This window comes from Sparus aurata, chromosome 15, assembly GCF_900880675.1.
Source record: "Sparus aurata chromosome 15, fSpaAur1.1, whole genome shotgun sequence".
Taxonomy (NCBI): Eukaryota; Metazoa; Chordata; class Actinopteri; order Spariformes; family Sparidae; genus Sparus; species Sparus aurata.
Window position 1 is genome coordinate 29,967,047 of NC_044201.1, and position 72,089 is coordinate 30,039,135.

At 41.6% G+C, this 72,089-nt stretch overlaps 2 protein-coding genes across 4 annotated transcripts; one reads left to right on the forward strand and one right to left on the reverse strand.

Moving 5' to 3' along the window:
- Nucleotides 1-8,699: 8,699 nt before the first annotated feature.
- Nucleotides 8,700-53,444, reverse strand: kif20ba (kinesin family member 20Ba). Of its 3 annotated transcripts, none has more exons than XM_030440895.1 (35): nucleotides 53,312-53,444; nucleotides 52,756-52,870; nucleotides 51,359-51,448; nucleotides 51,140-51,262; nucleotides 50,812-50,950; nucleotides 50,128-50,312; nucleotides 49,808-49,862; nucleotides 49,453-49,659; nucleotides 48,606-48,717; nucleotides 48,127-48,198; nucleotides 47,763-47,909; nucleotides 47,297-47,459; nucleotides 45,998-46,150; nucleotides 45,790-45,897; nucleotides 45,199-45,338; nucleotides 44,976-45,096; nucleotides 44,258-44,456; nucleotides 43,780-43,964; nucleotides 42,924-43,391; nucleotides 41,613-42,814; nucleotides 41,223-41,361; nucleotides 40,803-40,925; nucleotides 40,492-40,552; nucleotides 39,248-39,373; nucleotides 38,674-38,804; nucleotides 38,094-38,249; nucleotides 37,186-37,362; nucleotides 35,273-35,392; nucleotides 33,976-34,083; nucleotides 31,965-32,174; nucleotides 20,070-20,111; nucleotides 14,272-14,346; nucleotides 13,510-13,627; nucleotides 11,370-11,515; nucleotides 8,700-10,199 (listed from the first exon to the last, which is right to left on the reverse strand). In XM_030440895.1, the coding sequence occupies exons 2-35, from the start codon at nucleotides 52,867-52,869 to the stop codon at nucleotides 10,119-10,121; spliced, it is 5,796 nt and encodes a 1,931-aa protein (XP_030296755.1). In that variant the 5' UTR covers nucleotide 52,870; nucleotides 53,312-53,444; the 3' UTR covers nucleotides 8,700-10,118. The 3 variants fall into 3 exon arrangements, with proteins under 3 accessions (XP_030296755.1, XP_030296754.1, XP_030296756.1); XM_030440894.1 differs by having other exon boundaries at nucleotides 33,976-34,086; XM_030440896.1 differs by lacking the exon at nucleotides 20,070-20,111 and having other exon boundaries at nucleotides 33,976-34,086.
- Nucleotides 53,445-59,506: 6,062 nt separating this feature from the next.
- On the forward strand, nucleotides 59,507-68,936 carry LOC115596107 (high-affinity choline transporter 1-like). The gene is made up of 8 exons (XM_030440908.1): nucleotides 59,507-59,716; nucleotides 60,842-60,958; nucleotides 61,988-62,143; nucleotides 62,366-62,514; nucleotides 63,397-63,540; nucleotides 63,750-63,903; nucleotides 67,711-67,928; nucleotides 68,183-68,936. Exons 1-8 carry the CDS (start codon nucleotides 59,533-59,535, stop codon nucleotides 68,741-68,743), a joined length of 1,683 nt encoding a protein of 560 aa, XP_030296768.1. The 5' UTR covers nucleotides 59,507-59,532; the 3' UTR covers nucleotides 68,744-68,936.
- Nucleotides 68,937-72,089: the final 3,153 nt, after the last annotated feature.

A 72,089-nucleotide genomic window follows, 5' to 3' on the forward strand; every position in this document is an offset into this window, starting at 1 on the left:
GTAAAGCACTAAATGTTCTCAGGACTGAACACATTTGGTTTACTTGTACGAGGATCAGGAGGGTTATTTAAAATGTTTGTTCTGATACAGTTACTTTTTTAAAAATAGTAAAGTAATTGAAGTAAAACTGTCCACTCATCTAATTCATAACTGTTCACTGTGGCTTTCAATTAAGTACATTAATTTAATGCATTTTTTTATCTGTAGCTTATTATATCAGCTTCTTTTTCCGTTCTGTCTTTCAGATGCTGTTTTAATGTTTTAATGTTTTAGTTTTGATTACTTTCTATGTCTCTTAAGTGGATCTCTGAATGAGGCTTTATTTGACTGAAGGTTTTTACATGTCAACCTTTGAGATCTACGGCTTGTTTTAAACTAAGTACTTATTAATATAAAATAGAAAACGGGACCTGAAATAAATCCAAAAGGCCTTTTAGTCAGGATAGTTCACAGGCTCCTCAGCTGCACCAGTAATGATCAGATTTTTCTCTGAATGCTTTTTTCCACTCTCACTTCACCTGTTTGTTTTCAGCTAATTCAGTCTGAGCCTAAATATGCTCTCTGAACTTTAAATATCAATGTTCATGTTTTTAATGTGATCACAGCAAAGGAAAAAGTGTGTGTGCGGCTTGTGGTTTTACTCTATGAACAATTTGAACTTACAGAAACAATATGGTCCTCGCACACATAGTGCTCGGGCCCTAATAATACAAAAAATCTATGAAGTCTGGCAAGAATTTGATATTTTAATTTGGTCCTTGGATGTAGCAGCAGGACCCAATCACTAACAAACTTACGTTACGTTAGTTTGACAAACAGGAGTTGAGGTAATTGGTGAGTTCTTGTCTTGTGATCTGATTTCCAGGATGTTTTTTGCTGTTTCTTTCTGATTTTGCACATTTAGATGTGGCTTTGTTTCACAAACAATGTCTACATCTTTTCTTTTCCTCACACAAAAACTCAGTAAGACTTTCAGAGAAAGGCAAATCCTCCCAGTCCAAAGAGCTCGGCAAAAAGGTTTTGTAGACTTGTCTGGTCAAAAAAACATTTCCCCTTGGAGCTGTTGTGGTCAGGTGGGGATGGACTGAACCATTTGTTGGGTGGGGGTCTTTCCAACAGTCGGTAGACCAGAATTATCGCCTCTCTGTTCTCTGTAACATCACCTCTTTCATTGGTAGGTGATCAGTTTTAAATATTGCAGTAAGCGATTGAAAAGTCAGGAGAAGCTTCTGGGTTTTAGCTCTCCGGTCTCTGGCTGTTGATTGGCGACTTAAAGCCCAGATCAGAGGCAGATCGGCGCTGGTTCTCTTGTACCGACCTCGTGTGTTGAGACAGATGTGCCGCTGTCACCCAGCTGGATATCTAGCAGGCTAAATATTTGGTTGGAGCAGACGGGTAGAGCCAAAAACAAGCCACATCCAATGAGAGCCCTCCGTCTACTCTGCTGTCGTCTGCAGCTCTCTGACCCGTCTTCTCATGCATCGCTTTGTATAAAGCGTTTGTATGTTATAATAATACATGCTTACAAGTGTTTGTAACTGTCATGCTCAACACGAGCAGACAGTTTCATGTTTTCAGTGCAGAGATAATCTTTACTGATCCGTCCTCTCACTCCCCCTTTTCTCGCTGTGAATCAGCACACAGACAACTCGGACCGTGTCGCTCTCACGTCGCGTCTCTGTGAGATCTGGTAATGTGCGACCCCGTCACCCCGCCACAGCCGCGAGACTCCTGATGACGAGGCAGAAAGTCGTGCAGTGTGAGGAGGACGGCCATCTGACGACTCTGAGAGTCGATAATCCGATCGAGGCATCAGAAGAAGAGCTGCCAGCTGCAGACTTCCAGCTCAACACTGCTGGTGCCACAAAAGAATCAGAAAAATACAAACGGATGCACAGATGTGACGCCAAATGAACGATAAATGGATTGTGTATACCATATCAGCACTCAAGGATTTTAAATGTGACACAGATATTTCATCAATAAACCATTTTAATGTGTCTGCTTTGTGTGTATTCAAAGATCTGACAGGCAGAACCATCACACACACACACACACACACACAGAACCATCACACACACACACACACACACACACACACACACACACACACACACACACACACACACACACACACACACACACACACACACACACACACACAGCCAAAATCCAGGTCTGGACGCCGGAGGAGACGCACAACCATCTGGATCCACTGCTGTCCTACATTCAGCTCTTCACCTCCAGTTTTACCATCTGAGAGCATCAATAATGCAGAACTGTAAAAGACTTAAGTTGAACGGAGGAGATCTCCCTGCTGGAGCAGAAGCAAACGTCTGACTGTGCTTTTATTTTCCAACCTGGTAAAAAAAACTAAATAAAAGGAGGTAGTGACACACACCTTTTGTGTGATTGATAGCACAATTTGCTTTTTCAGCAGAAAGGAACGACTTTGTGAGTGACGGCCGGAAACTCTCCAGCGATGACTCACTTTGAGTCAAACCTCTGACATTGTTTTAGAGAAATGTCAGAAATAATTGCAGTCGTGCGGCCCGTCAGAGAGCGGCGCTGCTGCAGGACCATGTTCAGACTTCAGTCTTTTACTGTGCCGTGTTTTAGTTGTTTAGTTGTTTTAGAATTCAAAATGTGGCACCAGATAACAAAATTGAGACATGTGAAAATGGAGGTGTCCAGCTGTGTCCCTCTCTAACAGACGCCTCCATTAGACCACATTTCCATAACAAGGCCTGCTCACGTATGAAAGCTTTTTCAAAGCGCAGGTGGGAAATGTTCTGCAGGTGACAAAGAGCTAAAGTTTAGAAATGATGGCTGACTCAGCTGATTCTGATCCAGATGTTGGACTTTTGTGTCCAGATCTCCTGACGTCACACTCTGAAATAGGTAAAGTCCATCATGTTTGTTGGATTGGGTCCCGTCAGAACGCATCACTGCAGTCCTGTGTGTGTTTTTGTTGGGACTGTTTCTTTGGATTTAAAGTTCTGACTCTCAGCTTTAATTGGCCCGTGTTTACACGGACTCTCAGATAGAAAAAGTGTTCTTGCAGCTTCAGTTCTCCAATTTAAGTTTAGAGGAAGTCGTTGGAAACTAATCTTCCTGCTGAATTGTCCGAGATGCTGTTACAGTGATTAAAAAGGCCTGTGAGTCGGACTCTGTTCACAGCGCGGATGTGAACACCCTCAAGCTCCCTTAAAGCAACCTTCACACTGGTAATGTGTTTATTGTGGCTCGGTTCTGTTACTGCGGCCGTATGAATCCAGCCGCCGCTCACAGTCCCCTCAACGCCTCTCTGAGGACGAACGGTATTTGCAGGACGTTGACGTTTCGAGGCAATTTATGTCCAGATGGGAGATTTGGCTGTTTGTCTGGATCTTATTATACACACATACTGGAGTGAGTGTGTGTGTGTGTGTGTGTGTGTGGTGTTTGTAAAACCTGGTCATGCTTTGTTTTAATCACACTTGGTGCCAGATGGTCGGTGTTTCAGCAGGTGGGATTTAAAGTTGGTCAAATATTTTCTCTGACTCTCAGACTGACTGCAGGCGGCTTAATGAGCAGAACGATGAATCATCAGCTGTAAACAGTCCTGATTCTCACAGTATGAATAGAAAATATACATGTCAGTATCATTTGTCAGTGCTGCTCTGCAAATTAATTCATGAAGTTTAACTGAAACCAACAGCTGTCTGGAAGAAAAAGAAACTCAATCCTGATTATTAATCGTCTCTGCACGCTCGTGGATGGAGGCTCAAATATCTGCAATCTAACAGAAAGCATCACAAACAGAAACACCTGCAGCTGTCGAAGCCAGGAGGAGGAAAACTCCACGGTGACATCCTTGAAATTCTATTTTTGCAAATTGGAATCACACGAAACTTCTTCTCACATTTGTCATTACTTCTTTCTCCGGCACACACAGATTGAAAGCGAGCCGCGGCCTCACATGAGTGTCGGCAGGTGAGTCAGTCTGCAGGTTGGTGTTAAAGTGAAAGTATTCATGAGTTCTCCGTCACCGCTGGTCCCAAATGATTCAGACTAATTGAACTCGAGCCGCTGCCAGGTGTGCTGCTGCAGGTCTCCAGGGGAGGTCGGACATGAGAGAAGGGGGTTCTGGGATTTTGGGTTTAGTTGGTGATTGTTGGAACAGCGGAAAGGAAAAACAAAATTACTGCAAAATGGAGTCTGTTGGGTTTGACAAGCGAATGTTTCTGATTAAAGGAAAAAATGTTCTTTTTCTTTAATGAGACGATGTGAGAACATCAACCTGAGCCAGTCGGTGGCAGAAACATGTGCTACATGCAGGGATTTCATTACAAAAGAAGTGAATTGCCAACTGTTCTGATGATTGATTGTCATTTGTCTTGCAACAATCACTCAATCAATCGTGAAAATAACCTGCAGATGAATCTGTTAGCTCCAGCTTCGGTTTAGAAAAATTGGGGAAACTCCGGCAGGAACACAAGAAACTTAATACACTAATCAGCTGGTAATCCATGAAGCTGGATCCGAATCTACAGATGGGTCAAAAAACCTGGGATGTGTTCCTCAAAGGGCCGACTCGGTACTGGTACCAGTTCCAACGATTGTTGTTCTGATCCAGGCTGAAAAATACACCCAAAGTTACTCTTTAAAAATCTTTACAACCCGCTCAGATAACCGACCAGTTCAAGCTCGGAGTCATGAACTAACTTGTTAAAAAGTTCGATAATAAATGTACGTTGGACTGCGCACACACACACACACACACACACACACACACACACACAGAGGAACTCAGAGTGTGTGTGTGTGTGTGTGTGTGTGTGTGTGTGTGGGGCGAACAGGAAGGCAGGGCTGTTCAGGCGGCACAAAGGGCCCAGCTGTGTGGGAAGTGATTGCTAAAATTGCATCATGGCAGCCTCTCCATCATTCACCAAACATGTGACTGCTTTTCCTTTCTCTCTGTTCTCTAAAAGAGCTTCTGTGATGGAGGAGAGGGGGAGAGGGGGGAGAGGCTCGCACATGGACGTGTCCTTATTTGAATTCTCACCTTCGCTGCCGTCCTCGCTCACTCGCTTCCTCTCGTCTCATTTATTCTTTGTTCTGCGGGCTCGCTGTCATCCAACTCTCCCTTGTATTTCTTGTATTTTCTCCGCGTGACTGTCACTTCCTCGCTCTCTTCCTCCCTCTCTCTCTGCTATATGCTGATTATGAGGCTTACTTCTAATGATGTCTTTGGATTTCAAGTCTTCCTGACACGCATAAAGTGATAGCGTCTGCACTCTGCTGCGCCGAGAGTTTCTGGCAGCGCAAATGTGACACGGAGGCAGAAAAATGCCGAGTGCAGTCATCTCCAAAAAAAAAACTCCCCACATACTCTCACTTTTTAATAATTACAATTTTAACCATCAGGGAGACGGCATGCAAATAAGTCTCTGCTCTTCCCCCCTGACAGTCTCCGTAATCAGGTCTGAGCTTGAAATCTCAGTTACAGCTCGATCCAAAACTGCTTTCATGACTCTTTTTAGAGTTAAAGCTGCAAGTTCTACCTTCCTCCCGCCTGGGCCGATCTTTTCACGCTCCGACACCATCAATCCTCCTGATGAGCTGTCTGATGAACTCTGCGCAGTCACGTAGGATTGAAACAGTTGACATCGAGCCTGTTTTTATAGTTTCTGTTGGTTGGTTTGTTGGGCCTCGTACTAAAGCCGTTCACTGAGTGTCGTCAGCAATCAAAAATCATGGCTCTGCTGTAGTCCAAGTCTCCAGAGGCCTCAGATCTAGAGGCCAAATAGGTATAAACGATCACGAGTTAGCGCATTCAAACTGTTCCTTCTGTGTGTGTACGTTTCACAGAAGCAGAACCGTGGTGCCCGCCAGTTGTTGGTTCTCAGCTCGGCTCCACTCAGGACATTTGCGTTTGTATCTTCTGGCTCCATTAACCAGTGAAGCTGGTCCAGAGTCACAGCACCTGTTCAGAAACTGGTAGGTGACATCATCAGCACTTCATACGTGAAGCCAACAGCAGTGAAAATCCTGACTTGGACCAAATGACTTGAGTGGGTCAAAGTTTGGAATGAGAAAATTTCTGGGAGTCAAGTTAGTTAGTAAATGACAATAAGTCCCTTGTAAAGTTGATTGACAGTCCACATGGCTGTTGCTGGTTCACAGCCTGTGAATGTCACAATTGTCATCGATTGTTTCCTGACACGTAGAAGCGCCTGCGTCCCGTCATTCTTTCCGCTCGTGTCGGCACACAGCATGTTTGGACCGATCGAGGCTTCTAAATGCAGCTTCATTGATTTGTTCACACAGAAACAGTTCACATTGTTCCCAGAAAGAAAGAAAGAAAAGAGTCTTAATTAATTATTCAAATATCAAACGAGCCCCTCGTGTTTGATGTTGGGTGAAAACACAAACTGGAACATTGCGATTGTTGTGATTGACGTGCAAAGAAAAAAAAAATGATGGAGTGAAATCTGAAGCTGTGGACGCTGCAGAGGGAAAGAAAAAGGCAGACTGCAAGAGAGCGTAAGAAAATGAAATTGGCCTTCAGTTCTGGACCCTCACTCGACGATCAAAGCCTGCTGCTTGAACCTCTCACTTTTTTTTTGGAAGAACACTTTGCTCTTCCACATAAAAGCCTTTCAAAACACACAAAACCCCCCCCCACCACCACCACCACCACCACCTCTCTGCTGGTGGAGAACAGTGGGAGTTAGTAATATTGTCACTGTTTGGACAAATAACCTGAACATCTCTGACGTCAGACACAGATATGAGAACACACACATTAAGGCTTATCTGTGTGTGTGTGTGTCTGTGTGTGTGTGTGTGTGTGTGTGTGTGTGAGCAACACCTCCCGCTGCTTCCACACTCATTTCACAGCTCGACCCTCCTCCACATTTAGCACTGACTGAATATACGTGTTGAGCATCGAGCTCTCAGTCAGCGGTCTTATAAAGACGATCTGTTTCCTGTCATTCTTTCACCTGAACTGTATCAAAATTAAACAACTTGCATAAGTTGAACAGAGAGATTTATTCTTATATATAATCATTTTGTTTTGCACAGTTATTAACTTTCTGGACTTTGGATTATTGCAGAAAATAAACTCTGTGTCAAAGACAATTTTATGATACGTACACTTTTTCCCCATCTTTCTATATTTCTGTAAAAAGCTAAAGTTTGGTGATAAAGCAACTACGTCACAGTGGTTTGACCCTCACTGAGCTTCAGTACACGACACACACGTCACTCTAAATTGATCTACGTGCTGTAAAGGATAGATTGCGTCTAAAGCCGGCTTGTAGTGACGAGTCTCCACGTTCGGCGTCCGTCCACATCTGTTGTCTCAACCGTGGATTTTCTGATGTGTTTAACCTCGAAGAACAAAACGGGAATATCTTTCAGACTTCAGTTAACCAGATACGTCATCTCGAAAACAAAAAACATTGACTTTGAGCGAGGGAACTGGAAGTATTTATTCCAGGCTCAGGGATTCATTTCAGCGGCTCTCTTGTATATTTGTAAGAAAGAAAGTACTTGCAAGCGTATAGGTGAAACAGATGATTGATATATCACCTAATTTTTGTGCACTATGAGTCATTAGTGTTAACAACAGGCTTTCAGAGAGATGGAGTCCTGCAGAGGCTGGAGGCTATTTTAGACTTCTGATTCTGGGTCGTGTGTCGGCGATAAACAAGACGAGTGTGTCAAAACTTTAGAGGTGAGGTCAATGATAACACACACAGATTACAGGTGGAACTGCTGCTTATGACTTTCAACTGTCATTCTAATATTTAGGAAGTAGAAACACAGGTAAGAACTGGGTGATGTTGACAGTAATGCAGCATTTTCATTTTTAAAATCTCCTGAAAAGCACTTCCAGAGTTCGTACACATTTTCAAGGTCAAATTCAAGCACTTTTCAAGCACTTTTGAGGGTAATTTCTAAGATTTTCCAGCACCTTATTGCTGGGGTAAAATACATATCTAAAGGAATATATATACTTATGATTTTTTTCTTCACTTTTTATCACAATTATGTACACTGTATTATGCTGTAAACATCTAAAATTATATTTCATAACAGAAAAAACTTCAGAAATTAATTATCCAGTCTGATCCCAATTTTGTGAAAGACAGAGTTATAATGTCAAGCACTTTCAAGCACTTAAACTAAAATCCAAGCACTTTTCAGACCTTGAAAACACAACATTGAAATTCAAGCACTTTCAAGGATTTCAAGCACCCGTACGAACCCTGCACTTCGTAAGTTGACAAAAACATCAGGATATTGTTTCTGTAACGCAGCCTTAAAAACCCTGAAATTAAACAATAATCACGATATAACTATTCAAAAACAAAAACAATTAGAATATCTTGGAGAAGTTGTCAGAAGGTCAACGTTTATGTATCATAAATCTTTTTTGGATTGGTCATAATCTAATTCTAATATTTTGAGATATTGGATTTTTGATTTTCATGAGCTGTAATCATCAAAATGAAAGTAAATAGTCTTAAATAACGTGATAACGACATCAACTGTATAAACACTATTGCCAAGATAACTGATGTATTTAAAATGTACATTTTCTTTTTAACCAGAAAAAACAGCAAATATTTTGTATTCTTAGTTGGTAAATGACTGAAACAAGCAACAGAACAGAGGTATGAAAAAATACAGGAGGACAAACATGATTGTATGTAAGTATGTATTTTTTCACAAAAGGGAGAAAATACAGAAAATTGCACAATTTAAGACAATAAAACAGGAAAATGAAATGAAAACCTTTTACAAAACGTTTCTGTACAAAAGGAAAGAAAAAGTCAGCAGTCCTTCATCTGGAACACAATATAGTGACTCAACATCAGCTGCAGTCAGAGACAAACACCTTCCTGCAGTCATGAAATAACAGCAGAACCATCAGACTAATGTTCTCCTGCATTACCGAGCCCAAGTGTCACACTTTGTTCCTTTATTTTAACTAGTCGGCAGACAGAGATAAAGTGCGAAGTGAGTTTATCTGACTCTACTGAACGGTTCCACACGGAAAGTTGCTTAGAACAACGTCAGACTTGTTCAACGCTCTATTAGCAGCTCTGTTGATCCAACTTTCAGAAAGTAAATCGGCCAGTTGAAAGTTCAGTACACGATAGAAAATGATGTTTTCTGTCGCACCTAACCCTGAACAATGACAACGATTTGTTATCTCACTGGTTAAAAGTGTACAAAAACACAAACAAAAAACTAAAATTGCACAGGAAGGTAAGAAAAAAATAATATGCATCTGTTTTCTATAAAGTGTAGTGTAAAGATATACAAATCTAGAGTGCTTACTATTTTATATTTATATATAAATGCGGTTACAGGAATTACAAAGTAGCTTCACTCAGACGAGACTAGAGTGACAAATCGATACAAGTTGATTAAATTATATACGAGTTCAACATTTTTGGGAAAATTCACTTATTTGCTGTCATTTTGGAAAGTAAGATAAGATAAATACCACTTGTGTCTTTGCATTTAGATTGGAAGCAGCCTGAATGGAAGTAATTTGTGGGTTTTTTTCTGAGAGGTAGATTTCACCTAGATTTCTAGTTTGTTTGTTGCCATTAAATCAAAAATAAGACCCGCTGACGAGCTTCAGAGCTGCGTGTTGAACGCTGGACAGAAGCCTTTGTGCAGACTAACCTCCTGTGTCCAGCTCTGCTCTCCAGTGCAGACACAAGTCGTATTCATCTTCTCATCCAACACTCAGGCCACGTCTGTATCGCGCTCCAGGCCCAGCCAGGAAGTCAGACACAGAGCGACGTAGAGCACCTGTCACCTTCCAAAATAAAAGGCGTTGTACATGTGAGGTCACAGAGACGCGTCTCGATGTGGCACTCCTGCACTAAAGTAAATAACTGTACTTTCCAAAAAGCTAAACTATTTCTTTAACTGCCACCTTTTCAATGTTAATAACTGTTTAATTAGTGACTCTAAATATCTATTTGAACGGTTACAATTGAGGATTTCAAATTAAATGAAAATGTTTAGTGCTTCCTTCATTTTTAAACTCGGGGTTAGCAAAAAAAAAGAAAAAGTAAAGATGTAAAGTACGATATGAAGGCTAATTATTTGGCCATCCTGGAGCGAAGGCGCCTCTTAATGATCTGGTGGTCGCTCTCCTTCTCCTCTGGCTCTCTGCTGATGATCTAAAACGAGAAAATGAAGACCAAGATGTTTAAGTGTGTGTTTGTGTGTGTGTGTGTGTGTGTATATAACTGTAGGGTTGTAATTAGAAGGGCAGCCACCGTCTTTTAACAAGCATCAGAACATCGAGTATTTTATTAGTTACTGCTTATTCAGTCACATTAAAATGGAATAATTAAATCAATAAGTGCCTCAGCTTTATTTATTCTTGGATTTCACTGTAAAGAGTCTGATATCTACATTAACAAGGTTGAAAAGCAACATGCAATCGCTAAGATTTGAAGATTATCCACAATCCGACTGTTCAGTGCAGCGTGAGGAGAAGTTTGCCCTCTTTTCATTTTCTGTTGGATGTCAGTGAGTCACTTCACTGAGGACTCTGAGTGGAGGGAGTGACAAACAGCCCAAGAAAGACTGAAGGCCGAATAATTCTAACTTTATGGAAATTAGACATTTGCAGCTCCATAGTGGTGTATGTCAAGAAGTAAGTCAATGTCCAAGAAGTTTAATATTCTGATTAACCATGTAGCTGATGGCAGATACGGTTCTTGTTCGGTTGACGTGACTGTTAACTGTTAATTGGCAGCTGCTCCTGCTGTCGTGATGAGCTCTGCTGCTCACTCCATTCTCGTCTCTCGTCGTAGGAAGTTCATCGTAGGTGAGGAGCCTTGAGATGCTCACGTCTGACATGTACATGTTTTGCTACTCTCACCATCGAGTCAGAGAGCTGAATGTGGCTCTGCTGCATGTCAGTAAGTGTTAAGATATATTTCAGAAATATAATTGCTGAAACCATGTAGGCTGGTTTCATAAGAGATGGACTGGATTAAACCCACCCGGGGTTACTCTTGATTGAGGATCAGCATCCTTTGAAATGTTTGGAGACAACAGTGTGTTGGATGCCTTTACCAGATAAATATTGTATTTTGAGGACTACAAACATTTTTCTCTCGGGGTGGAAACAGACAAAACTGCCTCCTCCAGCATTTTCAACTGGATTGATTCTGTTTTTCTCCAAAGAAGTGAAGTAAAATAAGTGAAACTTCTCAGATGTTACATGTTTTCTAAACACATGTTGAGTTTGATATCCAGCTGTTCCGTTAGCGTGTGTGTGTGTGTGTGTGTGTGTGTGTGTGTGTGTGTGTGTGTGTGTGTGTGTGATGGACACTTACTGGGTGTGAGGGCATGTCCATGGGGGAGGAGATTTCAGGCCTGTAGAGTTTCCTCTTGTTCTTCTTGGCTCTCAGGCTGAGGGATGAAGAGGAGGCTGCTGAGTCTGCATCACCCCGACCGCCAACCAGACTCATCATCTTCTTGGCTGCAGAGACGGAGACAATTTTAGATAAGAGGAACATGCTGACTGGATAGATAGATAAGCAGTAAATTCAAAGATCTGTCTAACTTTATGTTAGTAAATGTGCTCAGTGGTATAATTACTCTGCAGTCACAGAGCGGAGTCTGTCAGACTCTGATCCACTACACTTTCACTAAATAAATTCATTATGTCATTTTCTAAATGCCAGTGTTATCTTTTAATAAATGACATTGATCTCTGTAGGTCAACAGAGTCACGGTTGTTATTTACTGTTCAAAGATCAGAGGAGAGAGCAGAGTGTCGGGAAGAACGGAGTGGAATCTGGAATCGGTGGAGGAGAGAGATGGGACAGCGAGGACGGAAGAGGAAAGAATCGTTGAAGGGAGAGACGGAGTGAGGCGTTGTAATAATGAAGATAAAAGACAAGTGAAGGCGAGAGATGAAAGATGGAGGAAGGAATAGCGAGTAGGAAAAAAGGAGAGAGGGGGATGGGGGGAGGAGGATCAGATGGCGGCAGACGACTGCCCCCCTTTGCATCGGAACCCCGGGGCGACAATTAGTTGACCGAGTGAAACCGCCGGTCCTCGGGGATAAAACACAGAGAGCACTCTGGTGGATTCCAATATGTTCCCCGTCTTAGCTTTCTCCTCTAAGCCATCATTAGTGTCCACAAACTGGCCGCCCTTGCCCGGTTACTTTGTCAAACCTGTGTTATCCTTCCAAAAAATGACTCCTACAGGAACTCGGGGCTTTGTCCTTGTGAGGCTGCTGTTGTGTTTCTGCAGACAGGTTTTCAACTATCAAATTAAAAAGACTTCTAAAAAACCCCGTCGGGGGTTCCCATGTGATCGCCTCCTGGAATCAGTGACTGGCTGAAGGTGAATGAGTGAAAGGCATCCGAGCACAGTGGGGAGGACACACTGTGTATACAAGCGAGCTTTGGTGTTTGTTTATGTGCATGTTTCCGGATTGGTTGTGAAAAACCAGAAGCAAGTTTGGACCGTGTGCTTTCTGATCATTATTGGAATATTGAAGCAATTTCTGTAAAGGGCAGATACTGAAGCAGACTGACTCATTAACATTCTTCATCATAAGATGCTTGAAGATAAATTGCATCTTTTTGCAATGTTATTGGTCCTCAAAAGTTGTTAGTGCCTACACATATTCGTCCTGAACCATTGCAGACGTCACACTTCAGTGCATCGAGTCACACTGTGTCCTAACTGCATGTGGCACGAGTGAGCAACAGCGACAAAATCAGCTCGACGTCATTGTTTCTCTTTGACGTGTTCAAACTGGCTGCGAGCTGCGACTCTTTGTTTCTGTTTTCACTCCCGTCGCAGACTTTGTTCATCAGTGAGTGGAAACACGTTGGACTTGCGATTTCTGTAGATGGCATCACCCAGAAGTGTCAATCACTGGAGCAAGGCAAAGGGAGGGAGGCGGTGGTGGGGGGTTAGTAGATGACAAAAAATAATAAAAGGTCAAAGCAAATTCTCGCTGAAAATGAATCCGGAGCCAGAACAGATAATGTATTACATTTCTTTAGTTTCTTGACAGATTTTTGGTTTGACAAACTGTATTTTCTTTTTAAAGTTTAATTTCTTGAGCTCTTGGTTTGTCCATTTTGTTGGTTTTTAATCTTATTGTTGTAATAACGGTGCTCCAGATTATCATTGTGTTTCCATCATTTGAAAGATTTGACTCATTTTAATTAATTCTGCCTTTTTACTGTTATCTCACAACATAAATTCATTTAATGATACTTGCACATACTGTAGTAATGCAAGTTCAGCTAGAGAAGTTTGTTTCGTCATTACTGGTAAATAAAAAACATTTTGACCCTCCACTGGTGTATCATTTTGTTGCTTCATCATATTTAACCTCCTCTTTATGTGTAAAATAAATAATCTGCAGCCTGAACTCTACTATCCATCGGGAACCAGATACGAGTTACACATCTCCCACAGTACAGAGTCACACACTGACACACTGACCTTTAGTGCCAAGCAGCGTGGGGGAGCTCTGCAGGAATTCTCCGATCTTCTGCAGCGTTCCTTCCTTTCTGCTGCGGATGCTGCTCTGGGAGTCCTGCCGACCCGCTGAGGAGGAGATCTGATCACAGACGACAGTGAACCTCAGTTAGTCTCTCAGCATGTAAGGACTTACAACACAAGCATATTAAAACACATCACTGATGAGGATGGTTGTCCAGATTGAACAAAAGATCTGAAGCACTGATCATGAAGTGGAACTGAAGTAGCTGGAGACTTGTTTCAATATGTAATCATGAGCATAATTCTGGTCTCTTGAAGCGCCGGGATCTGTAAAGAGGTAATTTGCACCCTCGATGTGCGGTCGACCTCATGCAGACGAGGTGAGCAGCAACTCTTTTTGCTCAGCAGCTACAGTGAAGACTTGGCTTAAAAAAGGGTGTGAATAACATCTTCAAATGTATCAAATGAGGACCTGAGTGTTTCCAGAGACCTCGCTTAGGCCACACAAGCTGAATGAATGAATAAATAAACTACTAAATAAAAACAACACTGGCAGTCAAACCCACAAAAACAGAAAACCTCGCGCAAAATACAGAACGTAACCTTCTTGTGTAAGAAGATGACTTTGGGTTTGCTGTGACCTTCTGTATGATGCGACATTGAGGCGTTAAGTATGAATTATGTATGTTAATACATGTATGATGTATCGGGACACATGTTCATGGTTATGCATGCGTGTGTGTGATTCTGCCTGGTTGTCACCTCCTCTTTGTGTGGGGTCAGCTTTGGCGTCAGTTTGGTCTTCGTGTTCCGTCTGTTCTGTGCTTCCACCTCTTCCTGTCAACACACACAGGAGGGAAATGTACAAGCACATACGAGATTAAGACACACACACACTAAATGGTAAAACACAGAGTGTCTTCTGAGTCATCTGTACTAGAAGATAAGTACGAAGCTGACGATCAGAGAGGTTAAAAAGAGGAGAGGAGCTAAAAACAACCACACACGTTTCATAATGGCAGGGCGGGCAGGACGAGATGGCTTCGGTCGTTAATACAAGGTACACAAACATCAGGAGAGAAAAACATTCAGACACTTTGTGCACCGGCTTCTGTCAGCGGTCAGTCCCACTTTTACCATTTTACCAGCTGGAATAAATTTTTCAAGGGGAGAAAACGAGCTCCAATTTAGGGTCATTTACCTGCCAGAGGGGCTTGAAGGGTTGACAAGCTGAAGCGCTACCAGTCAAAATATATTGTCTGGTTGTCTCAGAAACAGCCAATTAATCTTCAGTTTTCACTTTTCGAAGCAGATTCTGATGTCAATGACAAATACCATTTTCAACCATGGCTACAAAACCATTCATTAAGACTAAACAAAGAAACTGAATGAGTGTCTGTGATGTGTTCTTCATGCTTTCAGACTGAATGTAAAGGAACATCTTCTTTTTCCCCCCAGGAATACCAAGAATAACCATCTCATCTGAAGGTATTTTTTAGTCAACTGAAGCATCTGACAGTTTTCTTCCTGGTCTGCTGTTTGAGAGGCGATGACATGACATGATGGTGATGAGTGAAAAGAGAATGACTGCATAGAAGTTTTGATCAGGAGAAACCTAATTTATGTTTCATTATTAGAGAACCGTCCACTTTATTCCCTTTGCAACCACTGAAGAGTAGTAAGAATAATTTGCGATGTCACTCAAAGGTTTTGTGTTGAGATATTTACTGGAGTTTGGTCAGGACTAAAGGCTCATACAGGGCTGCACAATTCATCAAAATAGCAATGGCCAATTTTTTGGATTATGTCAAAATGTGTCTACCATATCGTTCAGCCCCAACCTCACATACAAACCTAATCCCTCTCAATCAGCACTAGTGTCTGCCCTCTGCCTGTGTTATATTGCCTGAGACATTTCTGGACAGACTTTGAGCAATGGCTGTGTAGCCCTGAGCCGATAACTTTACCGTCAGCGGTCGGCTGTAAGATGTACTGAGAAAGTTTCTTCAAAAGGCATTTTTACCCAACAACACACTAGATTAAGATAAATGTGATGAAACAGTTGGCACGTGTGACTGCTCAAACAGACATCCAAGAACTAGCTGCGACAAAGAAGCTGACTGTTGCGTACCGTTTCGTTGCAAGTGTCTCGGCCAAATATCAGCACTGACACACCACCACAGTTTTTACTTCACACAAGTTGCATATGACAGTGGTGAAGATGCGCAGGCAAAAAATAAGGAAAAAACACACTAAGTGAGTGAACTCGTGGATAACACAGCGGCAGGCTCAAGAGGCTTTCCTTTTCTTTAACCGTTTCTCCTCTCGTGCACTGATTGGTTAGTGTTCACTGGTCAAGAGGTTCTCTCCCCGCCAACTCCAACTCCACCAGGGCCGAGAAGTGCCTACGGTGCAGGACACATCGCAGCAACAAGGGCCCCAGACACTCACTGACGGCCCAATCATTCTACAACTTACCCAGGAAAACAGTAGGAGCCAGCCGGGACAGAGACCACAGGGAAACTGGTTTTGCCAAATTAGGCGATACAATCGTTTTAAACCAACAAACTCAGATCTGTCAGTATATATTCCTGCATCAATTTCAGTACAACAAATCCCTGGACATATTTTGGTACACTAGCAAATGAAGCGATTCTGACTCACAACTACTCGTCGGGGACGAGGCTGACCTGAGGGGGCGGCTCAGGGGCCAGGCAGAGGGAGTGGCGTGGTGGAAGCCGTCAACATGCTCCACTTTGAAAGGCAGGGAAAAAAAAAAGGTCAAAACATGTGGAGTCATCAGTGACTCAGTGGACGCTTTTAGATATAATCGGAGAAAGGAAGAAGTAGAGGCTGGAAGAGATAGAAAATGTCAATAAAGTACATAAATGAGCTGGAGTGTGTTCATGCACGTGTGTGTGTGTGACAGAGTGAGGAAAAGCAAGAAAGAAGCGGAAAGATACAGACGAGCAGCGATATGTTACAGCGATAAACCGTAATTGGAGAGTGTGGAGAAAGTAAACAAGATGAAGTGTCTGTGTGTGTGTGTGTGTGTGTGTGTGTGTGTGTGAGATGGAGATGAGATGATAGAGGGAGCGTGTGGAGAGAGTAAATGAGACATGAGATAATGAGAATCAGGACTGGGGACAAAGACAGATGCAGGGGAGATAGTGAGAGTCAGATGTGCTGATGGGTTTTCTTGGTAGATTTTGAAGAATAGTGGATTTTAATTCCCCGTACCTCAAACATCATTTAGAGATGTCCTCAGTCGATCCCAAGGATCGTTATCAGAGCTGATCCGAATGGATCACAACTGCAGCTAAAATGAAGCCAATCAAATTCGGGTCCTTTAACTGAACGCATGTTTTGTCCACCTCAGCCTGACAACCATAATCTCTCTGGGAGCATTTTGTGTATATAGATGAAATATACACAGTGGATCGTAACATATAAGCTAATATCTGCCAGTACAAGCACAAAAATATCAGACAATACCGTATATTACATCTGATGCTGCAAATGCAATACATCTTCCAAAATAATCTCTCATATATACAATCTATTTCTTTGAGAATAAATGACTATCAGCAGTACATAAAATCATTTTCATTTTTAATACATTCCTTTTAGTTTGGAGAACAGAGAGGAAGAGTTTCAAAATAAGAAACTACAAGTCAACTGTAAAAAACACAAACAAAGTACATCAGTGCACATGACAGATTCACTCCACTGTGCACAGGACTTCACAAAGCTTACACCAAAATCATACAAGCTAAAAATTCAGATAAAGACTTTCTGGGACAGCTGTGACGCCTCCCTTTTGAAGAAAAGCCCCGACATCGTCAATAAATCATTAGGAAGTCATCTGCTGAGCAGACAGACATGGGCTGGGAGAGACGAGGCTTCAGAGGCTGAGAGAGGAAGATGGAGATTTAGAGGAACGACTGAAAAAGGGTTCAGCGAGATAGAGAAATCAGATGCATGAAGACAGAGGAGAAAATGATTGTGTGCAAAGAGCAAAAGGTGAAGCACTTTATTTGCCGATGTGTGTTCATGCTGTGCCAGTTTGCATGTTCCAGCGTGCCAACACTCCATTATCTGTGAGAAAATTGATGATGGAATCGGCTACCGTATCACTGCTGGGTCACTGCCTACAGATGTCACACCCAGCAGATAAGAACCCACTTTGCCGTGCAACTCCCTCCCTGAGTGTCACAAGGATGAAATACGAGTACTCGATTTCAGTTGAAATTATACCGATGATTTCGACAAAGTCATCCATCTGAACGGCACAATTAGCAACAATGACGGGAAGCACCTTCTGTGAAGCAGGAAGAGGAACACTTCGAACTCATGCTGTGAGCTGGAGCACAAATGCAGCTGATCCGTTTGCAAACACAAAATACATCTGTGATAAAACAATATTGGCTGATTGTATTGACCCACCGGAGCATCAGCCATCAAGTTTAGGCCTAACTAACTGCTGTGGGGCAGACCAACACTATTTGATGACAGTAATGTATTCAAAGATCAACAAGCTCATGAAGTGAAAACTGAGAATGTGGCCTTGAATAATCCGAGCAGAGGAGCAGCCGTCAGTCTGAGAAACATGACAACACAGATTTCTATTCATCGATACGATGATGTTCTGGGCGTGGATTCTGAATCACACAATACTGTACTTCTCAGTGTTCAGCCCCGACTCTGCACCCTCATCTTCATTTCCTTTTATCAAGCTGTATTTGGTGAGGACAATCTTTGTGCAAGTGCAGCTGCACAGAAACAAGTAATTCCAGTTATAACTCCACACTCAGGTGGGAGCAGTGTGGGCCTGTGGTCATACAAGTGACCCTGTAATAATATTTTTACACTTTGACTCCGAGTTAGCCGCTCAAGTGTCCTTGAACAAGGAACTGAATCAATTCCAGGAGCGCTGCCCGTGGCTCAACCTCAACTCTGACCTCCCTATAGGAGGAGCAACAGGCCACAGCTTGATCGTACCCCACGAAGAGATCACAAGTCTGCAGCAACAAGAGCAATGAAACAGACCAAATATTTTCTAGCCCCAGACACTCACCAGTCAAGACAGCGCAAAGAGAGAACAAAAGACAGAAAGAGGAAATCAATACAAGACTTGTACAGAAACTCTGCTGCTCTCACACAACAAGTCAAATGCTTACGTGATCAAGACACTGAACACCTCCAAAAAAAAAAAAAAAAAACATATGACTAAATGTTAACATTAATTATCTAAAAAACTGAAACTTAAAAACATTATCCAGGTACAACCAAGCATCCGTTTACTGAGCATCGCAACACGGAATAATCTTCTCAAAAGCTCATAATGTTCTGACACTTATAATTAAAAATGACAAAACATAACCTTTTATTTTACCATTTAATCTCTGAAGTATGGAAATGTTAAATGTGCCTAAGATACATCATTGACAAAGTTGATTATATACTTTTTTTAAGTAAGTTTCAACTTTTAGTTGCTAGTGTGGTTGATCAGGAAAGAGTCAATGGATACACTAAATATTCATGCTAGTGCTATCCATGCTAATGATGTTGCTATTGCTAGAATGGCAATCTGGAGGACACAGTAATGGATTAAAGTCCGACTATTGACACCCTGGTTGCCTGGGAAAAAAAATATATAAGGGATACTAACACTGTCTGGAGTGGGGCTATAATGATCTTGTTCAACCACGTACAGTATTTACATGCAAAAAGTGGAGCCCAACAATAACAGCAGTCTCTACTTTCATCTCTGCTTACCATGCAAACTGCATTAAATATAACTCCCACGCCCAACATCTGTTCCCACCGGATCCAACCTATGCTGCAGACCTACACTGTTCCACAAGGTTATACCACATTAGCATCATGGGAGAAATGTGCTTTTTTGCAGCAAATACCGGGGGGTATTTGTGACATTGCCATATAATGTGAGGGGGGCATTAGTTACACGTTAGATACACTTCGCTCTGGAGCACAGAAACGGGTGAATGAATGGAACGCACCAACAAGCAACCCGTGTAAACATCCTCGTTTGGGTATTTGCTGTAATCAAATTGTGTGCAAGTAAACACTGCCCCAGTCTCCCTACTGTATAGCAGAAGAGAGAGAACACGACAGACACACCATCTGTTTGGAAATCTATACTGACGCAGGGACGGCTGGATGCACACATGCATCTTGTAGACTCACTTATTCATTCATTCCTGAATCTACTGTTGGTCCGGAGCCAAAGAAGAACTGGAGGTGAAAACACTGAAAGTACAAAACGTCTCAGGCTTTGCCTTTATAAACCTCATAGATTTGTGAGGAATGTCAGCGTTATACTGTTGTTACCGCCACACTGGAACTTGCAGTATAAAATGCTTTACAAGAGGTGTAACATGCTGATGAAGGGTACGCCGTTTGGATCATTTGGATGAGGAGTGAAAGCTGTACTAATACGGTAAATGATGATGAAGACGATGGGGAATGTTTGTCTGCTCATGAGTTTGGAATGATGAACACATAATGCTGTTTTGTTGAAGAAAAATAAAAGTTACCTCTTTTGTTGTTCGTCGTTTACTCCTTCTGAAAATATGAGACTTCACAAAAGAAAGAGCTTGGTTAAAAAACAAACAGACCACTCTGTATCAGAACCCAAGAACCCACTTAAAACCAAATTATTAGAATTATTTCTCTCCGTACTGCAAAGCACTGATTTAAAGTAATGATCAAATTGTTGACTGGAAACATGTTTGTGCCGACTTGCTGTAGTGGTGTAAAGCAAGAGAGTTGACATATTTTTTGTAGGCTAACCTGAAGTTAGCATAACCCTAGTTCCCTTAACAATCCTGCAGGATTTTTTAATTGATTTTGGAACGCCAACCACCTTCAAAAAAGGCACATACATTATATCATTTGCCTGTATTTTATCTTATTGGCTTAACCAGATAATATAAACATTCAATTATCAAGCTGATAACTTTATTATCTCACTGGGGCTGGAAAAACTTTACCCCAGGGAAGTAGATTTTTGATCCACTTGTCCAACTAGACAAGTGTGGAAAAAATACTCTTGAACTCTAAACTGACCTTGATATTGAACCCTGTAAAGCCTACAGAACTATTTCACATTTAACTGAGGGATGACATTATTTACAGAAGGGTAATAATTTCACTCCATGTTAGCAGAGGGAATCTATCTGTGTCCCCATTTTACAAAAATATATTCTTACTATAAGATGAAGCAGTACATCAACATACATAACTCATCTTTACAGTTCATTTTTGAGTTTTACATGCCCTCATCAGACACTAATGAGGAAAAGGCACCGACATAGTTTTAATGTTTCATGTAGTTTTGAAAGGAAGCATTAAAAGTTTATACAGTTCAGTTCCTGATGGCTCTGGATGTGAAGTGCCACTGGTGCCATCATGAGTCTCATCATCAAGCTCGGCTGAACCCCTCCAACCACTACTCCATGCTGTACTCTGATCAAACGAATAACGAATTACCATTGAGCTCCGTGTTTGTAGATTCATATCCATCGTATGTATATTTTGTGATGCTTACAGGGGGAACATTTCTAAAGACACAGAGGGAGGACATTAACATGTAGGTGATCACAGCTTGTTTAAAACAGCTTCATGTTGTGCATACGTATGTGTAAATACTCATACACCCTGTCGCCTTCTGTGAGGATGCCACAAAACACAGCTACCTACCTACCTACGTCCAATTATTGTCTGTGTAGCCACAACTTTTTACAATTCATGTCATATCCATCTTTGTCCAAACCCTAACCACAGGACTTCATTATTCTCATCAAACCTTGAACCTCTCCTGATCGAGTATCAGTGGACATAGAAGAGGAGGCACACTTGAATCCGAGTACTTCAGTCGAGGGACGTTCTCCCTATTCAACACCTCCACACCGAACTGCTTAAAACTGAAAAAGCTCTCCAGCACATTTATTTTTCTAAATGAAAAGATCAAGCATAAACTACTGTTTGAATGTAAAAGCCATTTATCTGCAGCAGTTTTAACGTTTACTTTAATTTGACTCCATGTTGATCTCAGATAAAAGTCTTTTGCTGAGGGATTTGGTTCTAATTGATGTTGTGTGATGTCCAGCCCATATTGTCTCAAACAAAAATCTATTCAGGAATAACTGATCCAGCACCACACTAAACCAAAAAGTCCAACGTGTCTGATTAGTCAATGGTACTTCAGACAATCCATTTGAGCTCCAAAAAAACAAAAGTTATATTGGTATATAATTGTCTTTGGTCACTTATCCCACAATCACAGCCAAGCAGAAAAACTCTCAGGCCATAAATACTCACAAACTCGTTCTTTCAGCTGCTGTTTTTTAGTTGACAGACCTGAAAAAATGCAATTCTGTCTGAAAGCTCTCTGGCTGAAAGACTGTTTGTCTTTGTGTGTCTGTCTGTTCCATGACTCTCTCTTCGACCTTTGTGAGGCCTTATTAAGTGTTGTCCCATTAATCAGTGGTGAACTTGCTCTCTGCCTGTGCTCCTGCTGACTCTCGGCTGGATCAAGGATAGGCCAAGACTCTGCAGGCAGGCAGACCCGCGGTGAGAATGATTGACTGGAGGGATGGGGCTGGGATGAGCTCTACGGGTCAATTTCAGACGATCTAAAATGCCCTCTGGCAACAGACAACCTGCATGTCGGTTACCCTGAAGCAACATTGAGAAATGTGCAGTCTGTAATATACGATTACTGCATGAAGCCGGTTTTAAAGGAGCAGAATAAAAATATGTATTTCCGAGGTGAAGGCCCCGGTCCATGTAAATTTGGTCATTTTTAAATCACAGGGGTTATGTGGGTCAACCACAACACAAAATTAGGAGCAGTGTGCAGATTAGGGCTGCACTATACAATCCAAAAATCATAATGCGATTATGTTGACAGATACTGCAACTGCAAATGATTCGTGTTTAGTGGTAATTGTCATTTCCACTGAAAAAGCTAAAATGATTATAATGGATGTGATGGATTTGTTGGGGTCGGCACCAAATCAACAAGTTGTTTTACATCTGCAGAACAAGATTTGTAGGTCAGGAAGTCTCTGCATCACGACAGTCGAACATTTTACCTTTCTCAGTGCAACTTCTTGTGATTTGGGTATCACACTTTGTGATATTGCAATTACGTTTATAACACAATTAATTGTGCAATTCTGTGACATTTGCAAATCAAACAGCTGCATTACCCTGCAGGGTGTGTTCAGCTCTGGTTTGGTCCCCATCAACTGAACCCGCCAGTCATTTGGTGCCAGGTGAGTAGCATTAACTTGAGAGTTACTTATCAGGATAACTGCCGTATAAGACATCAAAAATATTAATGCAAATGTCATGAATATTCTTTTAAAATGTTGTTTCTGACTAACAGTAATTGTCTTGCTTTACACTGAACACTGAACTACCCACAGTGATTTTAGCGAGACTCAACCACAACCTGTGACGCAAGTAAAACTTCCAAATGCAAAACCTCTTTGGCAAAGTGTTTTTGTCTAGCCTGGTTGTTTCAGTGTATATTTAGAGTTTAGCCACACACACACACACACACACACACACACCAGGTCCTGGTGATGACGAATGATGCAGAAAGCCTCAAGCGGTGTAGCTGGAGTGGGAGAGGGACAGTGAGAGCTGCTGTGATCAATTACATGCTGTGTCAATGGTGGCAGTAAATTTCAGTAAGTATGGGCTGTGTCGCTCAATGCCATGCAGGGTTCTGAGTATACATGCAATGTCATATTGATGAGTGTGTAACTATGTGACACAGCGAGTAATCTGAAGGCCTTTGTCTTTTTCCTCAATGGTAAGTAAATTCAAACACAATGCAGCATGTGTCTGAGAGTCAATAATTATAGCCTATATTTTCCTCTGACAATAAAATAAGTCGTTGTGTTTCTGGTGGTATAGTAAGTATACACATCTACATTTCCAAGTGTACAATAAAGTGAAACATGTGGGAGAATGTGTGTTATTGGATGTGTACATTAAGTACAGGCTGCACAGTCCGACTCTGCTCAGATCTAAATTCTCTCAGCAGCAACTGTCACCATCATGTCAGCTTCTCCTGCTCCCCCTTTTACCCTCCTCCACTGCTTTTTATTCGCTCTGCTCCTTTTTCCAACCACCCTACCCACAATCCCTCCACTTTCATCTTGCCATCTCACAACCCCTCCCAATCTGTTGCTTCAACTCTGTTTGCCTGCCACTTTTATCTTTCCCTTCCCCTGTTTCCACATCGCTTTCCTTCCACTGCTGTATTCCCTCTGCCGTCTTTCTCTGCCGCTCCTTTACACAGTCTTGTTTCATTTCACTTTCTTCCTCCCCGACTGGCATTTTTCCTCCTCTGACCCTCACCCAATCTCACTCAATTTATTCCTTGTGTGCTGCCTCCGCTTCCCTTCTGCACTCTTTTCCTCAATTTATTTTAGCCCATTTTTTTCAGCTCACCCCCCTTTGTTTTCTCTCAAACCTTATCTTCTTCCTTTTTCTGTTGCTGGGTACAAAACATTACCTCAACCTCCTTCGGCCTGCCTTTGTATGAAGGCTGACACGGTCATTGATGTGTTGACGCTCTGATGACCCTTGGGCCCTTGACACTTCCAACACCCTTTATCATTTTTCTCATATGTTTAGATGGAGGTAGACACCACTGCATTCCAAGTGGAAACTGGGTCATTGCAGCAGGGTGAACAGAGATATTGGTTGGAGAACAAAGTATACAAAAAGAGGAAGAATCTCCACAAGGATGAAATTATTTTGGTTTTTGACTTTATAAGAAAGAAATGTGCACAAATGTTTTTGCTTTAGTCTCCCATGATTAAACATGTTTTTCTTATGTAATTGAAGAGGAGCTATAGATGACATCTTTTTTTAAAAGGCATGTCTCCATATTCATAAATGTTGACTGAATGTCCCAGATCCCCAGAATAAAATCTGATGTAACGACGCATCACTTTAGATGCGCTGTAGAACCGCTCCCCAACACAAACACCTACATATTTTGCTGGCTTTTCATGACACCCCCCTCTCCTGTGCTCTTCTCTCTTGAACGTAGCTCATTCAGCAGAACAGCAGTCATTAGTGGAATTACTTTGGGGTTTCATCTCAGAGCCCTCACCCCATGTATAAGTACTCCCACGGCTGGTATCAAAAGAGAAAATGTCGTCACACCAGCAGGGTAACAAGGAGACTGAGTCCAGGGAAGCTAGTTACATTGGGGGAGTACTTGTTGCACGAACATGAATACGATCCAGCTAATGAGCTCTTGTCAGAGCATGCAGGCAAACCGCTAACACGTCTTCACACTGTTCTCACAACTGGTGGTTTTGCAGTAATGAAGAGGGAAGATGTACAATTTCAGGTGTCTTTCTTCTCACTGCTCTAAGTCTCACAATTACCAATTGGTATACTGAAATATTACAAAAGAGAAATTAGTAATGCAATGAAGAATACTCTCACTTTTCCTAACACCTTAAAACAAAATGACTATTCCTAAACACAAGATAAGGGTCCTTAAACCTGACCTGCAGGTCTCTGCAACTTTAGATTTTGCTTGCTGATATTGAATCAGTACGAACCTCAACATGAAAATGTGTTCGTAACACCAAGTTTCTAAAAAACTGCCTTGACAGTGGATTATTTTTGTAATGCCGTTTAGTTTAATCTAGAAACTCTTCATTGTTCAAAGTTATTGCACAACTGCTTGTATTAATATTTAACACATTTGTTGTCTGAATATTGGAAACTGGTATTTTCTCATCACTGGTACTGCAAAATGTTCTGCAAATGAAAATGCGCCCTAGAGACAGTTTGCAAAGACTTATTACTTTTTTCAAACTGTTAATCAAAAACACTTAAGTGAGCAACATGTTTTAAGCTGCTGCATCTCAAAGTTGCTTCATTAATTTTCTAAATAGGTTTTTTTCTCTTGGCGCCATCTTAAAATTATCCTCATCTTTTATTCAGCAAGGTTCATTTTCTGCAGAATGAAGATGAGTGCAGTGTCAAGATGCATCTGGAAAAAGTCAAGAACATTTATGTAAAGTCACTAACTACAACTTTGGTCACTTTACAAACATACAGTAAAAATGTAAGGCGATATTAGCCGACTGCTGTGATCAAAATGCCCATCAGTCACCATTTATACACATCGGTGTGCACACCAGTTTATTTTAATGAAATGGAGTTAAGTGTTAAAGACATCACAGTTTACATACTGCTGCAGAGGGCAAGGCTCACAACATCTTGCTGCAAAAAACTTAAATTATTGTTAAATATTGATATTGTTCAGGCAGATTTAGCTTTTGCTGACTGAAAAGTAGAACAGATGTCGTGCCAAGTTTAACTTCTGCTGGATTTTTCTCTATTACGTGATGACTGTGATGAATGAGCACCTGCATCCTACCATTAATCTTTTAAATGTTTCTCTACCAAACAAAATTCCTTTTAAAGGAAAAATTAGATTATAAATATTCAGCTCCGTCTGTTTAATTATTTTCAACATGGTAACTAACATTCTGCAAAGAATTCCTACCCTTGCCCTTGGCGTCAAAAAGTTATTCAGGGAAGTTTGTTGTTGTCACTGAAGGTGTGAAAAGTGATGTCAAAATACTTCCACCAAGTCCCTGAGCAAGGTTGTCAACCTGATTCACATCTGTCAAGCTGCACAAAGATGGGATGGCACCATAACCGCGACCAAAAGGAGGCACAAGTTATGCACCACATCAAATTTATGTGTGAATTACAATTTTCAATAACTACTTTTGTGTGGTCTTGCTTTCCTGAAAGGATCATTGCACCATTTATAAATCAGTGCTCAGCAACATCGTGCATGACTCAATATATTTCTCCCATCTTAACTAAAAATCTCAATTTAACCTGACAATTTGTTTATTATCAATATATTATCTTGTACCGTATCATTTGATGGCCACACTGAGAAATGCTGTGGGGTCAAAATACAATAAAACTTTTAAATAAGACACTCATGTGACTCTTCCTCAGACATGGCTGTTCTATGTTCGGAGTTCTTCTTGATGTTGTATTTCATGAAAATGAAATATGCAAGAGTTCATTTTGCCGGAAGTCAAAACCTGAGAGCTGCTGTGCACATCAAAGTTTATCTCAACCATGACTATCAGGCGAAACACAGTCTCCTTCATTTGTCCTTCTGATATTATCTTTACATCACCACTTTGTTATTCTGCTTTGCCATGCACAAAATTGCCTTTTTTCAGTGACAGTTGCTATTAAAGTTACTTTTATCAGTAGGTATTTTAAAACGCTGAGCACGTGCAAGTATGAATTTCTGGCATAATGTATTCTCACGCCCAAACACTCAGAATATATCAGAACCTCCAAAACACACTGCCACTTGGGATTATGTGGAAACAAGGGAAATTGAGTGTTTATAAGAAGCGCAACAAGCAGCCAGCACTGTAAAATTGCAATAATGTTGAGATATAATATTACTGTGCAAGAGAGGAAAACTTAACATAGCTGTATATGGAAGGGATGGAGGTCGAGACATTTACTGATCATTTATCAAAAAGCCACAATCTATAGGATATTTGCTCAGATTAACATTTACTACTTTTAAATCCAATGAGAATACATAATGAGTGAAAACTAGTATTAAAAAAAATATCTTACACTTCTCCACATGCAGATATGATGCATGTTCAACAACTCCTGACACAAGAGGACAGGGAATGGTGTCTCAAAAAATGGAGGAGCAGTAGAAGCCGCAACCAGCATTAACCTTTGCAGACCCCGACAGGGAAACAGTGATGTGACAAGTGAACTGTGACTGAACTTGTGTTCCTGTGAGTGCGATGCTTGTTCAGTGTTCTCTAGAGGGAGAGGGGGGTATGTAAGTGTCTGTGCATGCATGTGCTATAACTAACTGTGTGTTTCTCCTTGTCAGTGACATCTATGATTAATGAGATGGTTTTCTCTTGCCCTTACAGTATATATATATTGTATGTTTAATATCTAATAGACAGTGTGTTTACTGGATTAACTTCTGATGCAATAGTAACACCACTTCAAGTAAGCTTTTATACAAATCTGAATAATAATTGTTTGACGATATCAGGACATATGCATTTAAGAAGAATAATACGTCAGATTTAAATCTTTCTCTTTGTTTTTCTTCCTCTACCTACTGTATGTTTTAGTAGAACTTTCATTTCCTCTTCTGTCTAGAGCTTCAACAATTCATCGATTAATCAACTAGTGGATTGAAACAAGTTGTTTAAAGCCTTTTTTAAGCAAAACATTTACTATTCAAGGTTCATAAAAGTAAAATATTCTGATTTCATTATCATTTCAGATAATAAAAGGGTCCTCCGTTTTTTTTTTTTTTAAATATACTAAATGATTAAAATCAATTCAGTGAAAATAAATGGCAGATTTATCAGTTGTTGTTGTTGTGGCCATAATTTTATCTACGATGGTTCACTGTAAAACGTGAACGTCTGCCAAATCTTGACGAGTCAAAAGAAAACACTGAAATATTTTGGTGTACAATTATTCCAAAATTGGAATAACTGCTTAATTTTAACATTTACATTAGCTTGCTAAAGCTGGGCTATGTAATTAATAGTTATGTTTCAATACTCCCTTGTAACTAAACATTTATTTTATCATTCACAAATGTTGCTGTAGACAAACATAAATATGCTGCTACCTCGATATGTTTGTGATGTTGTCTGAACCCATGCCAGCTGGGCAGTACACACAACACAATGAATAAATTAATCATCATATATCAAGCTATAAATTAATAGGTGTCTTGCCTTGCACACTAGGGGTGTGCCAAAATATCGTTACTACGATATATCGCGATATTTCGTCTTGAGGTACATTATCGATACACTGGTGCCAAATATCGATATTTAAAAATGAAACAAAATAATAATATATATATTTTTTTTTTTTGGCCCACCACCACCCCTCTTCGGAGGACAGCTTTATCTTTATTCAAACATAGGTATACAACCAAATAAAATTTTAAAAATGGTTGAAGTAGCTCGGAAACTCACACATATAGATATTTAATGATAGTTGTAGTCAGTGTGTGTGTTAAGAAGAGTCACTGTGCAATATACTCTTTGTTTACTTGGCTGTCATTCATGTGAAATTGATTGACAATGTTTTGTAATTCCTGTGAAATGGATTCAGTGCAGTCAATAAATTCTGAATTTCACAGATATCGTGATGTATCGTGGATGAAATTTCTTGCAATATATCGATTATCGCAGAATCGCTGTATCGTGATATTATCGTTATCGTGGGCAAAATATCGTGATAGTATTGTATTGCGAGGTACCTGGTGATACCCAGCACTATTGCACACCTTGTACAATAAGTGCACAGCACACAGACTTATCGGGTAAAATGCATGTTTCCTGCCAACTTGTGTATCAACACAGTTTGTGCTCGTATTAGCGTCACAGGCCTTCGGGAGCCAAACTGTAGCAGAGGCATTAGCCTACTTCCCTTGCATTACTCAAAACAAACAAATTAACGTAAGTGCAGCTCCTCCGTTGCATTTAATCAACTTCCAGTGAGACGTCGTCCTGAAAACAACCTTTTCACTGTTCACCCTCTGGCGCAGCTTCAGTTGTCTATACAGTCTGGTCTCGTTTCCATGGAATCTCTTTGGCTTGTTCTGGGATTACATTTCATGACAATGTGTGACTTGCAATTGGTTTCACAGAACAGCCGTAGTATCGACCAGTTTGCAGGATGAAGATTCTGTAAGCAGTTTCCAAGTGGCACAGATGGGATTGGCTCGTTGACCTTGTTACTTCTACTAGTCACAGATCGCCTACACAGGATCCAAACTGCAATTGTTGAGCTCCTGGCAACTGCATGATGCTCTTGGTGAGGATTTTGTACTAGATAAAAACTGAATGCATTTCTACAATGAATTTTATTACATGTGCAATGTGTAATAAACACAAATGCTTCCTCCCCTTTACCTCAAGCAGTTTGATTAATCAAAATACAAACCTGACTGTCTCTGTGTGATGTATTCTGGATCTGTTGCAACAAAAAACCACCACTGACAATTTATCTCGACGCTGCATCAACAAATGATAAGTGTGACAAACTGAGAGAAAGAGAAAGTGGCAGGACACCTGCACTCAATACATCTGATGCAAGAGTGAAACGCGGTGAAAAGAAAAAGCTTTTAAGAAGCAACAAAAATGTATCCATCGCCGATACAGACAACCCAAGCAGCCTTTGTAGAAAGACTACAGAGGGTACGGCTATGGCTCAAAGCAATGGATAATGTGCTGCTGAACAAATGCGGCTATTCCTGATGTGGTGCTGAATGCTCTAATGTTATAGCAGCAGGCAGAAACAGTGTTTTCCCTTGAAGGAACACACAGGACAGGAGCGGGTTCTTAATAACGGCTGGATTTTGGATGTGGAAAAACTGGTTTTCCAACAACAAATCAAACATTGTGAAAGCATCTCCGGTCAGAACTGGACAAGGTGTTAAATCTGGCGACAGGTGAGCCATCTGCATGTTATGATTATTATCTTCTTTTTAAAACACACACAGGTAAACATTTTTTTATATACTTAAAATCTGGGTAATTACCCAAAGTAGACACACGGTAATATCACTTGAAATACCTGTTTGTCTATTATTATCTTGTCAAGAACCAACGTCTTATCTGCAAAATCTGAATGATGTGAATGTGAGCCATACATATAAAAAGGTATCTCAATCAATAGCTTGGAGCACTGATCCATGTTTCTGTTGTTGTCAGCAGCAGACAGTGAGTCACTGCAACCAGCCACTGCAGTAACGGCAGCGTCGCTGGATGTCAAAACAAACAGATTGGCCGCTGCACTCGTCTATAAAGTGGACAGACACTTAATTTTAGTCATGCTGTTAAATGATGTGTTTGGAGAAAGAAGTCTATCCTTATAATGAAGTGTAATATTATTTGTCTTTCTTTCTTTCCCAAGTTTCTTTTTTTGTTTTACCTCCATAAACGTAATCTTGGTCCATAATCACATGCTGCACATACATACCTGCAGCAGGTATTTAAAACCAGGCAAACACATTCATGGAAAAATGTATTTAAACATCGTGACTGTTGAGATCAATATATAATAGTGTAAAAGTTCAGATTTTACAACTGCTGTTGCTCCATTTTCAGTGAAGTGATAGCTGGCAAGACAATCCTGCATTTCTGGTGCTGGATTGATGAGAGCGAAGGGAAATGTTTCACTGTGACATTTCTTTTTATGGAACATGTGTAAAAAGTATAATCTCTGAAAATAACTGAAAAGGCCTTTCTCTGAAGATCATCTTGCAAAGTTGTGGGTGTTTTTTTTTTATCATTATCTAGGGAGGATTTATTTTTGGTGAACCGAGAGGGGAACGTCATGTTCAAATGTGGATTCATACAGAGGGATGTTTTCACGGACACTATTTTTAAAAGTTGCACACATTTGGTAGGATATGTTAAGACCTGAGATTGTTAAAATGACTTCAAAGCTTAAAGGGATAGTTCGGGTTTTTTGAAGGGGTACAAATAAACATATAAAGTACATATCTATAGTTGATCTGTTTCCTACCGTAATCACCGATCAGCACAGCTTCAGTTTGGAGAACTAGAGAGCCGCTCCAGCCCAGACACTCAGCTTTGTACTGCAGTGAACGGGGTTCAGCAAAAAAGCGAAATTAACCACCTAAAACAAGGCTCACCTAAAAAAAATCTACATCAGTTCAAGTGTACGTTGTATAGGTAAAATTCACACCGCTTTACATCGCCGTCAGACCGCGCTTTCTTTTGGCACTACATTTTCTTAACCGCAGAACCCCCGTATCCCTACGCATGAGCGCTAATGTGGAAGGATACGGAGAGTTAAGTTTCGTTTTTAACAAAAGTAAACCTCTCAGATCAGCTGTTGCCCAGTTACGCTAATGCGTAGGGATACGGGGGTTCTGTGGTTAAGAAAATGTAGTGCCAAAAGAAAGCATGGTCTGACCGTGATGTAAAGCGGTGTGAATTTTACCTATACAACGTACACTTGAACTGATGTAAATTTTTTTAGGTGAGTCTTGTTATAGGTGGTTAATTTAGCTTTTTCTCTGGACCCCGTTCACTGCAGTACAAAGCTGAGCGTCTGGGCTGGAGCAGCTCTCTACTTCTCCAAACTGAGGCTGCGCTGATCGGTGATTACGGTAGGAAACAGATCAACTATAGATATGTACTTTATATGACCCCACTTCAAAAAACCCAAACTATCCCTTTAAACCACAACACTAATGAATTTGCCTGATTTATAACTTTTAATTTGCCTAGTTTGGATATGAAAACTGTTTCAACACCTGGTGAATGTGTGGAGAAGCTGCTTTTTGTCTGATTGGTTCGTACCTTTTCCATCTCTCCACTCTTCCTCTTGCGTGCTGAACGGGTGATTTTGACGGTGACAGCGTTCTCCTCTCCTTGGCGCCGCAGGGCCATTCGATTTGGCTGCAGCGGGCTGAAGGAGATTTCCAGCTCCGGCCGGGGGAAGCGGCTCGTCCTGCCGTTCTCTGTGGAAATCTCAGACGAGTCGAGCACTGATGGAAAGCCAGCAGAGCCCTGTGGGACCACATATGATTTAATGTTAAAGTTCGCCTCCTAGTCACTCAAGAGAGAAATGTGTGTACGTCTGAGGATGAAGGCTGGTCTGTCTGTTCATACATGGAACAGTCAAGTATCCATATCTGTGTAATGTTGCTGGGCAACACAACATGACAATAAAGTAAAGCAACAAAGTGGTTTAGTTGTTCAGTGCTGTTCTTTGCTCTTCTGCAATCAAATTCTCTCCACCTCTGAAACAACCTTTGCTGTAGCAACAACTCCTCTTTTTAAGTGTGCTTGTTGCTTTGGTGAGTAGCTGCCGTTAGCTCCTCAAAGGACGCTGATTGGATCAATGCCAGTGGTTTGGCCACAAGTGCATAGCTTGAAGCCTGAAATGGATCTGTGAGCTCACATGACCTCGCAAATACAGTTGAAGGGCAAGGTACGTCTCAGGAGCCATCCATATGGAAATGCTTTTTTGCGTTAACTCACAAGTTTTGCATCGTTTTGGCCAATCATCCAAACACATCATGTAAACGCACTTTTTTGAAAACCTGGTCTCAAGGTGAAAACATTTGAAAACGCCGCTCTTGCGTTCTCACGTGGACAGCGAATCTGCATACTTTGCGTATCGATGACGCCATCGCCCCGCCCCTCGACCCTCTAGCCTTCGACCTCTTAACCCCACGATGTCTCATAACAACAACAATGGCGGACTACATGCTTGTGTGGGTGCTGCAGAAGATATTGAGCCTATTAGATTTCGTAGGGCAAAATATTCTGCTCCTCTGCCACTACGCTGAGCAAAAAAGGATTATGGACAACAGACTAGCCATTTTCGTCTGCCTCTTGCTGCGTTTCTCCTTCTACTGTCTGTTTGTATACAGTGCGCAAGCTTTATGTGCATGCTCCGTCTCTTCTCCATTTTTGGTGAACTTCAAGTGCCACCTATATGCCTGGAATATGAACTAAAGTGTGTTGATTCGTTTACAATGGATCCATTTGGACGCAAATATTCTTGAAACGATGCCATGAAGACGGGGGAACAACAGATCGTTTTGGTACGTGTGGACACGACCTTAACTGACCGACTGAGGTGAAATTGTTTGATCAGATCCAAGGCAAAAGCGTTCACACCTGTTGAATGGTCCCACTCAAAAGGGGGTAAACTGGGGGATTTGTCATCAAAGGGCATTAATGAAGATGCATGCGTATGTACAAAACACAAAGCGACTGCAGACTTTCTCACTTCTTCACACCTGGCAAATCACTGTGTGACGTGAGCGTGATTGTAATCAGTAGCAGGTTTGGAAAGAAAATGATGTTGGAAAGGTCATTTTAGATGCTGCTTTGCCATCTGAACAATAATGACAGAATTGGAAATCATATTCTCTTGAAAAAGAATATTACGATGAGGCTCTATTATTCATTTTTGTCTGATGTCCCCGTCTGACCAGCTGCTGGCTGACTGTGATATCTCCCTCCAACATGACTGGAACACTGAGATAAAGCACAGATTAAATCTCATGAGCGGTGACTTCCTCAAACCACCAACCAAAGCATCAGGGGCAGGAAGGATGACAGGATTTCAATTTTGAATGAATAAATCGTTTTATAAAGCGTGATAAGACTCAAATCACATTTTTTTTCTTCTGTCGAGTGAGGTGGTATCACATCTGAACTTCAAAACCGATTTAAAAAACATGAAACACCTCTGACCGCCTGCCTTCACCTGTGTGTTCAGCATGTTTCTGTACACACAAAATCAAAGTTTTGAAGCCCTTTACTGACCCTTCCTCATGTCATCTCATGAGCTTACCTGACTGCTGACCGACGCTCTGGTATCCCTCCCTCTTCCTGACGTCCTGTTAATGGTATTACTCTGGGGTGTCTCCATCGCTGTAGCAGGGCTCTGGTTGCTTTTAATCTGCTGCAGAAAGAATAAGACATTAAAATAACATAAATCATGATTACAGGTATGATTTTTTGTATCCTATATTTACCTGCCAGGTCTGCAGGCTAAAGTCTAGTGGTGTCTACTTACAGTGACACAGACAGACGTAACCTTTTTTCAAACCTTGCGGTTAAGAGGTTACTCAAGATCAAACCAAGAATTTCAAAAAGATCTGTTCTCCATATTTTTGTTACTTGGAAGTAGAAGAACACCTGAGGACAAACTATGAATAAATAAAGCAGCCGGAGACATTTTCTGTGTCGCTGACATGCAACTTCATGTTTTGAGTTAAATCCAGGAATTCTGTTCCACTCTTTATCATCTTCACATTTAAAGCCTCACAATTAATCTTGCGTGTCATTTTTTGAAAAAGCTTTCAAAAGGAAATGAAAAAAAAAAAACACAGATTCAAACCAAAACACAAGGACTCTTTTTAATCTATCCCTGCGCGCACTGACCTGTTCACTCTTGAATCGAGCGGAAAATGAAAAGCAAACATCAGTTATAAAAGATTTAAATGCAAATGCAAAACTATGCTGCTGCCTCCCATCCTGTGAATCAAAGACATTAATGGCTTCAACTGAAAAACTGGATTCTTAAACTTTAGGTTTTAATATGCCTCTTTTTCATGTGCAACTAAAGATACAGTCATTTCGGCATATAGCGTTCTTGTTGTTTGAACAGTTGGCTAGAGACAAAAGAGATTAACTATCATCCATCATATCAAGAGTCCAGTAGAAACGTTTCCCGTTCTGGTGGCGCAGACTGAAAAGCATAGTGAGGATTTATAGGGAACCCATCTATATAATACGATAGGACATTTTTCTACAACCATTAACCGTGCAGTATTTACTTCAGACTGATATATTACAGAAGTTGTCTGTTACTAGTTTGAGTTCAGGTGGGCTTAAAATAGAAAGAGTTACGCAACATTATTGTGTAATATTCTGATACATATGGGCCAGCAAACGTCTTTGAACTCCTCTTTGAAGAGAAATAAATTAAAGATGATGTTACAGCTGCTTTTCTTTGTGAAAGATGAAACAACCTTTTTTTTTTTAAATAGCCATCTTTCAGATAAATGTGGGTAGTGATTTTGATAAAAAATTATTTTCATAGATTTTATTGTACTCTGGGTGAGGCGGTTCTTTTCAACACTGACCTGTGTGTCCTCCTGTTTGGCTTGTGATGCCTTGAGCTCTTCCTTCAGTCGCAGGATCTCTGTCTCCCTCTGGGACAGAGAAGCCTGCAACTCTGCCACGCTGACACCACCATCACCGCTCTGAAACAGGAAGTTCATGGACAGTGAGGATGATTCCTCCCAATGTTACATCCCCATATCACCAATATTATAAGTACAATGTAGAACTGCTGTCAGTGTTTCACTCAATCATTCTCAGCTGTCGTTGTCTTTATTGTTGTGGTGTTGAATCTGTCATTCACCAGTTATAATATTTTAAAAATATACACATATTTGTATTGATTGTTGTAGTTAATCATTCTTGGAGGGGACGACACTTTCAGGTTTCAACATCCCGTCTTCATAGTTACTCAAGTTTCTGCACTGGACTGCATCAAATCAAAAGCCTCCATTTACATAAAAGAGGAGACCAGATCTCCTTTATATAATGTTATTCAAAACACACATATTTAAAGCAGCCAACAGATAAACACAACTGAAATAAGCTCTGTCTGAAATATAAACATCTACAATGAAGTGTTGTGCACTGTGATAAAATGCCCTTTTTAAAATCACTGGTTGCAAAAAATGTATCTCAGAATCTCTTTAAAGTTTAGACTGAATTTATGAGGAGGAGGAGTATTAAAGAGTCCTATTTAAAATGTTATTCACTGATAATAAGAGAAGAATAAGTGCTTTCAATGACCCTTGTATGATTGGCACTGCAGTCTGGATATTTCCCTGCTGCTGCAACGAGAATTCCTTTGTGGCTTTTCTGATACAGAGATGCCAGCATAAAATTAGCTGCTACTCTCTCCCAAATTCTGCTCGATACAGGTTATTAAATCAAGCCACCATCATCCGACAATGCGCCTGGCACTGCTTTAATTTTGGTGAATCATTACTGCTTGGCCCTCACGCCGTCGTTTTCTGGAGTTATTCTGAGCAAGCTGGTCTGATCAAAAAGGAAGAAATTGCGTCATTTTGAAAACTCCTCCGTGAGGACAAAATGTGAGAGAGCAGAGTGCAAATTACTGAAATAAGCTGAGGTAAGGGTCCTTGTTACGCTGCTGATCCACCAGAGAGGAGAAACAGAAGACGAGATGGAACAAGTCAAACTAATGAACCAAATCCTGATAAGCTGATGCAAAGTGTAGCAGAACTTCAAGGAATGTCTGCAGCAAGTGCACTCCCTGCTGTGTAACATCACAGAAACCAATTAACAAAGAGACAAGGAGTTCTTCTTTATCTTTATCTATTGAATTTTGCTAGAAAGTATGTTTAAATGCTGCGCCTTCCATCCATCCCTCCTGTAGGGTTTCATTAACGGCAGTGGCAGAGAGAGGTTTTCTTTAGCTTCGTTCCAAGCACAGCGTTTGGATTTTTCTGCCCCACTGAACACAATCAAAAAGGTAAATTGACACTGAATTAAATGGGGCAGAAAAGTGTTGATGCGGTGTGCTCTGCAGGTTCAAGCATTCAGTAAAGTTTCACCGCTGGCTAACCCTCAATCAATACCATCGCAACAGTAGTTTTGCCTTGACAGACGATGAGAACCAAGTGCTTTGACGCCAGTGTCCACAGAGGTTTAACATACATCACTAGGGTTTTTCAAACAGCTACTTCATTTTAGTTTCTCCTACTTTTGGTTGAATAATCCCTTAAAACGCTGAGGGACTTTAAACACAAGATAGATGTTATCTGACTGCAAATATCAACACGTAACTTGTATCTTAAACCAACTTCTTTACCTTCTCTTCTTTTCTCTTCTGAGCAGATCAAACATTTTGGATTGTTTCACTCACAATTTTGTAGTCAGTGACTTTGAAGTGAAAAGCAGCCAGTTCTTCAGTGTGTGAGCCCTGTACCTGTTTTCATCCTTATGTCACACTGACCTCTTGTGGTGCCTGCGTGTTATTTTGGCGTAGCTGCTGGATAAGTTTGTCTTTCTCGGCCTGGCTGGAAAGAAGCTTCTGTAACTGGACCTCCAGCGCTGATACCAGAGCGTCTCTCTCCTTCCTCCACTTCTCCATGGTCTGCTCCTTCTCAGCCAGCTGGGATGACAAGGACTCCTGAGAAAGAGGGAAATGTGAATGCAAAGAAATTAGGTGGTAAACTACTGGAAAACTGTAAAACATTGTAGCCTATAGCACATCAGTGAGGCTGAAAAGTCCCCACCAAAACTTATCCTCTGTACTGTGACCACTGAAATTTCAGACTCAGCTTGTCAGGTTGAGCTCTACATTGTCAGATGTGGTTTAACCTTAATTGGTGTAAGATGGTATTTTTTTTGCTGCAGGTGCAAGTTATTTTGTTCAGCTGTACCCTGACATTAAAGCATAAATCATATATAGTATATAAAGTATTTCACCACTGGAAAGACAGGCCTTGCAATAAAAATGGGCCGTCTGCGCAGTAGAAAGTCGGAAATATTCTTAAACTTGGAGAATGGTATTGTCTTTAGCTCAAAAGTTAGAAAACCTACAAGACCCACAATGCACTGCGCTGCACCTGACCAATAAACATGCTCACTTAGGGATGACATGACATGCATTTTAGTTGGTTTAGTTTATATTTGATCGCCTTTTGTTTTTGAGGGATTTGCTGATAAAACATTTTTAAAAAGTGGGGAGCTCTGCGTGCACGTAAGATGGATAGAGGTTTAACATTACTCATTTCTATAAACTACCAACAGTGCAGTGATCCAAAGCTTGTTTTTCCCTTTTCCCTTAATGCTAACACAGTGGCATGTTTACATGTTTAAACTAGCATTGATCACGTCTGCATATCTTCCCCCTCTCACCAGCTGACTCTGCTGCCGAGTGTAGCGCTCCCTGTCTTCGACAAACTTCCTCATTTCCTGGTTCCTCTTGTCCTCCGCCTCTTTAGCTATGCCAATCAGGGACAGCTTCTCCTCCAGCCACTTCTTACGTTCCGCTTGATGTTTCTCTGCAACCAGCTGTAAGCAAATGTGTTTTATTTCTAAGAGGATCTAGGTAGTAGGTAAGTATCGTAATATAGTAATTCACTTGAGCTAAAATTTGTATATCAATAAAGAAAAAGCTACCTTGAACTGCTTACATCAGTTAGACAAAGAAAGGCTACCTTGATCTGACAACAGACATCAGTCGTGCTAGTTTGTATTAAAAAGGACCTGAGCACATGAATGTGATCAGTTTTAAGTCCTTCAATTACTTTAATTCGTCGTTGTTTCGTGATTCTTGGAGGAGTCAAAGGAGGGATGTACAAATATTGCTGCAGCAACTTTGCGGACGACTAAAAATCTTCAGAAACATCAGGAAAATATTATTTATTTATCGAATGTTCACCACAAATTAACTTTTAATCATCAGTATTCCTGTTGGGATGCTTTGCTTTATTACCTTCAAGCTGTCCTGAGCTTGAGCAGCTTCCTGTCTGACCACTTTAAGCTCATCGGATGGATTGTCGACTTGAAGGTGCGTGTTGTTTGCACGGTTCTGCTGCAACAACATCCCTTTCAAATTATCCACCTCTGAAATTGTAGAAATTAGAAAAAAAAATACAGCTTTTTTTTACCATGAAATAAGTAGTTTTAGGCTTACTTTACATAAAATATATGTATATGTAAGTAACTTTCTCGTAAGAACTCAATTCCCCATATCAAGATTTATGCAGACTTGTTTAGTATGAACAGGTGTTATAAGTACTTCACACTCTGCATCCTTCTTGTTTTTGTCTTTGGTAGCCAGTTTAAATGTCTTGTGTCTTTGTCTCAGTGTCTAGTCAGTTTCATTTACCGTCTTTTATGAACATTCTTGTTTCTCTGTAGTTTGCAGGGATAAGAGGATTAGAGTAAGCTGTCCTCGGGCCAAACCCCATTTATAATTCAAAACAATGAAATCCACAATCTTTTCACAGTGTCTGCGTTTGCATTTCAAGCTTCTTTACGTTCTATTTTCAGATCCTTTGTCTTACCACTGGAGAGCTCCTGGATGAGGTCAGCTTTCTCCTCCAACACCTGCTCCATCTGGTCCTGTGTCTCCTCCTGCTCCGTCAGAGCCAAACGCATGTCCTCCAACACACGCTCCTTGGCTTCAAGGTCTACAAATCAACAAAATCACACTCAGCCAGCCATCCAAAAGGGTACAGGTTTACACGCAGAACAGCATCCTGGGCCCCATACAACAATATGATATGTTGATCCCTGAGGGAGGTAATTCTCCTTCCACTGTCCTTCCACAAAATGTAATCTAGGCTTGGTAAATGAGGAGTTGATGGTGCTGTATTTTTAGATGTGTGTCAATCAGTGCGTTTACATGCACAGCTTAGTCAGATTACAGCCATAGTTCGACTATGCTGCTCAATCGGACAACTGCAATTATCCGAGTATACATGCCAGTGAGAAAATCGAATTACTGGCCGAAAGCATGTCATACCCGGTACGCTAGGTGGCGCTGTACCCATTTCAACTAGTGTTAACGGGGCACCTCCGGCTGACCTCTTTACGTCACCAGCTGCCTAGGCAATCAAGAAAGATGGCGTACGAAGAGCGAGACGAAGCTACATCTTTGTACACTTCGTATATGGTGTACATGGTAATTACACAAACTAGGTGCACAATGGCGCTCTTTCTTGCGGTGATTTCGGAGGAAAGCCGCCGCCATCGCCGTCCGTCTACTTCCGGCTCACGGCCCCGGGGAAAAATCTCGCGCCTGCGCAGAACGCAAAATCCAATCCGATCCGCTGGAAACGTATACATGCAGGAGTAATGCGACTATCAATCGAATAATCAACGTGGTGTAATTTGACTATGAGAAATCCGATCCGGTCTGATTTTAGTCAGACTAAGGTGTATACATGCATCTTAAAATCCGTTCATAGTCAGACTAACGCAGTAATTCGGTTTTCTTGAGTGTCATGTAAACGCACTGAATGACGCAAAGTCTAGCAATGGGAAAGAACTGCAAATGTGTGCCTGTGAAGGGAAAACATTGCACAGTGTGCGCTTCATCATGTCTTAGCTAAAACAACGGCAAGACAAAACATTTTTTTCTATAAAAACCAACGTACAGCCTCCAAATGACAGTGTTTTTATTAAGGATGAAAAGTGTGATATAGTTTCTGGTGGTGTCCAAAATTAATGTTAAAAAAAAAAAAAGATTAAAAACCATTAAATACAAATTCAAAACTGTCCCTCTGTGGATGCATATTAAATTTACCTTTACAGGCCTGCTGGTAGAGCTGGAGTGTCTGGTCAGACTTTGTGTCAGATGATTGTTCCTAGAAGATGAGAGGAGGAGGAGGAGGAGGAGCAGGAGGAGGAGGAAGAGGAGGAGGAGGAGGAGAAATGAGGAAAGCATAAAGATGGCACATCAGTACAGCAGTACAGAGGCGGTCAAAGAGAAATCTGTTAGGTTCCTTACTGGCACACAACAGCAGGAGGGTGCTGCTCTTCCACGGAAAAACAGAGCGGAAGTCTTCAGGGATTTGTGTTGTTAAATGTGAGAGTAAGAAAACAAGATTATCTCACCACTCTGAGCTGCTGGATAGTTCTATCTCTGTTGGCAAGGTCAGACTGAAGCTGCTTCTTAGCTTTCTCCATGTCAGAAAGCTTCTGCCTCAAAGTCTTTTCTTCTTCTCTCATGGACGAGATCTTTAGAAAATAAAAGTTATGAACAAAAGTTTGCATATTATAGATAAAAGAAAACTCAAGCTGTCTACGGGTTATGTCAGTATCCAGTGATGTGGTAAATGTTTGAATATTGTATTTCTATATGTATTCAGCTGTATTCAGCTTAAAAAAGGGACTAAATCAGAAATCATGCTGCATTCCCAAAAGAAACATCTCTTTGCTGCATAGTGACATCAACAGTTAAAAAATCAACTGCGTATTGAGGTTGTTTTCACTTCAGTGCGTCATTTTAGATATTTAAAAAGTTGATCTGTGTACCTCCTTCTGGACCTGCTGGATTTGCTTCTTGTAGTCGGCTAGTTTCTCTCTGAGGTCTGAAGTGTCGTCATCTTTCCTCTGCAGGTCAAGGCTCAGGCTCTTGGCTTTCTCCATGTCCTGTTTGGCGTTTTCCTTTAGTCTGGGAGAGTGAAAGACATAACAATGAACTGCAGCACGTGATTTCAAAGACAGATTGGTACCTTGTGGTACCTTAAAGTACTACAGCTGGTGGATTAATACAACCCTCCCTGGACAACAAGGTTCTTAGGCAAGATAGATCACAATGACAGAATACTACAAGTCCAGTACAGAACCACGAGACAGGTAAATACAAAGACACTGGTTTTGGACTATCTGCAGGAGAATCCCCTGCAAAAAATGACTGGTTACCTGCTAATTTCCTCAGCTTTCTTCTCCAGCTCTGCATCCTTCTGAGCGATGGCTTCATGTGCCACAGCCAGTAGCTCTCTGCGTCTTTCCACCTCCCTGCGCCGGGCCTCCTGGACTGCCTGGCTTTCCTCCTCCTCCCACCGCTCCTGTGCCTCCTGTAGGCTCTTCTGCAGAGATGTCACCTGGGCCTCCTTTTCCAGCAGCTTTTTCTGCAGCTCTGCCTCTCTCTCTGCTGACGCTTTCTCCATGTCTGCTAGCTTCTCCTCCACCTGTCTGTCCTTTTCATGTAGCATTTTCTCGTCTTCTTCAGCAGCTAGCTGAGCTTCAATTTTGCTTGGAGACTCCTTCGTTTGTTCCATGTTTATAACCTTTGCCCTCAGGGATGTGACCTCATTCTGAAGATCAGCGTTCAACCTCTTGAACTCTTCTTCTTCTTCAGCAGCAGAGCTGGAGGAACTGTTTGAACCTTTACACCTAGCTTCTTCTATTTCTGCCCTCAGCAGCTCTGCAGTTTGCTCCTGCTCACTGAGCTTTTGCTTAAGATCATCTAAAAGTTTACCAGAGGTTACTTTTTGTTCACTTAGGTTGTGTTTTAACTCGTCCAATTGCTGTTGTGATATCACTTCTTGCTCGTGCAGCTTCTCATTGAGCTCCTCCACCTGCTTTTTCAGGGCTTGTGTTTGTTCTTCGAACTTTGTTTTCAGCTGTTCTACTTCCTCTCTGGAAGCACGTTCTTGGCCTTCCAGCTTGGATCTGAGCTCATCCAGGCGCTGGTGGGATATATTTTCTTGCTCCTGGAGCTTTGTTCTCAGTTCTTCAACTTGCTGCTTTGAAGCTGCTTCTTGAAGATTCAGCTGTTCCAGCTGCTGGTCAGAGATCAGCTGTTTGTGTGCCAACTGCTCTTTTGCCTGAGCTAGCTCATGCTGCAGCTCCAGGATTTGTCTATGCTTGCTCTCATTCGTCTCCTTTTCCTCATCCAGATTCTTCCTCAGCTCTGACACTTCCGCTCTCAGCTGATCATTGTCACCACTACATGATCCTGCTGAAAGCTGAACTTCCTGTTTAAGGCTTTGAAGTTCATGTGTCAGGGTGTGGATCTGGGTAGTTTTCTCCTGCATCTCCTTGGAGTGTTCGTCCAGTTGCATCTGAGCAGTCTGGAGTTGGACCAACGCTTGTTCAGCTCTCTCCATCTCAGTGGTCACCTGTGGAAAATAAGGCCATTAACAAAACACAAATACCATTATTCCACAACCAACGCAACAGCCAAGGATTCACATATCAAATATCAGACTTGTCTCAATAAATACTGACCTTGCGTTCTGTGGCTTCTAGTTTGGCAGTCAGCTCTCTGACTTCTTGTCGGAGTGCGTCGCCCTCCTGTTGACTCTCTTCTCTCTCCTGAACCAGCCTGCTGATCTGCTTAGTGTTCACCTCCTGAGCCGCCTCTTTGCCACTACGCTCCTCACTCAGAGCTGCAATTATATTCTCTCTGCTTTGCTTCTCTTCTGCAAGAGCTGCAACTGCATCCTCCTTGGTTCTCCTTTCAGCTTCCAGGGCCACTATGGCTTCCTCTTTGCATTTTCTCTCTTCTCTGAGGGTTACTAGCACCTCCTCTTTGCTTCTCTTCAGTTCTGCCATCATGGCAAGGGACTCCTCCCTTGCTTTCCTTTCCTCCTCTAAGGATGCCAGTGCCTCCTCTTTTCCCATAGTCTGATACTCCAAAGCTGCAAGAGCGTCTTCTCGGCCTCTCTTCTCCTTCTCAAGGGCAGCCAGCACCTCCTGGGTGATGGAGATATCGATTAACTCCTATCTTAATGTTCAAAAAGCATCGAAGGACAACAACTGAGATAAACAAGTCTGCCAGTGAATTAAGCATGTTATTTTTTATTTTTTTTTAAAAAGCAGGGTTTCCATGTTGTTCTTATTACTCATAGTGGTGTAACGTTTTGTGTATTCTATCCAAACTCTTTCGTACAGGAGGTTCCATTCAGTACGCAACTTCCTCTGTTCGATACACACTGTGACCCAAACAATTGCTGAAGGTTTTACCGGGAGAGGCTTGACAGTGTGTCAACAGCTATAGCATGCTAGTCACTTTAGCCTTTCTCAGACTGCAGGTAAATCAGGCTGGCTATTAAGCATCTCCTTGTTATTATTTGGACCTTACCTGCAGCTGCTCTCTCTCACATGAACGCCCCTCCTCCAGCAGCAACGAGTGGTGCTGCGAGCCTCTTTCTGTCAGACTCTGCAGGTCTCCACCTTTTTTCTCCAGCTGGGTAACCTCTGATGACTTCTGCTGGAGCTGAAAGAGAAGCCTCCTTTTCTCCTGATCCATGACTTCATTGGTTTCACCTGAAATAATAACACGAAGAAAGAAGAGATATACGACAGGGTATGAAAAGCTAGAGGTGACGAAGCTTTCCAACTGTCTATTTTGTAATAAATCATAGAAATATAAGCTGTTAATCATTACTTAAAAAAAAAAAATGTTTGGCTCTGTTGAATAGAAAAGCTTACACTTCCATGTTTTTGACATTTCTGTAATAAAAAATGACATTTGGTCCTGAACTGAAGGAGAATAACTCAATTTGTAGTTTATTCCTCCATCCAACAGATTAAACACTGATTGGTTTGTATGTTTTTACCATTGTGTTTCTGAGCCATCTGCACTTGGACTTTCCGCTGGTGCTCATTCAGTTCCAGCACCTTCCTCTCCAGCTCCTCTACAGCGTCTCTCCGGTCGCCCTGAGCTCCTGCTCGGCCTGAACCCAGACATTTATGAGCAGCCTCAGCGGCCATCTTTATGCCTGCCAATTCAGAGGAGTAGGAGTCCAGAGATTTGTCCTGCGGGAGGAAGGAAACATCAGAGAAAATTAGTCAGGGATATTAGTAAGCACAAAGACACAATCCTGGAACACGCTGCTGTACTCATACCTGCTGGAGAGGCCACATTCAACTTTCCTTAGATAATTAGTAGAGGATTTCAAAAAGAGATCAAATAACTTGTCTGTCCTTGTATGAAATGTTAGAAAGCTTGCAATTCCCTTGGCAAGCAAAGCTGTTCCAACAGGAATCATTATTATTTCAATGGCAAGCTGGAGGTGGAAGCAGGTCAAAGACAGGTTGAACTCAATAATTAAGGAAACTGTGTGAAGTGAGAGTGTAGCACATTAATCTTGTCACTAAGATGCAATGCGGTGCGTATCAAACGCAGCCTCTGCATATTTCATGTTTCATTCATGTTTTTATCATGAAATCTTTTAATAACAATCTGTTTTAGCATTCATAACATTTAACCAGCCAATGAGTAAACAAAGCACTCTTTTATTTGTGATCCAAGGAAACGAGAGGTTGTATTATTACCATGGCCTGTGCATCTGGACTGGGTCCAGCAGAACCCATTTTATCTATGAGGTTCTTGAAGATCTCCAGCCTCCTTTCTGCTCGCTCCTCAAGGATTTCTCTCTCCCTCACCAGGCGTTCTCTGAACCAAACACACACATTTGTACGACTTTAACATCAGACCCAAATCTTTCCTGGATATATAAACACACACACACACACACACACAACAAAAATGCCTCACTTGTAGTCACTCTGCATCTCAGAGAAGAGCTCTGAGAACTCTCTGCTGATTTCATCTCTGACTCGGGCCTCCAAGAGCAGGTTCTCCGCCCGCTCCTTCTTCAGCTGTATCTGCAGCTGTTTCAACAGAACCGCCTGGCTCTGAGGAACGGGTCAAATGGTATAACACAATGATTTAAAGAGTTTTCAACTTAAAACAAAACCAAAACAGTTAAATGTGTAAATCTCTTTACTTATGAACAAGGGAAGAGACCACCAGAAAGAAACGTACACTTTCAAAGACAGCAAAAAAACATGAAGTTCAACACTGCACCTGAGCAGTAAGATGGAGACAAGAACTCGCTGCTCAGATACGCTTTTTAGTCAGAGGGGACAAGTTCTTCTAAATAAGGAACTTTATAAAATCAAGTCTAGAAAAACAAAAAAGCTTCTAAATATATGCAGTCATTTATTTTATCACATTACAATCTAACTTACTTATTTCCATGTATTTATTTTCTCTCCATCTGCTCTGACCTCCCTGATGTTTCACCAGTGATCTTGATCTCTCTGCTAGTTTTTAATATGTTAAGTCAACATGAAAAAGACGGACCTGGTGTGTTTGATCATCAATTTCATCGCTGTCGTCTTTGTTGTCAGTCTGATCCATTGTACTCTCCATCAGGCTCTTTTCTTCCTCGTGCTCATCATCATCATCCTCCTGGACAAACAATATTAAAAACAACACAATGATGTGATCTTGTTATACATTTGCTTTAAATAAATGAAATGTAACGAGGAAGTCGCTGCCTCCACGTCACCTGTACATCCTCCAGGCTGGTATCCCAGCCAATCAGGGAGCTCCTCTTGCTGCTGCCATGAGCCTTCCTCTCAGCATTGCTACTGATAAAAGAAACCTCACTGGTGGACCTCTGTGGCATGATGGGAAGAATCCTGGTGGACAGAACCACAACCTGGAAATAGAAAAAAGGATGCAAATCGATCATATAACCATCAATACTGCAGATGGGAGTAATGGAACAACTCATTTTCCTCATTAACGTTTTCAGTTTCCAACACCTTGTAAGTTCAGTAACACCGACGACCACAGCAACACTCCCAAATTAGTGTCACTATAGGCTCGTAATTTGTTTTGAACTGACGCTGTTACTTTGTATGTTTGTATTTCTATTTCAGTGCGGTTTGTTTTTTGATGTTAATGCTCTGCATCACTGACTCCCCCAAGTCTTAAATTAAGATTTGAATGAATGAATGAATGAAAGAATGAATCAGCAGCTAGTAGCTACAGCAAATAATATTAGGGCTGTCAAACGATTAATTTTTTTAATCGCGATTAATCGCAAATTAATTGCTATTTTTTTGGCACATTTCTTTCTGTTCTAAATGTACCTTAATGTATTTTTTATGTTCTTAATACTTTTAACAACATAAGAAAGGGGAAATATTCTTGCTTTAAGAAAATGTTTATTCAACACAAATCATGCAGGAAAATAAAAGGCTCAAAAAATATCCCCTCACCCTAAATGGGATCAAAACATGGTGATGTCTGCTTTTGACGAGGGGGGGCGGTGGGCTCTCTGCATCTGCCATGTGTTTGGCTTGGAAATTATATCTGAGACTCGATGGTAACTCATTTCATGTCGACAGTACGTGCAGATAACTTTTGTCCTATCGACCGAACCATCTGGCAGTGTTCTGAAAGTGAATTTGCTGTTCATAAGTCCTTTCTCCTTTTCCTTTCACTTTCGCTTTTCAGTCCACTGTGTTTTTCCCAAACCGCCAACTGTGCTTCTTCTTTTTCTGATTCCCTTTCTTATTGTTCTGCCACCCTCTGGAACAAGACTACAGGTGCCACCGCCGGCCGTAAATCATACAATGCACGTTTCTATTTTCTTTTTCATACCGAGCTTTAATCGCGCATAAAAAAAATTAATAGCGTTAAGAGGATGTTGCGTTATTAACGCGTTAACTTTGACAGCCCTAAATATCTATGGGGAGCTGTGTGTGTGTGTGTGTGTGTGTTTTCAACAAGGTCTGCAGCTGAATTAATGAGAGGTAACACACAGAGAACAAGAGAGAAAATGAAAACGCATCTTCACCTTCTGTGCCACAGCAGAGAACTTGAGGACGTTGAGAGTCTCGTCATACATGGAGGCACACTGGTTGATGTTGACGATCATACATGCTTTACCTCGACCACAGAAAAAGCCCTGCAGGTAGTGGGTCAGCTTGCTTTCCCTGAAGGGCACATGCTGAAGCAGCCTGAGGGAGGGAATAGGAAAAAAAAAAGTTGTCACCGTTATATGTGGATTCTAGGAATGTCAGTTTTGGGTAATTTTTGCTTTCAGTCACCGAACATCTTAAAAAACTGGTAACTAAGTAGTTAATTTTAAGAAGAAATTCATGGTTCACTGTTTGTGCTGCAACACAGAATTTCCTCTGAGGTATCTAAAGCTGCTCTACTGCTTCTTTTGGCCACTAGGGTGTAGAAAAACAACTAAATACGATGACAGATCAAATCAACTGAGAGAGAGAGAGAGACTGACGGACAGGTAATGATCTCACTTGGCCTGCTGATTGTGTCTTAGTGCGTTGATGCATTTTCCCAGGATGAGCAGTGAGGTGTTTATGTTTCCGGCTTCTTTCAGGCGCTCTCCTTTATTCTGGGTCTTGGCGCATCGCTCAGAGCCAGCCAGGTCACACAGACTCAACCTGATGACAAACACATATCCACATAAAGGATATAAGATAACTCTTGCACAAAAAAAGATACTGTACATTCATGTTCAACCCTTCATGGTTCACCAAACTTTAACAAGATATTATTTGTTACACAGGCGCACCTTTTCACTACCTTGTTTTACAAATGCAGAGTCCATGCCTTAATCCATCTTTATACATGGGAGTCAAATCAAAAAGAGTCACTTACTCGCTGACTGTGTGGACCCTTGGAGTCGCAATGTCCTCAATCCTCAATATGCGAATGGAGAAAATACTGTGACTGCAGAAAGAGTGAGAATATAAGTAGAATATCAACAGACTCTTACATGTGAGAGGAAAATCACCAGAAGAACTAAGCAATAAAACAAAAACAAGATAAAATGCACAGAACACCAGGGCTCGAGTCTGGGACATTTGCTTCATATCAACTTTCTATTAACAGGGTGAAAAAAAAGACTTACAAAAGAAGCAGAAAAATTACCGTCTATAATCATTTGGGGTGTTTCAATACGTTGATGTTTAACTAATTCACACCTACACATGAACAAGTTGCATTTATGGGGTTAAAACAAACAACACAGAGAAGTTGAAGTAGTAAAGATCACCAAGATTTTTACCAAAGAATTAACTCAACATAATAAAACTTCCAGCTGTTAATCTGTAGATGCTGCCGGCTGTTGTCCTCACCTCCTGCTAGACAGCTGGTTGAGCCGGGTGGAGGAGAAGCTCTGGTTCCTCTTGCCCAGCTTCATCACCTTGTAAGCCTCTTCTGCACTATTCACCTGAACCCAACGCAGATCTAAACACACAAAAAACAATTCATTATAACCTGTTCAAAAGGTTCCTGTTTGGTTTCTTTATACAAAGAAACATCAAGATTCCAAAGTAAAAAGAAAGACAGAAAAGTGCACCAAATGTTAACTGCAAGGAATGTCACTCATTTTGAAATGTTAAAGAATTTACTTATTTTTAAGAAAATGTAGAGGGTTCATTAGGACAAGAAAGAAAGGTGCACCTATAATTAGTGTGTTGAAAAACTTCACCAGTTTTTCAGAAGCGGTCATTTGTAAGAAATGTCCAGAATGTTAAAGTAGCTGCAAAAACTGCAGAGGGCAGCAAAACCTAATCAAAGCAAACTGCCACTTTCTGCACATTTTGCTGTAGATATTTCTGACTGCAGAGACAAGCTGCTGTTAGCTGTGGAGAAATATATCATTAAGCACTATCCAAATTGCAAAAAGGTCAAATGTGTCAAAACAAACCATTCTACATAAAGAAAAATGACCTCGTCTCTATCAGCCATTATCTGCGTTTTAAATTTGCTTATAAAAGATAGATAGATATAACTCAAACACCCGACATTAAAGAGAGAGTTACTGTCATGTTTTAATGTTTGGCTAGGGTGTTAAAGTTTGCATACCAAAAAAAGAGGAACTGCTGAACACATTTTAGCCAACTCTACTATTTCAATAAGTCAAGTATGTGCATAAAACTTGTGTCAAGTATCGTGGCATTTGCCCCAAGCTCTACCAACCTTTGACGAAGGCGTTGCCCTTGACATCCTGTGAGAGGCGCAGTGCACTCCTCCTCAAGGCCCCGCTGGGTAACACCTCCAGGAGATCATGAATGTTTTCATTGTAGATTTCACAGAAAGAAACCCAAACAGAGAACTTAGTGTGCCTTTCCACCTCAAGGCTGATTTTGTCCTCTGCTGCAACACTCGTGCCGAGTATGGAAGCATCTGCAACAGAGGCAAAAATAAAAAATTAATTAAATAAAATAAACCCTGTAGTAAGACACAGTATAGCAGATTTGCAGCTGCAGTGCAAAAAATAACAGGACAGGCAAAAACATATTGAGAGATAATAAATTAAAGGAGGAAATCTTGCCTTCGAGGAACGTCTTACTGGTCGAATTCAACAGACTGGCACTGCTCTTCTCACTCTACAGTGCAAAGAGCAAAGATGGAAATGTTAAAACCCCATCAAAGGAACTTACACATTAAAACTACTAACAGGTGAAGTAACCGTCATCGATCATCTCATTACAATCGAATGTTTTGTTCTGAAACCCTGGGCCCAGCGCTCATGGATGGATGAATGGATGGACGCCACTTGACACACACAACCTACCCAAACCACAAACCATCAATGTAGACATCCTACACCCCGATGGCAGTGTATGAATGTCTCTGTCAGTGTTAATGTACCTCTTTCAGTTGCCTGAAGAGGTTTCTCTTGAACAACGCCTCCTCCGTCTGCTGCTCCCTGGAGAGCCTGGTGAACTCTTGACACCGGTGAGGTTTGATGCTCATCCCAGTGAAAATCTGTTCATCAATACTGCTGAAAATAACATCAAGAGACCGAGGCAGGATACCAGCATCCGCATCTGGACCTGAAGTAACAAGAGGACATTGCTAGATTGTGTAGAGTTCGGGCAACTTCTATAATCCTAAAAGTGCTCATGACAGAAATATGTCTGAAAACAATGAGGTCATTTCCTCCTCATTGAAATGTTGTCTAAGCAGTGACAATGCATGGACAGACAGCATGTGGTAGGGGCCTAATGTAAGACATGCAGTGTTTCACACACAAAGTAAATTTGGTGACCAATTTTAGAATTTTTTAAGAACCGCAAGTGAACAACACAATCCAGGATCAATTGACCAGCAAGGAGAACACAATCTGACACACTCTGATACTAGAATGCCCTTTTCTGAGTGCACCAGACAGGCTGTCAACTCTATGTGAAGTAGCTGAAGTGTGTTAAACTTGAGCCAACACCATGAGATCTGTCATAAAGGGGGAGGTTTTTTTTAAATGAATTTAGCAGTAATTTTTTTAATATATCTTAAAAAAGAAGCACTATCTGAATGTATGCAAGTGAAACAGACCTAAGAATGTGAAAGTCTTTCCAGCGTTGGTGACTCCGTAAGTGAAAACCAGAGAGTTCCCCCCTTCCAGAACATCTTTCACCAAATCCTTCACTGTGCCTTGAAAGAGTTCTCTCTGTGTTGTCTCAGGACCGTACACCTATTGAGGGTACAAGAAAAGCTCATCAAAGAGGGACGCAACAATTGATAGTACTGTATACAATAGAATAATAATTCTTTATTAAAATACAATAAGCAAATATCAGGTCTCAGAAATGAAGACCAAGCTTTCTGTGGCCAGAGGAGGTAAAGTTTTTTGGCTCTTATTGGGAAACCAGAAATGACCGACCTGAGAGAACTGAAAGCGCTGTCCAGTCTGTGGGAGAGATTTGTCGGTGCTAAGCCTCGCTGAGAGGGACAAACTGGGAGGCTTCAGCAGAACTGTGTCAGGAGGCTCAAGGGTAACACAGCCCTGTTAAAAACAGTAAAAAAAAAATGTTTTGTATGTTGACTTGTATCTATAAAGTCTTTTTTTTTTATTATGGATACATTTATTTGTATTTGTTACCTGTGACTCTCCAGTATCACTCTCTGCTGAGGTAAAGGGTCGGATGCGGAGGAAGACCTGAAGGTGTTCTCTCTCCTCAGTGCTGGAAAGCTGCACAGCATCAGCATTTTATGAAAAACAGCAAGATAATGGTGAAGGACACTTTACTTTTTGGCATTACTGACCAAAAACCCCATTCAAGAAACCCACTGGCTTTGAGACAAAGAAGTGCAACAAATGCCAACTTATTTCCAGGTTTGAGGATTCCTTCCTGCAGCACTCTATAAGTACTATGCCTGTGTCAATTTTCTCTAAATGGTAAATAAATAAGATGCAAGTGCTTTGGAAATAGCCCGTCTGCCGTATTTTGTTTTCTGCCCATTTATATCATCATCATTATCACAGATGTTGGAAGTCAGAATGCGACAGCTTCTCTTTACTGCACTGTTGTTTAAATAAGGAATTGTTGCTTCAACTTGTCTGACTTTTGTTTCTAAAATCATAATAATAAAGCATCATAAAATTGGAATTCATGAATGGAACTGTGCATAAATGCACAATTTCCTTTAATAAATCCCAAATTGAGCTCAGCTCTCTTACAAATGTTTCTTCATAGTGAATCACAGCCACAACCAACAGTCTGGGCTTCTACAATCAGGCTTTAATTAACCACCTCACCATCTGTGTCTCCAAAATGTTGGTACACACGGGTTAACGCTTCTGTACATTTTCGAATCAAAAGTTCCCAATTTAGACTGAAAAGGTGGCAAGCTTTATAAGTGAGGTCCCTGGACTGTGGACAAAGCCTGCAAGAGTGGTCTCACATCGAAATATTAAAGATGCTTTGTAAATCTAAATATTACTTATATTACTTTTATATTTTTTTTGCTCTTTAGTTCTCAAATTGTGTGAAATGAAAGCTTTGGGTCAGACTCACTAGTTCAGTCAAGCCAGTAGATTACTGCAGTGTTGGATAATGTTGCTCCTCCGCTCATTCAAAGCACCCCTCCAAGAAAGTAGTTCCCAAATAGTAGTTCCTATATTTGTTCATGTCTTTTATTTATTTGTTTAATTATTATAGTATTAGTACTAATTGACTGTTTCTGCTGTCCTTCTGTTTGCTCAGCTTGTACATTTTTTCAATGTTGACATTTTACTATCTGATCTTCTCTTCTTATGTGGCTTCTTAGCTGATTTCTGTAAGTTGTACCATATGAGTCGTTGTTTGTCAAATTTACAAACACAAATTTGAATCACAAAAATTGTATGGCCACTTTATAATGCATTAAAGACATCACCATATTAGCATGTCAGAGTTTAACGCTGGCCGTTGTCACATGTATGGTGATAGCTCTGTCATTAATAGGTAAAAGTATCACTAGCATCACAATGAATTGACCTGTCGCCACCAGGTTTACCTGAGAGTCTGGTGAGGTGCTGACATCTGATGAAAGGCCTCTCTTCAAACAGTCAACCTGTTCCTCTGCCCGTTCCCGTTTGTCAGCCTTGTAGCTCAGGCACGATTCCATCATCCTGCAACAAACGAGGACACAAGTTAACCGGCTGTTTATTGCCCCATGGACGGTAACAAGTTATTCACCAAGCAGCTCTTAAATCAGCCTTGAATGCCCGCAGCGATTCAACTGAACGGGCTCAAATGTTCAGCTTGACCTGGGTGTTACTATGGAGCTCAGGCTAGCTGTTTTCGGACGTTGCAGCAAATGTATAAGGCCGTCTTAATGTTTATTACAGTTTAATCATTTATTGTTGTGTTTACTAACCAACTGAACGTCTCTTGGCAAAGGCTAGCTCACAAGCTAAGTTAGCTGTCCGGCTGGAAACTTTAAGCCGAACTGCAGACGCACCTGCCAACTGATTATCGTAGCATACTACATGTCCGTTGGCTTTTTTTTAAAAAAGAAATCACTCAATAATGACACTTCACTTGGCATATTACTCAACAAAAACACTTACCTGGTAGTTATTTTGGGGACATTAGACCCTGAAAGTACAGAATATCTTGTGTGCTAACGCTAATTGACGTTGAGCTAACACAACAACACAACCGCGGTCTGAGTTTGAAACGAACCAATCGGATTCAAGCGACAGCTGCGCATGCGTCCTTTCTGTGAGGCGTTCACAGTTCCTCCTGTGGTTGGAAATCAGGACACCTCACACATCCAGTAGCAACGGATGCGTAACTGTTTTTTTAGACAGTTAAATAGCAAATATCCAAATATCCATCAAGTATGTAAAGCTGAAACTGATCTTTATGTTGCTTGTTTTGCTGACCAATGTTCTCATACCCCGAAATGCAAAATGGCTGCTACTGGTCAGAGTTTAACCTGCTATGTGAATTTTTTACATTTTTTTAGGATGTATTACTCACTTTCATACAACCTGTTGAAGGCTGTATGAAAGTTTCAAACAACCAGTTGAAGGCTGTATAAGTTGCGTGGGTAATTTCAGTGTTGCGTGGGTAATCTCTTGCGTCAGCTTTAAGGTGGCAGCGGAGGTAGTAGCAGCAGAATCAATGTCTGTGTAATGGACCCATTGTTTCTCTGAACCAGTTGCAAAACTAGAAAATGAACTTCATCGTGTCTTATGGAGATTAAGAAAGCCCAGAGTGGCTATAGGTGCAACCAATTTTTTTGATGCTGTTACACTAAGCTCTGAGTTGAGAAAACAAAACGTCTTTCTCCCTTATTCTTATGCCTACAGAGCAGTGTGTGCGTGTCTGTGAATGTGTGTATCATGATCCGCTCTTATGAATCATATCGTTTTCTCATGATAAATTATCTGATGATCTCAGGAAATTTGCTTTTTTTCATGAAATAACAAGATGAAGTAAAAACCTGTTCTAATGTGTAATGGATGTGCAGCATGTGTGAACTTTTGCCAGTTTGGCAGGTTGGTATAGTCAGGTCCATATCACAACATCACTAAAGAAATGAAAATTGATGGTAAGAATGTGATGCTACATGCACAACATGATTCACCTAACATAATAAGCCTTTCTGTCAACCTCTATGGATTGTACCAGTGAGACAATAACAATAAGTACAGGTGAAATGGATGATCATGTTACCTTCTTATATCAATGAGCTTGAGATGATTATTAGCCTCACATGTTTCGCTAAACTCAGTAAGTTTTACATATCTGCGTGTTAAAAGAGAGCCAGCCTCCCTCTAATAAAAATCAGTTTTATTTTTGCCTCAAATGTTCCTGAAATAACTCTGAACATGAAATTGACATCATCAATGTAGTGCTTTTATATATTTCATGTTGTTATTTCTTTTTCTTATGATAATTTTGTTTCACCCTTTACCCTGTTTCAACCATATTTTATTGTCTCGGTGTGAATGTTTCCATCTATCCATCCATCTTCTTCCATTTATCCAGGGCCGGGTTGCAGTGGCAGCTGTCTGAGCAGGGACACTCAGATTTCCCTCTCCCCGGACACTTCCTCTAGCTCTTCAGGGAGGATCCCAAGGCATTCCCAGGCCAGTCGAGTTACATAGTCACCCCAGCGTGTCCTACCACCCTGCAGAGGAAACTCATTTCGGTCACTTGTATCCAGGAACTGTACAGCCCTTAGCAGAGGGCCTCCGATCCCATACTCCCGAAGCACCTCCCGCAGAATGCCACGAGGGACACGGCCGAACGCCTTCTCCAAGTCCACAAAGTACATGTGGACTGGTTGAGCAAACTCCCATGAACCCTCGAGCACCCTGCGGAGTGTATAGAGCTGGTCGAGTATTCCAAGGCCAGGACGAAAACTGCATTGTTCCTCCTGAATCCGAGGTTCGACTATCGGCCAAATTCTCCTCTCTAGTACCCTGGAATAGACTTTTCCAGGGAGGCTGAGGATGTGATCCCCCAATAGTTGGAACACAAGCTCCAGTCCCCCTTTTTAAATAGAGGGATCACCATCCCGGTCTGCCAGTCCAGAGGCACTGTCCCCGACTGCCACACGATGCTGCAGAGACATGTCAGCCAAGACAGCCCCGCAACATCCATAGACTTGAGGTATTCAGGGCAGATCTCATCCACCCCCTGGTGCTTTGCCACTGAGGAGCTTCCGAACTACCTCAGTGACTTCGGCTTGAGTGATGGATGAATCAACCTCTGAGTCCCCAGCCTCTGCTTCCTCTATGGAAGGCATGTCAGTGGGATTTAGGAGATCCTCGAAGTATTCCTTCCACTCATTTGCGCCCAACTATCTCTAGCCTGTACTGCTCAACCTCCCGGACCAGCTCAGGCTCTTTCCCCCCCAGCGAGGTGACATTCCATGTCCCTATGGCCAGAGTCACCATCCGGGGATTGGTTCGTCAGGGCCCCTGCCCACGACCGCCACCCAAATCACATGGCACTAGCCCCTTCTGAACCTTCCTGATGGTGGTGAGCCTACTGGAAGGCTGGCCCTCGTCGCTCGTTCGGGCTAAGCCCGGCCGGGTTCGGTGAGCAAAGACCCAGTGACCAGGCGCTCGCCTGCGAGCCCTAACCCCAGACCTGGCTCAAGGGTGGGGCCCCGGTAACGCCATGCCGGGCGACATGCACTTCCTTATTCTAATCTTGTTCAGCAGGGGCTTTGGAACTGCTCTTAGTCTGACCCGTCACCTAGGATCTGTTTGGCTTGGGAGACCCTACCAGGGGCATTAAGCCTCAGACAACATAGCTCCTAGGATCATTCAGGTACTCAAACCCCTCCACCACGGTAAAGTGCTTTGTATTACAGAAGCTAGATTGGATGACATCATCGCTAGAGTGGAGAGGACCTAGACAAAATATGAGAATTGTCATGGTTCAGTGTCTTGTTTTGTCTTATGTTTTGGTTTCCATGCCCTCTTGTGTCCTCTCAGTGTCTCCTGTGTTTTTCCCTTTGTTAGTGTGCTGCTCATCAGCCAGACACTCCTGCTGCTCCACCTCACCTGTTCCTTCTCTTGTTAGTGTCTGTGTATATAGTCTTTAGCTGTGTCCCAATTCAGGGGGCAGCATCCTTCAAGGACCCATCCTTCGCTGCCAGCAAACGCAGGGTCCTTCAGAGAGGCCTGCTGGCAGTTTCATCCTGTTGTGAAATGGGACAGTCTACCCTTCGGAGCATTTCCTGGTTGCGTCATCAGATGTTCCCGCCCCTATTTGTACGTCACTACTTATGCAGGCCAGGTCCGTGAAAGTGACAAGAAGAGTAAAGTTTGACTGTCAGATCTGTTTGAGCTACAGGATTTCCTGAGGAAGAGGAGAAGCAGCTCTGGTTTATCTTCGGCTGAGAGGATTGTGGAGAGGTAAACCTGTTATTGAACCCACAGTAATGTTATCAATATTATCATTATTAGCTAGCTAACAGTTTGGGGTCATTAACATACAGATACATTATGTTAATGCTGACATATAAACTGTTGATCGCCACATGTGGTTTTATTTTAATTTTAAAGGCATTGTCCCTATTGAAAGTCTTTGGTAAATAGTTTTGTTTGTTGTAATGATTTATAAATATTATTATTATTATAAAATTATTATTATTATCATTATTATTATGAAGTTATAATTCTTGCCTCTTTCTTGAAACATTCTTAGTGACATGGCAGCCATCTGAGTCAGAACTGCAGACCCAGTTGATGGACGATGTGGTGGACAGAGGAGACTGGACCCCCAAACACCCTGAGTACCGACCCAGATGATGTCCCACTGACACCATCCAGTCCAGCAGCACTGCAGGGACTCCTGCTCATCCTGTTACTGTCCATCATCTCTAACTGTTTTAATATTGTTTTTAATAATAATTGTTTTTGTTAATAGTGAATAATAATCTGTAAATACTTATTTATGCTGTAATTTTGTAAATAGTTGTTAATGTTAAGACCTTAATAATAAAAGAAAACATTCAATCCCTTGTTGCCCCTGAAAAGCAGTGGCGTGCGCAGACTTTTTGAAGGGCAGGGGCGAAAAGGAGGGCACTTTAGTGCACGTTTTGGCTCCCAAGAGGACGCTTTAGTGCGCGTTTTGGCTCCCAAGAGGGCGCTTTAGTGTGAGTTTTGGCTCCCAAGAGGGCGCTTTAGCGCGTGTTTTGGCTCCCAAGAGGGCAGTTTATCATGTTTTAACCAGCCAAGGGGGCAGTTTAGTGTGTTTTGCCAACCAAGAGGGCACTTCAGCATGATTTTTGGGCTCTCAGGAGGGCACTTTAGCGTGCATTTTGGCTCTCAGGAGGGCACTTTAGCGTGCGTTTTGGCTCCCAAGAGGACGCTTTAGTGCGCGTTTTGGCTCCCAAGAGGGCGCTTTAGTGTGAGTTTTGGCTCCCAAGAGGGCACTTCAGCGCGCGTTTTGGCTCCCAAGAGGGCACTTTAGCGCGCGTTTTGGCTCCCAAGAAGGCAGTTTATCATGTTTTAACCAGCCAAGGGGGCAGTTTAGTGTGTTTTGCCAACCAAGAGGGCACTTCAGCATGCTTTTTGGGCTCTCAGGAGGGCACTTTAGCCCGCGTTTTGGCTCTCAGGAGGGCACTTTAGCGCGTGTTTTTCAACAATTGGGCCACGAGGGGGGGCGACTGCCCCTTTTTGGCACCAAGTCTTTGTTTGCTCATTTTTCAATGTTGTTACCAGCAACTCACTCCATGTGCAGGGGCATGGTCTGCTGTGATTGGTGGATCGTGCACAGTCTGCATGCACAGTGTGTGTCAGGTACTCTTGAAATGAGATGAGTTCATTTGCATCCTACATGGCAGGCTCTGCTGTGTGACTATTGCACACGCGTACATTTGGCGATGCTCAAATGATGTATCGTGCAGCCCTAGTGTAATGTCGATGAAGTTCCTGTTTCTGTCCTCCTTGAAGTTCCCCATGTCTCTGGTCTCCTGTTTGGTATGGTTTTGGATTTTGACTTTTGGTTTTTCTATGTTGCTACTTTGAATTTGTGCCTTTGTCCTTTTGGTCTAGCTTGCCTTTTGTCCCCCCCTTATCCTGCATTTGGGTCCTCTCTTAATTCTTACCTCAGCCATAACAAGAACATTTCTCAATCTTGATTAAAACTCCACAATTGAATTCCACACATTTCATACATTGAATCAACAGGACATGCTGTGCTGGTTGCAGAATTTTAACTATGGAATCAAACAGACTTGCAGTTTTGGCTGTTTGGGCTTTCCAGCAGCAGGGCACCACTGGCCCTCATACGCTCCCATGTTAAAATTGAGCCTAAATGTCTGGAGGAAAGTCGACAAGGATTTTCCCCATCTTTGTTTTTATTAGTCAGTATTTTATAGTAATAAGAACTACTAAGTATCAGCCGAATATCATGGATGGCAGCTCATTGAATGATATTTGTCTCTCAGACAGACACAGCTGTCTCTATTCATACTTACTTGCAAATCATCAACACAATTTGAGAGACATTTTCTTGTCCTTGCAACACAACACTTCACTGAGGTGTTCATAGTGATGCTTTGCAGTTTTACAGGAAAAACTGCTACAGAAGCATGTAGTATTTAGCCCCTTTAGCAGGACAGAGAGAGGAACATTTTCAGGCAAACGTTTAGGTTATTTTTACAGCAGCAGCACGTTAGGCTCATTTAGACACACTTCCTGGTATGTGTTACGACAACAACAAGATAGACAGACGTTTACAAGTTATAACGTTAATTTGCTTCACTCATTCACTATTTTATGACCGCCAACTTCCAACTTTTTTCACCTGAGAAAGTGGCTTCCAGCCAGGCTGCTATCAAATCAGTAAGAGTAGAGTTCATTTGTACAGCACCTTTCAAGGATACATAATTCAAATACAAATTCGAAAACAATTCAGATGGATTAAAAGCAAAGGGAAACGGTCTTAATAGAAAAGAATGTTTCTTCTCCAGGACTAGGGTTTAAAAAACAATAAAACATCACAGAATACAAAGTGAGTGTAAGTTTGCCTGGAATACAAAGCAAATGGAAAATGACATCAATATTTATATGAAAATATATGGGAGTATCATAACTTCAACTATCTAGTAGCTAACATCAGAAGAATCACAATGAAACCAGCTGAACCAGCCAGCTGATATCAGCTTTTTTCACCAGAGGGCATCCATACCTTTCAGCTGGAGGACAATGTTGTTTTTCCTGTTTCTCCTCTGAAATATCATCCCTCCTCTTATAAATACTCAGCTGGTCTATCACTCAGACATCCTTCAGTGAGGGAACCAGTCAACCAGTCCACCATGGCCGTCAACATCCCAGGAGTGATAGCAATGGTGGTTTTCTACCTCCTGGTCCTTGGGACCGGCATCTGGGCTTCTGTTAAGTCCAAAAGGGAACAGAAGAAAAGTGCAGCCACTGGAGTGGAGATGACCCTGCTGGGAAACCGGAACATAAACTGGGTGGTGGGGATGTTCACAATGACAGGTGAGGAGAGCACAGCTGGCTAAACTAGGATGGAAACTGTATGATTGTGTTTCTAAAACTCTCAGAATATCATTGAAGCCCTTTAAATTGTAGGTGTTGCAAAAGAACACAAACAGTTTCCAGTTCACAATAAGGTGTTTGTTTTCTTACACAGAAAGGCTATTAGAGTAGCAAATAAGTGAGCAAAATATACACTGTGTAAAAAAGTACACACTATGAATTAACTGAAAACAGAATAAAAACAAAATACACTGAGATACTGCACAGGGCCATGTGCCTGGAGAGACTCTGTATGACAGAGGTGAAGGTTGTCATGTACAGTGAGGGGGGGGTGAGCAGACCCACACATTCTTTTCACACTTCATTGTGAGTCTTTTTCAGCACTTCCATTAATTTCTCAGAAAATAATGCATGGATGTGTATTTCACACATCAGTTGTATTTTGATGGCTGCGATCTACGACTATAGTTTTTTTTTCTTTCTGTAGCATATCTGTTAACTTTAGTTTAAAAAACAACAAACATGAGAAATACAAATCAAATGAAAATAGCATAAAATAGACTAAATAAACTAAATAAGATATTTAATGTATGTGTGATACTTCCATTGGACATTATTTCTATGCAAAATGAATCTTTTGCTTTCCATAGAATGGTTATGTTTTTTAAAACACAGAATCACATCATGAAAGGTAACCTGTTGTGATATGATGTGCTGAGGACAGCCCTCCTGCAACACTATGTCCCCTGATCCACAGCAGTTCCAGCCTACTCTTAGCAAATAAAACCAAAAGGACTGATTGGTGGACATTTGAACTTAATAAGCATTCTGTCCAAGACTAAGCAGCTAGAAAGCTTGCTGAATGACTCTTTTCATTCAAAATCATAGTAAACTAACTAATCAGAACCGAGGAGCCATTTTCAGAGAAAATGCGTAATTGAAAACCGAGAGGAGGAGTTTACTTCATTTGAAGTCAATTCCTTGCTACACTTGGAAAACAGTGCTGTCTCCTTGTCTTTTCACTTTATTAGTGATGATGAATTATCACCCTTCCTTTTGTCCTCTGTACAAACAGCTGCTCTTTGTCCTCTAAATTTACTTGCTGTGTTTTCATCCATCCTGTAGCTACGTGGGTCGGAGGAGGAGCCATTGTTGGAACAGTTGAGATGGTGTACACGCCCTCCATGGGACTAACATGGGCAATCGTGATGCATCTGGCATACAGCTCGTCTTTTTTAATTGGTAAGAGTTTAAACTTACCTTTGAAAAGATGCTGTATTTCTGTCTGTATAATTACACACATATAGTCTCCTTACTTAAACCTGAAAGTCATATTGTAGGCAGCAGTAAAGTTTGACTTACACAAAAGAGATATGACCCAAACGCAGACAGAGTAGGCAGCAGGATGACTTCAGGGATTTATTGATGACATAGATTACATGCAGGTACAAGTCGGCAAACAGGCAGTTTGTTTGCAAAAGTCAACAAAAAAACTTATACTGATACAAATACTGTCAGCTAAAAACACATCATATCCCCTCCCCATGGGTGCTGCCATTGTTGTGTGACATCAAGATTTACATGTTGGACTGTTAGTGTGAGTGATGTTCTATTGTACTTTTTCTAGAAAAAGGTTGAAATGTTTTCCTGAACGCAGCATTATAATGTCATGAATGTGAACCAGCACCAGTGATCATGGAAAAAAATGATGCAACTGAAAAAAAATCTATACCAACTAAAATATTTTGTGTACAGACTGGTTCAACTTAACATGTCAATGTAATGGCAACTGTAAACAGTAAAAACAAAGATTTTGTGAATCTGTCATGCTAGAGCCCAGAAGGTGGACCCTAATGTATGAGAGCAGGCAGGAAGTGCGTTGTATGAAGTTTGTCTGCATAACGACAGTACAAGGAACCAGCAAACATTAAGGAACATCAGAGAAACAGGAACAGCAAGACAACGTAAACTAAGCAGAATCATGGAAACAAGGCAGCAGCTAGATCACAGAAACTAAGCAAATGACTCGACAATGACTGAACAAAAGACTGGACTCAAATACAAACTAAATTAACGATGCAAGGAGGTGCAGGTAGAGTGAGGTGGAGTAACAGGGGAGAACATCACACATTTACACTACACTCAATACTGTTGACTATCCATGTACTAAATTGAATTCAATTAAAAGGTGACAAGAAATGGATACAAAACATTTTACTCACCCTATTTTAATTTCCATTTGTACTGTGGTCTGTCCTTTCTCAAATCAAGCTGGCTCGGTGTTCGTCAAGCCAATGAGAGAAGCAAACTATGTGACGATGCTGGACCCTTTCCATATCAAGTATGGAAAAGTGCTGGCAGCTGGACTGAGCCTGGCTTCAATTATTCTGGATGTGCTCTGGGTGCCAGCAACATTAATTGGTTTAGGTACAGTATATATGTATATACTTTAAATACATACATTCAGACATGTAGAATTGTAACTGTGTTCTTACATTCATGTAATCTGTTAGGTAAAATAAATTTATACATGGATGTAAATTCCTCCCTGTATACCTGTGTAGAGATGACCCACTCAGATTGATTTGAAGTGGTAATAGTCACTCAGAGACTGGTTATAAAATCTGACTGCTAGAATGTGTTTGACAGGAGGAGTTATGAGCGTGGTCCTGGATTTGTCCTTCACTGTGTGCATCTGGATCTCTGCTGCTGTCGCCATCACCTACACACTGCTGGGAGGTCTCTACTCTGTGGCCTACACAGATGTGATACAGCTGGTCCTCATATTCATCAGCCTGGTTGGTTTGCCAGATATGCTTTATATATATGCTATTTTCATTCGGCGTTTTCACACTGCCATCCTAATCCCTGCAAACTCAGGACTAACCTACTCTACAGCAGGGCCAGCAAGCCTCCAACTAGAGTCACGTCAGCCTACTATGGAATGAGCCAACATTGTTCGACTGTGAAAGCCTTCTTATGCCAGTTTTGCTGATGAGTTGACTATTGATTGTAGGTGGAGACGGTTGCAGTCACTACTTGGCGTGGCCACAGGTGTCAGTGGAAAAACCTCAATAGTCTGGGCCTAACAGCTCCTTGAGCTTGGGGCTAAAAATTGTTGAAGAATTTTAGATTCAGCGTGATGAATCAGATCTCTTAAATACAGCATGGAGAGAAGACCTGAAGTGTCCTCTCCTGTCTTCCAAATTCTTTGGACTTAAATACAACAGAGTAGGGTGATTTACTTTTACGACAGTTCTTCCCAAAACAATGACCCCCTGATTTTTGTGTTGATCATGCCTTTCCCAGGACAGTGACCCTTAGATGTTTTATTGGACTGTCAATGTCATCCTATCTACCTCCCTGTAAAGAACCAGGCAAAGACAATTGCCCCTTATATGACTTTCTGACCTCCACATCTTAGGTGAAGGGGAATCTCCCCTCCTCTCACATGCTGATATGTTCTCTACCATACATTGATAACAATATTCAAAACTATTTGATTTCCCACAAAAGGTTTCTAAGAATGCTCTATCACTGGGCTTAGTGCAGTGTGAAAATCTTGATAAAATGTCAGGCCTTTTGTTTTAAGAAAACATTTACAAGCAATGTATGAAAAACTCGGAAGGACCCTTGAAAATATGTGTTAATCATTTACATTTGTATAATTGTCTCTGCAGTGGCTCTGCGTTCCCTTTGTTTTGATGAATCCTTCTGTCTCGGATATCAGCCAGACGCTGATGAACAACACCTTACACGCTCCCTGGATTGGTAAACCAGAGCTGAAAAAGACCTGGATCATGATTGATGATTTCTTATTCTTTGTAAGTAAACAGCAAATATTACTGTGAACAAACTGCAACTGTACTCACTGTTACTAACAGTAAAAAAACTGCTTTTGGCCAGAGGATAATACCAAAAACAGCATAACTGTAAGTGTCCAAGAGGAATAACTATTATTTGACTGATTTATGGAGATGCCACACTGCTAATTATTAATCATTACTAATCATCTGACTGTTTTACTTTGAAGGCACTGGGGTCTCTGGGATATCAGTGCATCCACCAGAGGATCTTGTCAGCTGCTTCCTCAGCCACAGCAAAGCGCTCATGCTTTCTTGCTGCTTTCATGTATCTTGTACTTATGATACCTCCGGTACTGCTTGGGGCTGCCACCGCGTCTACAGGTATCAAAAGCTTTTACATACTGATACAAACTATCAAAGCTAATGTCTTTGTTCTGATTATTGTAACTGTAAACTGTGTTATTATTTGAGAATTCTTTTATCTGAATTTGTTGATGATGTTTTCTATTCTGTCTGTTTCCATTTTGTTATTCTGAACTCATTTTTGGCATCTTGAAAGCTTTTATGGAACTATTTGTTCTGTTTGGTTTTTAAATGTTTTCAAAAAAAAAATCTATCCATTTATTAATCAATAATATAAGAAACACAAATGATTTATGATTTACTTTAACAGTCTTGAAAGACTGTCCAACCCCATGGTTGTCAACTTTATGTAGCCAGCTTTTCCCCAGCTTAACTGCACTTGAAAATCGCCTTAAATTAAGATAAAGTGGAAAAGTGAGGCCAGATGCTGAGATACATGGAAGTCTGGGCCCTAATGTTGCTGGTGGAAACCCACAGATGGCTGGACTCTGGGAGAGAAGGCAGCAAAGGCCAGTTTCCAGCTCCTGGTCAAGCCATTTGGTTCTGGCCATTGGTATGGGGAAGGTAGGCGGAATAGAGTCTGACCTTGGCTCCAAGCAGAGAACAAAATACCGTCCAAAACACTTACACAAATGGGGGTCCAAGATCAGACACTGTATCACTTGCAAAACCATGCAGGCAAAACCAATGAGACAACCTCACCTACACAGTTTCTGTGGTGGGCAGCTTGGATAGAGGGATGAAATTAGCCATTTTGGAGAATTAGTTTTACCATTAAATGGAGGTAGACCTCTGCTGAAGTCCAGAGGGACTGACCAGGGACGATACAGAGTCCCAGAGGAGGACATCAGGAGGCTTTGTTCTGGTCAAATACTGAGCAACAAGCTTTATACTCCCCCAAATCCTTTTTCATAAACCAAAACCAGTTTTACTCTCTTTTGATGAAGATAGTCTGCTGGACTCAAGGATGACAAGAGAAGCTGAAGGTGTGGGTCTAACGGATGACCTGGGATTGAGAGCAGTGGCGTTTTCTTGCAGAGGCCAAGGGAAGCCAGGCTTCCTCACTTTTTTCAGAATATAACCGTCATTTAATAAAAATACTTTTTTTAACAGTTTACGTAATCCTTCTGTGTTTTGTCTGTCGTCTCCTCCTCGTCTCTCTTCATTAACTATTGAGCGTTTCATAATGTGTAAAACAGCGCCCCTCTAAATGTTACGTGGTGAATGAGCGTTGAAAACATGGTACTGCACTCTGTTCTCTGTGAGGAGGCCAAGCTGAGCTGGCCTCCCTTCGTAAAAAAAAAAAAGAACGATTGACCAATCAGGTGAGGCGTTTGGCACGACACTGCTCCCCTGTGATTGGTCAGGACAGTGTTAAGGGAAGCCACAAACTCGTTGGCTTCAGGCCAATCAAATCACAGTACGTTAACGTCATTGAATGAAATGACGGAAGTTGTTGTTTTGTGTCAATTCTTGGTAAGCTAGCAAAAATATTAAGCGCAAGTATGGAGGGTGGAGATTTGGAGTATTTAGTAAAAAATAATTTTACTAAACTGCCTCTACAGCAGCAACTCAAGTCCGAATTAAATCTGACGACAGGCTAACACCAACACTAGAGCTCCTTACTGAGATGAAGAAAAGTTTTCGGACTTTTAATGAGGAGAATTACGTCCGCACCGAGTGGCTAGCTGGTAGCGCCAAGCTTGGATTAACGAGGCTCTGGATTTGGCAAAAAGTCTGAGCACAAAGAAGCACAATGAGCAGGTGAAGAAAAAACGGGATATTTTAATGAGACTCATCGTTGCAGCCCTGTACCTTGCGCGCCAAGAGCAGGCGTTCAGGGGTCACAGTGAGGCCACTGGCAGCGCAAACAGGGGCAATTCTGTGGAGTTTGACACCGAGGTCTTCAAACTGCTGCAGCGTATGCTCACGATTACGGCGACCAGCGCATCAGCAGAGCGCTCATTCTCCTGTCTAAAGAGGAACAAAACTGAGGAACACATGTGGACAGGACAGGCTTATAAACTTGACCAAGATATCCATTGACTCTGTTGTTGTGGAGGACCTAAAAGCCAGTGGGAAGTTATACGACATGGTCACAGATCACTTTGCCACCATGAGAGACAGGAGGATGGCCTTCCTCTACGAATAGGGTGAGGAAAACGCTTTTTTTTTCTGTGCGCATCACAATGATGTGATTATAGTCCTTATTGTGTCTTGCTTTGATTAAGCAGCATGTGAGTCCACTGAAGTTGTTGTTCATTGTTTTGTTTATGTGGAGAAAATGAGCACCACGGACAGCGTCCGTGATAGGCCGGGTTGTCTGAATACATGCACATGTCAGGTGTGCTGTTTACAGCCACTGGTACTGGGTTGTTGTGTTGCTGTATAATGAACATTTACATTTATTATTATGTATATAAACTGAAAAGTGAAAAGCATTTGTGTATCTCACATAGAGCGTACAAGTCGTGTTTGACGTGGACGTAAAACTTAACGGCTTCTGAGCGAGTGTGTGAATGAATTCGCATCTTTCCAATATATAATGTGTGCTGTGCATTAAGTAGCTGGTTGTGCTTTTGGGAGGGTGGTTGCATACATTAATGAGATGTTTGTGAGGACTGTGTGTGTGTGTGTGTGTGTGTGTGTGCGTGTGTGTGTGTGTGCGTGCGTGTATGAGTGACTGACTGACTGAGGGAAAGAGAGAGAGAGCACGTCGGTGCTCAAAGTGTCGGTCAGATAACAAGCGTGTGTAAGTCCTGGTAAAATGATGCTGGGCGCTCTAATAGTTCATCCGACTACATGAAATAGCAACAAATAAATTGCAACATACGATTTTTTGACCCCACCCCCGTAAAACATACACAGCTTAGAGGTTATGTCTCACTTGGCTTCCTCGGAAATTTTCATCACGCCACGCCACTGATTGAGAGGACTCTGTACGATTCTCTTTTTAACAACCCAACTCCAACAATGCAGAAAAGAGGCCGATTGTAGGTTGGAGACTTGCAAAATGAGTCATAGTCAAACAGATGAGACAGGATGTCAGGTTTAGTGTTTTAAGAAGAGTGATGTTGAATAAAATGGAGCCCACCTGGCCTGCCTGGTGTTGAGTGGCTTGGCTGCAGATGTACTTTAAGTCCGTGTAGTCGATCCAAACAAGCTAAGGATACTTGCTCCCTCAAACCAGTTCAGATTCCCCTCTGTAGGGGAAAGTTTCCAAGATATGAAGGCACAGGGATTGAGTTTCTCATCCTTAGGGGAGTTATGAGAGAGCATTTCCCCAACGCCAACATCCGAGGCAACCACCACCACAAACTGAAGGCTTGGGTTAAACTTCCTAAAGAACTTTCTATAGAATGACGCAAACGTGAGAAAACATGGCACGAGCTTTTGACTGGTAGGCGTAGGCCAGCGAGCTACAATGCTAACATTAGCGTGGTCCATCTGAATGTTTTTGGATGACAAGACAAAACACAGGAATGAAACTGAGGCAACATGAAACTCAAACTCTGCTTTGATGGAGAGCTGGTGGTCAAGGAGGTGTGCTGCAGACCCTGGTGAACATGCTGTATGTGAGTCTCTTCACCCGGGGAAAAGATGAGGATATCATACAGCTAGACTAAGACAAACTTGTTCAGCAGGTCCAGAGGAATATCATTGCAGATAGACACTTGAGACATTTGGGTGGTGTGAATAGCAGGTCAGCCCTCTCTGATTTGTCCGTCTGATCACACAGAGCTCACCTCTTGGTATATACAGTAGACTAGGACAGATAATGTGACAATTTTTCAGTCTTTCCGTTTTTTTGTGTCCATGCTTCAGACTGGAACCTGACTAACTATGGTTCACCATCTCCATTTGAACGTGGGGAAGCAGCTCTAGTTCTGCCCATCGCCCTGCAACACCTCACACCATCTGTCATCTCCATTATCGGTATTGGATGTGTGGCCGCCGCTGTGATGTCATCAGCTGACTCTGCTTTGCTTTCTGCAGCTTCTGTCTTCAGCTCCAACATCTACAAGAACATCCTGAGGCCTCAGGTGAGAACATTCACTATTTATATTTCAAGTTGCTTCATCACAACCAAAATAAACTGACTAAAGCACTGTTTGCTATTGTGAAGGTGTCACATTTATTTTAAAATGGAAGCAATGGAATGCAGAATAGAATGAATGAAATAAAGTAGCATGATGGAAAACAAGCTAAGAAAGCAGGGATAGAGGTATCTGAAAGCAGGACAGTCTCATTCAATTATTGTTTACCTGTTCTTCTCCCTCTTCTTTTTCCTCTTCAGGCATCAGACAGAGAGATTCAGTGGGTGATCCGTGCTTCTGTGTTGGTAGTGGGCTTGGTTGGTACATCACTCACCAGCCAGAATACCAGCGTCCTTTTGTTCTGGTTTGTGGCTGCTGAAGTGGCCTACATTGTAATTTTCCCTCAACTCCTCTGCGTCCTGTTCTTCAACATCTCCAATGGTTACGGGGCTATTATGGGCTTTCTGGTGGGAATACCATTAAGACTGCTCAGTGGAGACCCATCACTAGGGTTAGCACCAGTCATACACTTCCCAGGATGCACTCTTGAGGACGATGTTTATGTTCAGTACTCTCCAGTTAAGACCATCTCCATGCTGTCTGCCATTGCTGCCATCTTGTTGTTCTCCTATCTGGCTTCTGTGCTCTTCAACAAAGGCATGCTTCCTGAGAAGTGGGATGTGTTCAAAGTGATAGTCAAGCACTCACCACAACCTCTGACACCAATAGGTGACACCACAGAACATGATGAGAATGAGAAATTGAACAGAAACAACTCTCAGAACGAGGCATCGGAGCCAATGATTAGCACAAGTTGTTGATGTTCCTGCGTGTACAGTAGTATCTGTTCTCTGAGAGTATAATGTAGACCAGGAGATAATAGTAAATATCTCAAACTCACTCTGGAGAATCATGAAAAACATCAATGTACTATAATAAGTTAATACTGTGTTCCAAGATGTTGGTTATTCATTCCAATAAAAGTGAGTCATCCATCACATACTGTATCCCTAAATGAATTTTGTCTTTGATTGGTGTCTCAGTTGCAGGGTTCATTGCACATTGGGTTTTCAAGGTTTTTCTTAACAACGGAGACAAACTGGTTGCAAGGTGTGATAAAGGTCTTGGTCAATTCTGATTTTATATCAAATGATATTAATATCAAATTAAAAGAATAATTGTATCCCAATTCAGTGTGGTGTGTCTCAACATTATGTGTAATATTATCTCATTTACCGTAAATTCTGGACTATTGAGCGCACCTGAATGTAAGCCGCACCAACTGATTAAAAAAAATAAATAAATAAAAATTGCACATATATAGGCTGCACTTGTCTATAAGCCGCAGGTCGTCTCTTTGCATTGAGTCAGTTCTTCACGCTGCTGTCTCCAACGTCTCTCACCATCGATTCATTGATGCCAAGCTTACGTGCAGCAGCTCTATTTCCTTCTTCGACAGCCAGATCGATTGCCTTTAACTCAATAGCTGCATCATATGCATTCCTTCGTGTGTTTTCCATGATGAGGGTGTGTGCATGATGCACAAATGACTGCTCAAAACACAATCAAACTAGCGTCGTCCTCAGCGCATTATCTCTTCCACCTGTCTGTCTCGCTCTTGCGCTTCCTGCTAGAGCACCCCCTGGAGGCCGTTAGCCAGTAAAAATCTATAGATTAGCCAAATCATATTATAGGCTGCAGGGTTCAAAGCATGGGAAAAAAGTAGCGGCTTATAGTCCGGAAATTACAGTATGTGGTGAGAATGCTTCACTTGCTGCCTTTCCCTTTTGTCTGATCTTTCATTGGGCTGTCCACGATGTAAGTGGAAAGTTACAGAGGGGTGGATAGTCGACTCTGTTTTCAATAATTGTCCTTGGGTGCTAGTCACTCCATTTCACAGATATAACAATGTGAACTCATGTATACACAGAGTGACTCTTGGAGCAGCAGACATTCACGGACCAACCATCTTCAAACTGTCAACTCTCATTGTTTTTCATCCTACTACACAATGTTTTCGTCATAGTTTTACAGGCATGTGGTGGCAGCTGTTGCGGTTGGATGGTATATAAAAAATGAAGTTGTGCATTTAATTTCTAAATCAAAAAGTTTGGATAGGTCCCCTCATATTATTTAGCATACTCCTGGTTCTCTGTGCAACCCGACAGATGAAGAAGTTAGTGGCCAAGAAATTGTGTAGATTCTTCATAAAACAAGTACACCTAATTTGTGATAAGACTGGAGTTAGAAATTGGTAAGTCCCAGTCCTAACTCGTTGATGTTTAGGACATTGTGAACATCTGAGTCAAAAGAAAAACACAATTTTAGCAATGAAAGATAAAATGAGATCTCTTGACTTCAGGTGAGTGTTTCTGTTGGCTGTGGGATTAAATGTTTCCTTACTTCCTGTATCCTGTTTGTAAAGAAGGTCAGTTTAGGTTTAGTTTTGTGGTAATGTAACTTTCACTCTGTGGTTGTTTGTCTTAACAGGATAGCATTTGGGGTGATTATTTAGGAGTTCAACAGCAGCATATCACTGGTCTGACATCAATGGGTAATTTGTAGTCTCAGGTGTCCATCTAGTGGCAAAAAATATCATCAGGGTTCATCAGGGCTGCAGGAGTCTCAACAGAGATGCAGCGGGGCTGACTCTTTTAAAGGAGAACTTCGGTCGATTTAAACATGCAGCTTCATTGCTCAAGCTACCCTTGACTTGCAGTACCAAAGACGCGAACAAATTTGGTCCAACCATTACAGAGCTCCGTGAACGGAGACTTAGCATTGAACGCTAACAGCATGGGGTCAGAACTTTACACTGTGTTTTAAGCGTCTTAACATGCTCCACATCTCACACCAAAGGTTATGCAACATCAGCAGACACCTTAGCACACAGCACTGTAGCGTGTATGACTCAAACTGAATAAAAAAGTAGTTAAAACAGTGTGTTTGTGCAAGGAGCTACTTCCCTGTTTGTTGACATTGGCGTCTTCCGGTAGCTAGACCAAACTAGTCAATTCGTCGAGCGTGCACTTACTCCCTCACTGGCGGAGACGGAAACGTAATCCAGCATTTTCGTGTTTATATTCATATTGTACATGTCCATGTTACAGCCTGTCATGAGCCATGAGCCTTACAATAGCCTGTTAAGCCTGTTAAGTGCACACTCGATGGATATGCTAGTTTGGTCTAGCTACTGGAACACACGGATGTCAACAAACAGGTAAGTAGCTCCTTGCACAAACACACTATTTTAACTACTTTTTTATTCATTTTGAGTCATACACGCTACAGTGCTGTGTTGTAAGGTGTCTGCTGATGTTGCATAACTTTTGGTGTGAGATGTGGAGCATGTTAAGACGCTTAAAACACAGTGTAAAGTTCTGACCCATGCTGTTAGCGTTCAATGCTAAGTCTCCGTTCACGGAGCTCTGTAATGGTTGGACCAAATTTGTTCGCGTCTTCGGTACTGGCAAGTCAAGGGTAGCTTGAGCAATGAAGCTGCATGTTTAAATTGACCGAAGTTCTCCTTTAATATTTTGAGTGGCATCGTGTCTTCAGTGGACGTAAATTTACCTCATCAATTAAAGTTTTTGGATATGGAATAATTAACCACATCTGTTACACAGAATATTAGACAGTGTCTTACTTCCAACAGCATGACATTTTTTGCTGTTTTGCCCTCAAAAGGAGAGTTGAAACATCTGGTGGACCAGTGTAACCTCAGCATTCTGGACCTGAATGTGGCAAAAAAAGAAAATCATTGTCAACATCAGGTGGAAGCAGCCCACTCACACTCTTCTGTACATAGAGGGCGCTGCTGTGGAGATCGTCCAGAACACCAAGTTCCTGGGGGTTCCAATGACCTGACCTGGTCCCAGCAGATATCAGCCCACCAACATCTCCACTTCCAGCTGAGAAGAGCACATCTTCCATCTCACATCCTTACCACTTTCAACAGGGTACTGTGGAGATTGTAATGACCGGCTGCATCTCCATCTGGTATGAGAACTGTAATGTCTCAGACTAGAAGGATCCTGCAGACAGGGAGCAAGGTCGCCACAAGGGTCCCCCCACAGTGACTGATAGAAAGCAATAGCATCCTCTGCCTGATAAATCAAAATGTACACCTGGTGTTGTCTTTATTATTTTTATTGCATTGATTACATA

Bases quoted from the DNA above. Each gene is read 5' to 3' on its own strand.
- kif20ba (XM_030440894.1), bottom strand. From the start codon at position 52,869: ATGATGGAATCGTGCCTGAGCTACAAGGCTGACAAACGGGAACGGGCA. The intron at 42,815-42,923 runs GTCAGTATTTAT...TATTTTCCACAG, and splicing joins TAGAAGCCACAGAACGCAAG to GTGACCACTGAGATGGAGAG. The intron at 10,200-11,369 runs GTAAGTGTCCAT...TTCTCGTTTTAG, and splicing joins TGGACATGCCCTCACACCCA to ATCATCAGCAGAGAGCCAGA.
- LOC115596107 (XM_030440908.1), top strand. From the start codon at position 59,533: ATGGCCGTCAACATCCCAGGAGTGATAGCAATGGTGGTTTTCTACCTC. The intron at 59,717-60,841 runs GTGAGGAGAGCA...TCCATCCTGTAG, and splicing joins GGGGATGTTCACAATGACAG to CTACGTGGGTCGGAGGAGGA. The intron at 67,929-68,182 runs GTGAGAACATTC...TTTCCTCTTCAG, and splicing joins AGAACATCCTGAGGCCTCAG to GCATCAGACAGAGAGATTCA.